The sequence below is a fragment of the Centroberyx gerrardi genome, chromosome 5, assembly GCF_048128805.1.
Source record: "Centroberyx gerrardi isolate f3 chromosome 5, fCenGer3.hap1.cur.20231027, whole genome shotgun sequence".
Taxonomy (NCBI): domain Eukaryota; kingdom Metazoa; phylum Chordata; class Actinopteri; order Beryciformes; family Berycidae; genus Centroberyx; species Centroberyx gerrardi.
Window position 1 is genome coordinate 15,670,898 of NC_136001.1, and position 72,089 is coordinate 15,742,986.

A 72,089-nucleotide genomic window follows, 5' to 3' on the forward strand; every position below is an offset into this window, starting at 1 on the left:
CAACCAATACACAATGGCCATTTCCAAAGAAAGACAAAGTGAGGTATATCAGGGCCTGATCAGCATGTCAGCATTATAAAATAAGGGATCAAAAGCATTATTATATTGGCACACAAAACTAGAAAATGTGCTCAGTAGAGCACAGACCTCCATCATGTCTGACGACACCCCGCAAGGAAGTTATGCAGTTTTTGGTGATATGCCACGCCCACCACCACGCCCCTCTTTGGCCAATCAACATGAAAAGTTAATCAGTTCTTCCTTGGCCCATAACCAACCTTCATACCAAGTTTTGTGCAAATCTGTGCCCAACTTTTTGAGATATCCTGCTAACGGACAGATGGACAAACACAGACGGAGGCGAAAACATAACCTCCTTGGCGGAGCTAATAATCTCTGTTAAGTAACAAGATAGAAAAAATTGAGTTGTACAAACCTTGGCAAGCAGGTTCATGCACTGACATTTAGAGGGGTAGGGGCTCAAGTTGACGAAAAGGGTGTTTTTTCCCATCTGTTTCCCCCTTACACACACGCACACACACTAAAACCACATCCTGAACTGAAGAAAGAAGTTCTTTACGGTGTCATGCAGGGAGGGAATCACTGTTGCCTCACAATGGCACATCTATAGAACACTCACACACAATCGTACTATTGGTACTATAGTAGCCTATTACCATTTTTATAATGCTTTGTTGATCCCTGTAGAGAAGATTTGTTTGCTTGCCATCCTGTCTGAGGAGGTCAAAGTGCAGGACCAGATACAGAGCAGAAGCCCTGGAGCTGGTAGCAGTTCAGTGTCTTCCTCAAGGACACTTCAGCAGGGCGGATGCTTGTTGTCACTGGGAATTGAACTCAGGTCATCTGGTTGAAGGACAGTCTCGTTAATCACTCTGCCACCCTTTTGCCCAAGGGTATACTACATTATATGTAGTTAATCCTCCAGACGTTAATATCAGCTGTGCCGCACATCTCTGTAATCACAGTGACCACCTTCATAATAGACTGGTTTTAAAAATGTATTAGTGTGATCTGCACATAAACACACATCTGCTACATGTACAGTAGTTGTGGGAGATGAGTAGGTTAGCATGTCTACTATTCATGGATGTGACAAGGGACATTGGAAATGATGCTGATAGGTGGGTAAAAAACAGCCATCTTGCTCTCCCACAAGGTAAACTTAACACTCTCCCAGAAGAAAATCTTCCCTTGTCAAGACATATCTACAATAACCTGGTGGTGATACGCACCATTTGTGTTCTTCTCACTATATATAATCAATCCTGCCATTGTTCCTTTATTGATCAAAATCACAACCACTTTTAAAATCATGGAGGGGACTGGAGGGATAAAATTGTGCTGTTTTCCATGAAATTTGAAGCTTCAGTCAATAGGACAGATATCTGCATTAAATTAATTCACATATTTTTTTCTGACCTTGCTCACCGCTGTTCCTTCACCAGTGTGACTCCCTGTACAGACTTCCACCAACTTTCCACCTAGCTAGTTCACAGCCAGGTTTGAGAAGGTGAAGGCATGAAGATGGATCTACTGTAACAAGTGTCAATAAACAATGTCCATTAATCTAATGAAAGCTGTCTTGAATTAGCCATGATAATTCCTGGATTTAGCACACTGATTTTTATGAATAGTGTTGGGTAATGACCAATGACCAATATTCATTTTTGGCGTACAACTCTCATAAAGGTTTTGCCCAAAGGGTTTAACACTTGCAATTGGTCAAAAACTGTACTGTTAGACAAAGAATATAATTAAATTGATCCTGCATAAATATACATTAATTCACATGCATGGGGGCAATGATGCATCAGTGAAACTGATCATGTTGATAAACATGATTGTCCATCAATTACTTATCTGCCAACTGTTCAGACTGTGCTAACTTGGATCAAGATGAAGGAACAATGGATTCACATTGATCATGGCACAAACTTACTATGTTTAACGCACAGTGCCATGAAGAAAATGTAATAAATGTTGTACAGAAAAAGGAAAGAATATGACAAGAATAATAAATATATGTGTATATATTTGTATCTGTATGTTTTTAATGCATGTACTTTCTTTCTTTCTCTCTCTCTTTCTCTCTCTCTCTCTCTCTCACACACACACACACACACACACACACACACACAAAGAGCTATTTAAGCTCACTTGTGCAAAAAAATTAAAATCAAAGAGCAGAATAAAATTACTTAATGTTGCAAAAACACCAACAAAAGCACTTGATGCCTGAAGTCGGCATTTAATTCACAATATATGCTATGTAAAATAAATATATAGTTGGAATAACATAGATTGTTCTAATAAAAAGAAACAAAAATAGGAAACGCCAATAAAAACGCTGTGTTATCTGACGCAACCGAACGCAACCAAGGAGGTTCAACGCAACTGAACCCAACTTGTGTTTCCAGATCGTCACTTCCGCTCACGCTTTCTCGCCGTTGCATCATTTCCTGTCTCATCCCCTCTGTTGGCAGCCGGGGACAGAAAACATGTGAGTATCACCATTCAAAGAGAAATATTACATCATTATGGTTTAATTACAGTGATATTCCGCATTGAAAGTATTGTATGTGTCCGTGTATGAATCCTGCCTTTCACAAACTTACCAAGCAAGTATGTTACAAGTAACCGAAGCATTTAGCCTCACCGTTGGCCGGTTAGCATAGTCTGCTAGCTAACAACAAGGAGGCGTCATTCCTATGAACAACTGTGGAAAAGTGACTTATTGGACATGCTTTGGACGAAGTTTCTGCAAATGCCTGTTTGCAATGAATAGTTAATGTTGGAAAGTCGGGACTGTTCTGCATACAATGTTTAATGTGAACGTTTACTGTGTGGACAAACTTGATCCAACATTACCTCAGAGATGAAGCCATGCACTAACAGATTTTGACAGTTATTCGGTTCCCAGAGGATCTGTGGAGGGTTGGAGAAATGGACGAAGCAGACAAAATTGTTTGCAATTTTGCTACGCATTGACCATTCCACACAATTCCAATTTAGGTTTAATTTTGCCAAATTGATCAAGTCTTTATTCAACCTATAATAATCCATTGGTTGTGGTTTAATACATGCGTCATATAATGGAGATTATATCAATCTAACTGATGAAGTTGTGGTAGGGATAGTAATAGATAAAACACTACTCTATTTAGCCCAGAAAATGGAAATAAAAAGATTTGAAATGTCATCTTTGAGATATGTGCACTGTCATTTTTCATTTCCTCCTGCGCCATAAGCCTATTGAGTTTAATTTTTATCTAATTTCTGGATCTCTTCTGGATAGACGCCATGGTGGAGCCAGTTTCTGAGTCCATCAGCTTTCCCTCTGAGGAGGAGAAGATCCTTCAATTGTGGAAGGAAAAGGACTGCTTCCAGGAATGCCTCAAACAGTCCAAGAACAGGCCCAAGTAAGTCCAACTGATTTTGTCTTATAATAATGCAGCTGGTAAAAAAGGCTAAAATAGACTATAGGAGCATCAGATGAGATTCAAACGACTCGATTGAGACAGCTGCAACTTCTTTGCCATTATGTTATGTTTTGGGATTAAATATTGGTATGAAATGGAAAAAGTATATCAGCAGTTTAGTATGGCAGTGCAGGCTCACGCACTCACCATTGCATTTTATATGAATTCTTAGGATGGTCCTCTCTATACCAGAGGAGAAAAATACACATGTTGCTATTTACTGTCAAGACATTGCTAGGAAAACTACCTACTTATATCTCCAGCCTTTTATCCTATCATATCAGCAACTATAACACTAGATCTACTAATCGGATTCTTTTAAATGTCCCCAGGGTGCACTCAGAGCTTGGTAAAACCGCTTTCTCCTTTTATGCACCTTGGGTATGGAATGAGTTGCAAAATACCATTACCTTAGAAGCACTCCCTTCTTTGAATACCTTTTAAAGGTCTTTTACAAACTGCCCTGAAGGAAAAATGTTGCCGTTTTATATAACCTTGACTTGAGATGGACTGTGTTACGGATATCGATGGTATGGCCTGTATGCTTCTCTTCCCTTATTTTTTCCCTTGTGTAGCTTTTATATATTATATGTGTTCTACCATGTGAGATTGTTTTTTTTTTATGTGAAACTGTTTTTTTACATGAAACTGTTTTTTTTATGTGAAACTGTTTAAATTGCCATCTTGACCAGGACTCCCTGGAAGAAGAGATCCTGTATCTCAATGGGATCTTCCTGGCTAAATAAAGGATAAATAAAATAAAAATAAAATGACAGGTCCAATATTGTGGTTCTTAGTTGCCCCAACCCTAACCCCCCTGACAAAATACACATTAAAGGAATAGCCAGCACAACTCCATAGCAGCCTTCTCCAAAATAGCTGAAGTCAGTGGGGACCAGTTCTTCAGAGTTCCAAAAACCTATATTTACACCATAATTTAGTGCAAATCTTAACTACAGCTGATTGATTTGCAACAAATAATGGTGTATAGGTCTTTCTATTCACAGTGTGATTGTTTGGCTGTTTTTGTTTTGGAACTCTAAAGAAGTGGTCCCCATTGACTTCAGTTGTTTTGGAGAAGGCTGCTACGAAGTTGTGCTGGCAACCTCCCTGTGTGTTGTACGGACTAACAAATTTCACCTGTGTTTCATTTGGCATGAGGGTGAGTAGATGATGACAGAATTTTCATTTTTGGGTGAACTATTCCTTTAACTACATTGTGAGGAAATTAGTCTGTCTGTCTTGGTGAGAAATTGTTGTGGATGGATTATAAAAGCTGTACAACAGTAGCCTGCTCATCATGAGTCTTTCCTGCTGGTTAAAGATTATCATTGCTGAATGTCATTCCAACTGCTGTGCTGCCAAGTAAAGAAGTTGAATTTCCTGGCTAACTAGTTGTTTTGGCCCAGTTTTATACTTACATACTTGGATCTTAGGCAGTGCAATGTTCTTTCCAGCACAGTCAAATATGACAGTATGTGGTAGTCAACAATGGATGATTAAATTAGATTTTCCCCATGAGTTACCAGCAAAGTAAATCACTGCAGATCTTTTATAGCTGCTGTATAGTAGAATAGTTACACATTTATAAAAGTGGCCATGTCAAGCACTGTCTTTCTTATGCTGCCTTGATAAAATAGTACTTCATTCATTCATTTCATTTAAATAACAATTACACAATAACAATTTGGCCTCCCATCTTCCATCCAGGTATACCTTCTATGACGGCCCTCCCTTTGCCACTGGTCTACCCCACTATGGGCACATCCTAGCTGGCACCATCAAGGACATTGTTACCCGCTTTGCCCACCAGAGTGGCTTCCATGTGGACCGACGCTTTGGCTGGGACTGTCACGGACTGCCTGTGGTAAGTCTGTCTGAATTTTCTCTTTCTAGGAATATTGCTAAATTTTAATTGAGTTTTGTGTTATTGCAAGATTTCCTGCGTAAATTCACTGTACACTCACTGGAACTTACATGCCTTTGATCTTTACAGCAAAAGTGTGTTTGGCGCCCTTGTGTGTGCCTTTGTGTGACTCATCTCCTATGTGTTTTCGTAGGAGTATGAGATTGATAAGACTCTGGGGATCAAGGGGCCTGACGACGTGGCCAAGATGGGCATTGCTGAATACAACAAACAGTGCAGAAATATTGTCATGAGATACGCCAACGAGTGGGAGGTGAGCAAAAAGGAGAGAATACTGATCCCCATGGAACTAAAACATCAAAACGCGTCTGACTTAGAACAGCGCATTGAAACCGCACTAAATAACCTCTAAAGAACAAAGCAAGGCTACTATTTTTACCTGGGGTCGGGGTATCTAAGATCTATTTTGGCATTTCTGAGTCATGATGTAGCAGCATAATCATTGTTTTTAATAACATGCTCTACAGAATTTTGGCATGTTATCATTATTTTCTCTTCATTGTGTTTTGATTTTTGTTCTCCCCAGAATTCAGTGAGGCGGATGGGCAGGTGGATTGACTTCAGGAATGACTACAAGACTCTCTACCCATGGTTCATGGAGACTGTCTGGTATGGATCCCAGAACCTTTGCTGTGTTTTTATGGTCAAGTTGGATAGTCATAATTAGCTTTCTTACCAAAAACATTTGGGCTTTAAAAAATAACATAATTTCTATTTCTACTTAATTAGAAGGAATTACATTTTCCAGTTTCTCAGGGACTGTTTCATTGGCTTGGATTAAACCTAATCCTACACCAAGTCAATTTCATCACAGATTTCTACTGACAGAAAGTGAGGTATTTAGCCAGGACCAAGCATATTCCATGTCTGGGAAACCGACCCCTGGTGTGGAAGGTGTCTCTCCCTACCTCCTGTTAATTTTAAGTTACATTTTTTGCTAATTTTGTCTTTTCATTCAATCAGGTGGGTGTTCAAGCAGCTGTATGACAAGGGTCTGGTGTACAGGGGTGTCAAAGTCATGCCTTTCTCCACTGCCTGCAACACCCCCCTCTCCAACTTTGAGTCCCACCAGAACTACAAGGTTGGCACGCAACATGACCCGTAGCACCTCAGTCAGACTAACTCAGCATTTTGATATTCATTATTCTTGAGAGATAACAGATCTGAAATATGTCAAAAGTATCAGAGAAACTATCAGATCTTAAGTCATCCAAGTCCGCAAGTCGGCATCATTGTCAGGCTCTCATTATGCTGTTTTGTCATTTCGTAAACAACTCAATCACCTCTGTTTTTCCTCTAAAGAAAGTGACAAGGACGTCAACAGAAAGCAGACAGCCTGCCTTTAATAACAAAACCATTACAAAATTGTAACAAAAAACAAATCAATTTACTGTCAAGTAGGAGTAATTACTGAATTAACCTAATATCTCTCATCCCTTTTTGTCTCTAGGATGTTCAGGATCCATCGGTCATCGTCAACTTCCCATTGGTGGACGATGAGGGTGTGGCTCTCATCGCCTGGACAACCACACCCTGGACACTTCCTAGCAACCTGGCCCTCTGTGTCAACCCCGAGTTCCAGTATGTGAAGGTCAAAGGTGAGAGACATAGCTTGGCATTGTAGGAAAAGAGGGAAATATCCACCGACTGTTTGTCTGCCCACAAAAATGTCTTATGTTCACAATCTTTTGGCAATTTACAACATGACCAACAGGGTGTGTCTTGGCTTTTAGAGAAGCATGGATGGTTTTCATTTGGGAATAGGGGTTTGATGAGCATTCAGCGTTTTCAATAAATATAATAATAATAATCGCAGTACTCTGCATATCTTACTGCGATTATGGTTACTCCAACTATGAGCATAATCACATTAACATAATCATAATATGGTATTTACATGGGCTCCACACTACTTGCATTACTGTCTTAATTGCATTATAATTGGATTATTGCTGTGCATGTAAACGTAGCCAATGTTTCTTAAAAGTTAAAACCTGTGGCCAAAGTTTTCTTTGTGAAAAACTTGTGTCTCTTGTGGGCTGAGTGTACCAGACCTCAATATCAGCTGATGGTTGTTTTATTCGAAAATGGCAAACAAGAACAAATTAGCAGAGGAGGAATGCTGCCTTGGCAAACTGCGCCCAGAAGAAGGGATTTCTGTGCCATAAGGTGTTGGTAGATTTTCTAATCTGAGGCTATATATTAGCCGATAAAATAAGACTTTAAAATGTTTGTTCTATGACAAGAGTCATAGAACGGCTTTCTTTTTATCTACAACAAACCAGACTCTCTACATTCCTGAGCATTAGCTGGACGCTAAGGCATTATTATTGTTCAGAAAGGCTGATTAAAAAAATTATGTGTGTAAACTCACGCATGTGAAATGGCCCTTTCAGTTTGATTTTTGTAAAAAAAAAAAAGAAAAAGGTATTTCCAAGGCATTTATCAATTACCCCTAAGCTCATTCATACACAGGTTACAGCTTAGCAGTTCTTAAGTAAGATCTTAATCATTGAAATAATGTACAGTAACCCTACAGTGCTTTCCAAATACAATGTCGAGGTCAGACACACCTTGACACTCGTACGTTTCTCCCAGAGAAACATGGCTATAATCGTGTTAGTGGGACTTGCTGGAGAAAATGCGTCCAAATAACATCACAACAGATGTGGCACTTTTCTTAAAAATGTAAAAACTGTGTCTTTATTTGTGCTTCAGGACCAAAGTGTAACCAAAGACATGATATGCATCTCTTGTTTTGTGTTTGTCAAATACACGTAAAATTTACAGTAGGAAACTGCCTAATTTTTGCAAATATTTTTTCCATTACCATGTTTTGTAATTTTGAGCTGATACTGTAGCTTGTACTGATACACTCTGTGCATATGTGTGTCTATGACAACATTAGTGTGTGTACACTTGTGAACTGTGTGTGTGCATGTGCGTGTGTATGTGCGTGTGTGTGGTTTAGACTTTGTGAGAATCGCAGATGAACCTCAAATCGGGTCACTTAAAAAAGCGTTGTCCTTGTTCAAATATAAAAAATACTCCAGAGAGGTAGCTAGTGTTTTTTCTTTTTTTTTTTGTTATCCTCCTCCTGTAGTTTTTGGTTCCCTATGAGAGAAACTGGTGGGTTTTAAAAAGGATGACCTAGATTCTTTCCAGCTTGTCATAGCCTATCTGATCCTGCAGGGGGCACTGTTGAAGCATAGTCCGAGCAACTATCCCTCACTGCACTGCCTGTGCCATGCTGCATGGGAGACCGCCTTGGCATACCAATGAGTGTTTTTTGTATCAGCTCAGTCTCTCTCGTTATCTCTCTCTCTCCCACCCTCTCTCACTCTCCATATCCCATTTTTTCCCCATTTTCTTATTGCTCTTTTTGCCTCCCCATCCACCTGTTATTGTCCTTATAGTTCTCTCTCTCTCTCTCTCTCTCTCTCTCTCTCTCTCTCTCTCTCTCTCTCTCTCTCTCTCTCTCTCTCTCTCTCTCCCTCTCCATCCCTACCTTTGAGTTGAGGCTGCAATCATTTATCGCACCACTGAGGAGAAGAAACATCTTTTATTGATGCTGCCCCCTTCTCTCTCTCTTTTTGCATCTCTCTCTCTCAGGGCATTTGGTTTTTGCCCTGCTATTCACAACTGTTGTTCCTGCCGTTCTTAACCTCCCGTCTGTTCTTTCTCTTAAACTCTCCCCATTTGGCCGGTTTTCCAGTGGGGTTCAGTTCTCCAGTCTGTCAGGCAGTTATCCTATATGCAGGGTCGACTTTTAGACAGTGTTGGGACTTATTTAGCTCAGCTGCTAGTCGAGTGCATTTAGCTACATGATGAGGTCCTTCCCCGACCTTGACATTATGGCTGTGCTATTGAGAACTGGAAGTTGGCATGTCTGTTTAGCAGACTTAAGTGTAGCACAGGTATAGGCTGTGTGGATTGGAACCATGTCTGATGAGTTGCTATTCATCATACATGAAAATTCAGTTAAAAAAACACAAATCATCCCCCAGTGGCATTTGATATGGCAGACATTGAAAAATGAACCACAAAGAAAAACGGAATCCTCTCCCATCAGATCAATCAGTATCCTCATCTCCGGTTCATTATAATGTTGAAAGCTGTGTGGGGGGAAAAAAAAAACGCCTGGTGAGCATTTTGTGTATTGCCTTGGACTTCTCCCAAATAATTTTTTTTTTTTTAGTTATGCTAATTCTGAGCTACACCAGTTTCCAGCTATGCCACAGAAGCCACAGGAGTGTGATGAACATTTATTTTGTATTTGCTTTTATGCAATGTTATAAATGTTGCAGGCGTATTATGCTCTTTATCATCTTGCCTCCCTGGCTTTGTCAGAGAGAGTGCCACAGAACAGCCCCCCCCCCCCCCCCCCCCCCGTGTATGTCTGTATCTCTCTCTGTCATGCCACAGACCTACCCTATGAAAAGCTCTTTAACTTTGGCTTCATGTCATTGTTTCTTAAAGTACTGTTTGGCAGGAATACGAGTGTGATTGTAGGGAGCCTTGGTCTAAGGGTAAGACTAGATTTGCTCCATACAGAGGCCCAACATGAAATGCTTTGAGTTTCAGTTGTTTTACTCTACCTCCATCTCTCTCTGACTTTCAGAAAACGCCACAGAGAAGACCTACATCATGATGGAGGCCAGGCTGGGATCTCTGTTTAAGTCGGAGAGCGAGTACACTCTCCTGGACAAGTGAGTACACAGGGGCCTAATAGCCGCCACAAAGCCACGAAGAGTGAAAAGGATTAACACCCTAGACGTAGATACGTCAGGTTGTAGATGCCCAGTGTACAACAGTTGTTTTTATGAGGTGCTGGTTAGACCAGGAATAATTTCCACACATTGATGAAAGTATGTTACGACACAGCGATGAGTTCAGTCCTGTTTCATTACTGTTATATCTTCACAGCAGCAATACATACATTGAAGCAATGTTGGAATAAATGTTTAGGTTGGAATAAATAGACAGAGCTCATAGGAGCGTCGTGCAAAAAGGGAGTATTGAACTAAAATTTGATGTATTTAATATAAGTGGAAGGTTTGTTAGGGAGCTGTGTCCGTGAAGCTGGGCTGTACTTCAGTCTACTAAACAATGAACTTTTCAAATCAAATAAGACGTTCGGGTGATGAGGTGGTTAGGGTGAGTGACAGAGTGTGACCTTAATACCCTGTGCTTGAAACGTTGAAACTTGAGGTTCAAACTTTGTAGTAAGTTAAAAAAGAAGTTTCAAACCCAGGCGCTATGCTTCAGAACACTCAGCTTCAGTGATTGACTGCCAAACTTGTATTTCACATTTACTGTGGAAGGTTTTCTCTTGAGTTACAACTAGTGTTCCAGAGTTAAGAGACTAGGATAAAGCTAGTGACAGGAGAATTAGGAGAGGTATATTTTTTCCAGCTGGGTGTTGCTCTATGCAGTGAAAAGTAAATCAAATTCCCTATTTCCCACTTCAGTGGATGGTAGTGGAGCGAATGGAAAGTGTAGAACAGAGCAGGGAAAGAATGAGGTGAGATATATTTAACTCCCATGAGTAAAGGAAGCACCTCAGTGAATGAGGGATGCAGAATGTACTGAAGCCTGGTGGAGCGCATTTCCAGGCATGATTTACACCCACTCATCCCATTTATTGGGCAAATTAAATGGCAATAAATACAAAGCTATCCTATGTTGAAGCATGTCTGTCCTGACAGGAGCTGCTTCTTCTACAAGGACAAAGTCCCCATCCACAGCGGCCTGAATGGCTTCATTAGAATGGAAATTATGTAAACAGTATACCATGTCTCTCTCAGTCGCCATATCTTAAAAACAGCTGAACACTTACATGGAGATCTCAGGAGATAGAGAGGCAGTGTTTGTCATCACCAGTATAAAACACAAACAGATGGAAATGCTTGCGGAAGAATCCCTCCAGTAAAGTTTCATATTCTTGTATAATCTATGCCATGTTGCATTGAAGTTGTTCTGGTTGGTTTTCACCCTATTAACACTATTTTTGGTTGGCATGTGCTTTATTCAGTGTTTTACCTGTATGTTGGCACACACTTGTAGTTGTACTAGCTTTCTACAAGGTTGTCAATGCAGGGAAAGTTGGAATAATGATGGACGTTGTAACAAATATTTTAAGCTTAAGTGTGTCTTTATGCGTTTCAGATTCCCTGGCAAGATGCTGAAAGGAAAGAAATACAAGCCTCTTTTCCAGTACTTCGCTAAGGTTTGTAGACTTGATGTTCTTGCTGCAGGCTGCTGCACATTTTTATGTATTGTTTGCCACAAACTAAAGTCAGACCTATATCTCACTTTAATTACCTGTCTGACGACAAACTGGTGTTTCTCTGTTTACATTCTCAATCTCTCCCTTAATTCCTCTCTTATTATCTCTGCCTCTATTTCCTGTGCTTCTCACCACCCGCCCCCACATCTAATTCTCTCCTCTTCTCTTCACTCCAGTGTGGGGAGACAGGTGCATTCCAGGTGGTGATGGATAACTACGTCAAGGAGGAGGAGGGCACAGGAGTGGTCCACCAGGCCCCTTACTTTGGAGCTGTAAGTGTGGTCTTTTTTCTTTGTTTGTTTCTTTCTACTCACCGCAGACAGAGAGGACCTTGCTACGTAGTCTGATGTAGTATCCAATGGTAATTTGAATCTATTTCACTGCGATCACTATGATATTTTACCAGACTAAGTATCATTATTCTGGAAGAATATGGTATTATAATATGAAAACTGTCCTAACAGAAGCAGTGTAATGGCACCTACTAACAAGCTAACAAGCTCTTTTACACATTTGTTTTTTGTTTTCTTCTTAAATCTTAAATTTCCACATTATTAATTTGATACTAATGATATTAATGATATGATCCAACAGTTCTTCAGAATCTTTGGCATATCTTGTTTTGTAAGAGTTTGGCTTGGTACTTTATCATTGCATTTCTAATAAATGCCGAATATAATACTTAGTGTCTTGCAAATCTGCCTCTTCAGAATGTTGCAAACCCACCAACGGCAACTTGCTTCTTTGTGTATTGACTGCAAGTTCATGTGTATGCTTATGGTAGTGTAGCTTATAAAATGTATCTATTGAATGGTACAGTATCAATCTAATCCCATAGTCTGGAGGCCACGGCTGCAGTGCTATCAGAGCTATTGGGTCATTGCTAATAGCCTAGATGCCCTTGTCAAGGGCAGATAGATGCCCCTGTGGCTGCAGCCAGCTGTGGACACAGATTCTCGCTCTTTCTCTCTCCCCTCTTTTGCGCTCTCTCCCTGCTTGACTGCAGCTCTGTCCCAGTGGGGCTGTTAGCTTAACATTGTCATGACGACATCACATTTGAGTATACATGTTTAGGAGTTTTTCTTTCTTTTTTTATCAACAGTTGTGTGATTTAGTGATCATTTTCACATTAATGGGTTATTCACTTAGAAAATGTTGAAAATACATACATAGGATATGCAGTAGATGGTGATAATGATATTTCTCAGATTGTATGTTTTATGACTAGATGTGAAATGACCTTGTGCCATCTATCTTGGATCTTGACAGGGTATTAGAATACAAAATACATTTACAGCTGAACAGTACTTTGAACTTTCATGCTTAGGTGCCACATACCATTAGTCCTTGGTTCAACACTGTAAAAAATATCCATCTTAACAAGTCATCATAATGAGTCTTCAAATATTGAACAACAAAACAAAAGTGAACAAAGTCTGCCAAAGGGGTGAGATCATTTAATTAGTTTCCAATGCAGTTTCATCTGTTTTGAGAATATTATTGAAACAAGTGACATAATCTTCAAATGAGGCAGATCACTCAAAAAAACATAATATGTTGATTGAAACAAGTTAATTTTCTTTAGAAACAGGTGAAATGATCTCACCCAATTGGCATTTTTTTTAGTTGCTTTAAGAGAAACAAAACAAGACTCAATACTCCACTAAATGTTTTTGCAGAGAAGAGGTCAGTCAATGAAAGAGTCAAAAATGTCTTCAATAAAAAATAATTAAAATAATCTTTAAAATATGTATTTCCTCTGTAGGATGATTACAGGGTGTGCATGGAATACAACATCATCCAGAGGGACCAGGCTCCTATCTGCCCTGTGGACGCCTCAGGCTGCTTCACTCCAGAGGTCACTGACTTTGCGGGACAGTATGTCAAGGTGAGTGACACATCAGACATTTACACGTAGATTAGGGTTAGCAGACATTTCAGACATTCTACCCCTGGAAAGAGTCACTGGTACGATACACGGGGCAAATTCCTTAATGTCTAGTTGTTTCTAATTCGGCATTTGATTTTCCACTCGTTGGGCTCCACTGCAAGATGACATTCCTCTCCACCCACTCTCATATTCGTCTCCATTACCCCAGTTTGTTTCTGGAAAATGCCTTCCATCTCAATGTTTTTTTCTCCTTGTTCCCTTTGAACACTGAGTCCGTTTACTGCTTTTGTTTTTTTTTTGTGTATAGTATGCTATGTGCTAACTGTTTTAATTGTGACAGTGTAAAATATTTCTCATGTTTCTCAGAATGTTATTTCGCATGATTCCCCTGGTGCATGACATGTTCATTAATGTGTGATGGAGGGAGATGAGGGAGTCCACGTCAGAGCAGTATGAGGAAGTTGTATAGGAAAACCTGCTGCCAAAGCACATCGTCAGTGTTTACCAGTGCATTGGATACCGTCAACCTCTCTTACACACCCAACTCACAGCCACCCTAAGTGATTGGTGAGTGAAAAATAGCCATTATACATGATCTGATCACTATTTCACCTCCTAGTGCGAAGGCTAGGGAGTGGACTCGACCTGCCTGGCCACTAACAATACAGCGTTAGCTAATAAAGAGCTCTTCGCTGGATGTCCGTCATAATCCGCTTTTAAAATATGTCAAAACCAAGCGTGAGTTTCAAGGCTGTCCGAGACATTCTTTATGACCCTATAAAAACCCCAGGAGTGATCAGAGAGAGCGTCAGTCGCAAGGCGGGCTGCGCAAAGAGAAAACGAGAGAGAGCAAAGAGGCGTAGAAAGAACTATTCTTCTCGAAACAAGAAACTCAGTATTGACCACAAACTCTTTCACATCGAGCACACTACAAACACAACATGAGAGGAGCGTCTTATTCCCAGAAGAGCCTCCAGGTTAGCGGCTCCAGCAGCAGGGTGAGGGTTCAGAGCCCGTCCCCGTCCCGGTGCCGTGGATCCTCGTACGACAGCCGTGGACGCTCCGGTTTCCAGGGCACTGCGATTGAGCTGGGCACAGAGATACACCAGCAACATGCCAACGAGAAAGAGGAGATGCAGGAACTCAATGTTAGGTTTGCAGGATACATTGAGAAGGTCCAGGCACTAGAGCAGAGAAATGCTGCTCTACAAGCTGAGCTGGCTGCCCTGCAGAGCCGCTACAAGGGAGGCCCCACAGGCATCGGAGAAGAGTATGAGCTCAAGTTTAAAGAGGTGCGGGAGCTGATTGAGGCCCTCACTAATGAGAAGGGAGCAGCTGATATTGAGCGGGGCTACATTGATGAGGAAGTTGAAGTGTGGAGACTCAAGCTGGAGGAAGAGCTGGCGCTCAAAGAAGAGGCGGAGATGATCCTGAGGGAGTTCCGCCAGGATGTCGACAACGCCACACTGCAGAAGGCTGAGCTGGAGAGGCGTGTAGAGCAGCTGGTGGCCGAGATAGAGTTCCTCAAGAAGCTGCATGATGAAGAGGTGGCTGACATCATGAAGCAGATTGAGGACTCGAAGGTTAGCGCTGAGCTGGATGGTGACCGGCCTGACCTGGCTGCCTACCTGCGCAACATGCGTGCAGAGATAGAGTCGGTCGCTGCTCGCAACGTCCAGGAAGCTGAGAAGTGGTACAAGAGCAAGTTTGACACCCTCAAGGAGCATGCCAGCAAACACGAAGACCAGATGAAGACCATGAAGGACGAGATCACGACCTTCCACAACCAGGTGACAGACCTGCAGAACCAGATTGATGGGCTGAGGGCTCGCAATGCAGCCCTGGAGCAACAGCTGGAGGACATGGAGATGGCCCACATGGACAAGGTGGGTAGCCTAGAGAGTGTCATCGCTCAGTTGGAGGCCCAGCTCTGTGAAACCAAACTGGAGATGACCAAGTATCTGCAGGACTACCAGGAACTGCTGCACATTAAGCTGAAGCTGGATGCAGAGATTGCCACCTACAGGAAGCTGCTGGAGGGTGAGGAGCACAGGCTTGGAATCAGCGGAGAACCACCAGCAAATGTCTGAATCTTCCACGCTGAGAGGAGCCTCAGATCCAGAGCAGTCGAAAAGAAGACCACCAAAGCATCAGAGAGTGGAGAGATGAGCTTGTCTGATTTTCCCATCCTATCTACACCTATCTATCCTATCTATTTCTTCTTTCCCTATTTTACCGTCTCTGACCAACTCCTACCACTGAGCTAGCCACACCCAGACAGTCATCCCTACCCATATCCCAAGAATGTCTGCCCACTGTCCCATCCATCCCTGTCCTTTCCATTTCAACCTTTGCTTTGCTTCCTCTAACACAACCTTCCTCCCACTTCCCTTGTCTTGCCCTTGCCAGATCCACCCTGTCTCCTCCACTACCGCTCTCATTCCCTCTTTTTGGCAGTACTAATGGCAGTACTGCCCTCCCTTCTCCTTAGTTCGACCCTTCTCCTTTTCCTGCAGTACCCTTACTAAATTTACCATCCCTCTTTCCCTGCCAACCCCACCCTTCTGCCTCTCTTCACCTCACCATTTCCATCCCTTCACATCTTTCATTCCTTCATTCACATTCCTGGCCTACCCATCCCTACTTGTGCTGATCCAACTCTGGGATGCCACCTCCTTCACAATAAAACACCCCTGTGCTGCTGTGATTGGTAGCAACTCCTCAAACAAAACAAAACAAACCAACTCCATGTTCGTGACTGGCCTTCGCAACACCCCCTGACCGACCCAAATGGTTCATGGGACAGAAGTGTTGACCATTTACATGAATGTTTACCAATTACTACTTAATAATAAAGCTTGAAGTGACTGCATACAAAATAATGCATTAATGATTTTTTTCTCCTATGAATTGCTCTCTGTCTGTCCCTACTGATCTGCTCTCTCTCCATCTATAATAATTGTATTTCCATATGTTCCCTCTATCCTTATTCTACCTTTCTTCTTTTAAGCTGCAAAGCTGAAAACCTGCTGAAAACCAGTTATAACTGAGTAAATTGCAATTATTTTATCTTGTATCATTTTTGCACTAATTGCTTCTCACTATTTCCTGTATAAATGGAATAAAAGCTAGATATGTGCCACAAAGAAAAAAATATAATTCTGATCTTTTTTGCCTGTGTGAATCCAGCCTTAGACTGCTATACCTTGATTCATTTTCCACAGGCAAGCAGGGTTTGACAGGGCCAGCTGGGGCAGCTCAAAATATATTACACTACTATTACACTACTACAACACTAGAATGAAACCGCTGTGTTTTTTTTGGGAACTGGAAACTCAGCAGATAAGTTATGCCTTATGGCAACAAGATGCCAAAGGAATCACAGATATGTGTAAATAATTGAGTGACATAAATATTGAGTAAGCCTTTGTTATGCTTGCTCGGCCGGGCGGTAGAATGGGATGATTCCCACAATGGGTTGCAGGCCTGGTTCCAATGAGTTTCCATATCACAAGAGTTACTAGTATGTTTTAAGGAGCCAGGGTCGGGGCAAAACAAAATTTACTCTTGGCTGAGAAAGTTTAAAACCCCTTCTCTACAAAGAGGTCAGGACCAACAAACTGCCAAGCACCATGCTGGAAAGTGATATTTATGAGCTTCTGGTGAATTGCACTGTGAGCTTGGTTAGAGCGAGATGAAATAGTGCAGTTTATGCCACAGGGCTGATTGCATATTATATTGGCTGCCATAAACAAGGAGCAGGATGACAAAACAGACTATTTCTCACCACCTATTTGTTGATATTTAATCGTAGCTGTGTGAGCTCACTCTGACCTTGGTTGTGGGTTTCTGTTGTTGATGAGTACTAGGTTTATGTCTATAGCAGTGTTTCCCCTTGTATTTTTTTTTTCTAACTGTGGTGGTGGGAAGATATTTTAAAGATATTTTACTTAATAACTAGTGTTATTAAGTCAAAAAATAAAAGAAATACAAATCTGTTTCCACTTCATCATCATCTTAACTTTAGTTATCGTTGAATCATAAGAGCGGAAGTTCATTTAGAGTCATAGTATATGGCCCTAATGTATTGTTTGTGTGAAATGCATTTCAAATATCACATACTTTTATATAATCTTAATGCATTTTCTGAGATTTTCAGATATGATGAAAATTCCATTTGCTTCTAGGATGGATAATAGGTGTCTTTAATTTAAAGAATGGCTTTATTACCTTAACACAGTACATGGTTTTGACATGATTTTATAGTAGAATGTGTTAATAAAATGGTGTAAATGTGAATTTGAGAAATATTATGAGCAGTGGACATAAAGAACTGAGAAATGATACAGAGAAAACATATATTTGAAGAAGAGCTCAAACGTTATAAGTTTTGTGTTCCAAATATATTCTGGAAAAATAATGCATTTTGGTAATGAAATGGCCATTGAGATAATTACATCATTTTTTTGGTAGTACACAAAATTGTTTTAGCTCTAATTACAAGATTAGCTTTGTACACTTAACCATGAAATTTAATTATTTTTACTTTATTGTTTGTTTATTAATTCACACACTAAGATTGCTTCCATTGGCTTCACAACAGTTCCCTCTGCTACTAGCGCATACTGTATGCTTACTTGTGTAATACATACTTCACACTTGATGTAATGCCTGTAAAAAAAATATTTGTATATTATATTAGGACATACTAATATACGTTGTGAGTCACTTTTATTCAAAGCTGCATTTTTTGTTTGTTTGCTTGTGTTGTATGTGTAGGATGCTGACAAGAATATCATGAAGTTTCTAAAGGAGAAGGGCCGTCTCGTCAACGCCAGCTCTTTCAAACATAGCTACCCCTTCTGCTGGAGGTGAGACAGACTACACATTGTATTGTTAATGTTACTTCTATGCCATGTTACAGTGGCTACTTCAAACTCAATGTAACAACTACCTGCTTTGAGACAAGGGCAAGTCTTCCACTGTGTGCCCTTACAACAACAGTTATTGAATAACCCCACCTGCTGCATAGATATTAGGCCTGCACTAATGAAATATTGCACCATGTTATGTTTACTCCTACAATAAGAGCTTCTTGTTCTTTTAGTGGTCAGAGACATAATGTGCCAACCTGACTGCTACCTCAAATGTAATGGTTTGAGGTTCGTCTTTGCTTGTGCCTCCTTCAGCGGTATTAGCATAGGAAGTCAATAGAGGTTTTGCGGTCTCAGCACAGTCCATTCACACAGCCTTATAGCCAAGGTCAGTGTGGTGACACACCCACACCCTCACAAGGTCCCACATTAACACATTTTAACTACCACACACACACACACACACACACACACACACACACACACACACACACACATATATGCAGACATACACACAAAGTTAATTTTGCATAGACTTAATCCGGTGCACGCACACTCACCCTCTCACTTGGAGCATCTGCAGCCTGACCTGAGCAGGATTAATTAACCTCAGTAAATATGTGGAACTACTGTAGTATTAACCACTCAGCACCTTTAAGGTAGAACTGCCTTAGTAGAAGAGGGATCTGTGCTTTAGACAACTTGAGCAACTTTGTTCCGATGTAACATCAAACGGTGCTCTCTCACCTCGATTTTGAGTGATGCTCACTCATATTTATATATATAATTTATATAAATATATATATATATATTATAGATATTTTTTTTACCAACAAATATTTTACTTAGAATTTTGCATAAGAGGTGTGGAATTTATTCATTTTGGTCAATGCTAATGAAATGTTGGGCTACTATCTACTGAAAGCATAGCAGCATACTACAGTGGATATGTTCTTGATTATACATTGGTGAAAGATGTGGTTATCCTGATTATTCCAGGACCGCGGTAACTTAAACTACCGCAACAGTTGATGTCAAGAGGGAAAAAAAATGTTAGAACTTAGAAAGAGGATCCTGGCAGAATTTCTTTTCACATGTTGTTGATATATTTAGAAAAACACAGGGGAAAAAATAGAATTTGGATCTGCCGAGAGAGTCACAATATTTTTCTCTCGTGCTTCTCAGGGCTTCTGTAGCCAGTTTGATTCTGTCTGCAAGCTACTGCTTTTCATAAGAACTTAACTCAACTTTTCAATGCCACAATTTTAAATTCAACTCTTAAAAAGCTTTCAGATTGTGGCAACATTTGGGTTAAGTAGAGTTTGCAAATTTGTACTATATATAACAGTTATTTTTAAACTATTTTCAATTAAATTAAAAAGTGAACAATTTCACATAAAAATTCAGAACGCATATTTCAAATTCAGTTGTCTGGTGGTACCAATCTCAGCTCCATATTTTTCAGAGAAACTTGGGCTCTGCTTATTCTGGGGTTGAACAAGAAAAGCTTCATCGTGCTCATCATTTGTAGATTGTGGGATGGAGTTCAAAAATACTTCCATCCATTATTGAGTATTTGTACTAGACCGCTCTCCCAGTAGCATTCAGTGGTCAATAGGCCAGGTCGATAGCAGTAGAAAATGTAAACAATTCGCTTGTGAACTGGATTCTAGAAATCTAAAGATCAGTTGAGATCCAACAATCCTTTGAAAGTCTGGGTTGAAATCAAGGGCATGTGTAAATTTATCTCACTCAGTATGCTCATACAGAGTAGTGAAGGTTGTAAATATGCTATTATGGGCTGAAAGATGAGCTATTTTGGTTGAAAATAAGGATGCACATTGGAATATTTAATAAATTATGCATGTTCAGAATTTTTTTTAAATCAATTTTAAATTGTATTGTAATCTCAGTCTGTCAAGGTTTCTGTCTTTGTATTTCCACTTGTGTATTTTATTTTTAAATGTTGTACGATTTCTAAAATAAAAACATTTGATCACAAAAAAATAAAATAAATCAATTTTAAATCAAACTGTAAGACATGTATTTCCTGCTTATTCAGAACAGTCTACAGTCTTGTATAGTGCAAGAAAAGATTATGACTACACCCCAGAAAGCCCCCTAAAGAGCCATTTTAAGAAGGATTTGCATAAAAAAAAAAACAGTTTTTTGCTGAACAAAAGTTGAGTCTGCATGATGCACATGTCCCTTCTGTTTTGCTTTGGATTCTATCAAGTAGTCTATTTATTCAGTTAGGCATACATGATATTTAGAAAAAAATCAATGATCACAGTATTAAGTGCAAAAGTTAGCAAAGTGCAAGAGGCAACAATTTTATATATTCAAATTTAATCAGAGGGAGTGATGTTCAAAATTCAGAAAGAAAGTTGCACATCTGAGAAAATATCTTATATTCTAACAAAAGAAATCATTAGCATCCCATTTCTAACCCCCCAAAATGAAAAATGTGTATTATGTATCACAATTTGTATTGCAATTGCAATATTCAGCAAGAAATGTTTCTTTGTTATTTATTTTAATTTTTTTTGTCAGTGTGGTGCAGCCTTACTGTATGTTTCATGTGATTCTATGTGTTCATATCCTCCCCAGGTCTGACACTCCCCTGATCTACAAAGCCGTCCCCAGCTGGTTTGTTAGAGTGGAGCACATGGTGGAGAAACTAATGGAGAACAATGGAAAATGCTACTGGTAAGCTTCATTCTGAAACAAGTGAAAACTATCTTATCTCTAGTTGCATGTCTGCCAGCTGTGATCGTCTTGGCAAACAAGCAGTCTAAAATACTACAAGCCAAGACAGCCGATAATCCCAACAGGCTACAGCTGATGGTAACAAAGCTGAACACTCACAAACAAACAGTCGCCCCATTTTCAAGTTTTGAAAAGTGACCTGAAAATATACCAATGAAAAGTACAATCACTAGTAATAGCTCACAAGTTGACAACTAACCCACAGTTAACACACAGTTAGCAAGGCCCACTACAGTAACATTACATCTTCAACAAAGTCCACTTACAACAAAGGGTCTAACAAAAAACATGCCGAACCTAAATCAGATAATCTAATGTTGTAAAATGACGCGACTTACCTTATCAGTAATTTTTACTAATATTCATTCGATATTTTATGGCTCTAAATTGTGTGCAAATGCATTATCCTTGACTACGTTTACATGCGCACAAGAATGCAACTATTGTCAGTAGTGTGAAGGCAATAGTCTGATTTAAGCAGTTTACATGATTGCATAAACTGACAACTCCACATAATAATAATAATGTTTACATGACTGAAGTATTTTTTTCGATTATCGAGAGAGAATTGTGGAAATCATAGCTGTTGTGGGTATTTTTTTTTTTCTAAAAAATAACTTTTTTTCCTGTCCCGCCGTTTTACCAAAATAATTACAGCCATGATTCTGCATTACAACATGTTGTTCATCACAGCCATAGGCCTTTCTCTGTTGCAGTTACAGAATGCCATGCTTCAGACCAGCCACCACTGGGTGTAGTAATAGGAAGTGTGAGGATTTTACACAGAGCCTTATGCTGTTGACCTATATAGATTATCTTTATTTTTAAATGCTAATTGTTACATGGCTATTGCTCATGGACAAAGGGTTAATAGAAGTCTATTTTTTGCATTGATGGCATTACAGTACAATACTGACCCATCTCAGTATTTCTCATTCAGTTAGCTACTAGTAACTTTAACATTAGCACTCTAGCATGGGCGGGGGTGGAATCGTTATGAAACCTTTTTATCATGATGCTAATTGAACCAATATTTTATAGAAAACATTTTCTAATTGTAATGGCAAAATGTATAGAAAAAGTAAGTGTCAGCAGGATGCCTTTGCTAAGTGGTATTACCCCTGGTGCTCCCAGCGCTCTTCTCTGAGCCACAGTAGCTGCCTCTGGTAATGGGACTGTCAAACTGAGATGAATGACTAGCCGCTAGCTAGGTGAAGACGCACAGACACACATGTACACAGAGACACACACACACACACACACACACACACACACACTCTCACTACCTTTTAAGGCTTAATTCCTAAGCTGAGGTGTGCTAGTGTCATAGTAATTATGTATGACCATGTCCATATGTATGTGAAAGTAATATTAAACACTATTTGAATTCATTTGAGTAACTACAGTGCAAAGAATGTAGATATTTGTAGACATGGTGAAACAATTATGGTGACAGTGTGTAACTGATGTGATGATTATGGTAGGGACAGAGGGAAGGATCACTCTGCTTCATTATTCAAATATTCATAGTGACAAATTTAGCTGCCACACTTGGTTACATTCACACACATGCAGAAACATTGTGTACACACACACACACACACACACACACACACACGTTCCTTCCCTGTGTGTGTGTGTGTGTGTGTGTGTGTGTGTGTGTGTGTGTGTGTGTGTGTGTGTGTGTGTGTGTGTGTGTGTGTGGCTGCACACTGAGGTTGATTCTCTGAACCAGCTTTCCAATTAAGCTTATTCTCAAAGCTTAATTATTTGTTAAAAGAAGAACTCTCTTTTTGATTAGAATCACCACTTTCATAGTTGAGTGTTCTGGTCCCAGGAAGATTGGCTGTCTGTGAGGTTGCCAGCTCATCAGTATCCTAATAATAAAAGTAAAATCCTCGCAGAGTTCAGCACCTCTATATGAAGTTCATGTTAGACTTGATGAGAGACTGAAACAATATTTGAAAAAAGTCCAGAAAGCATAGTGTTAGTTACCATGTTCTCATAGTGATTTTATCTCGCGTTAATCAGATGGTGCAGTGGGTGGGCTTGGGCTAAACATGTATTGAAAAACAGTGTCGACTGATTTCTCCAGATGTCTGTCTGGGTCTGAATAAATTGAGTGAGAGAAAAAATCAGCGAGTAAATGAATGCTCGCAAGGGTTACTGGTCTCCTCTTTCCTCTGAGCGAGTGCTGTTATCTTCTATCCTGAAATGACCTAGGAATCAGGCAGGGATCAGAGTCGTCGTTTCTACCCCAGTTGCCCCAAATCCCCCCCCCCCCCCCCACCCCCCCTTCCACCTTGTTTTTCTTTTTCGTCCCTCTCTCTTTTCTCATCCAACCTTTCCTTCTCACCCTTAATCCTTCCCTTATTTCTCTTCCTCTCACTTTCTTTCCATTCTCCTCCTCCTCTTTTTCAAACATGCGCACTCTTATCTCTATCGCTCAATCACTCCCCTCCCTGACCACAATCTCTGTGTCTCTCTCCCTCTCGTATCCATCCCCAGTGTCTTCGACTTATAATAGAAGCCTGTACATGTTAAATAGCTCTGCTGCGCGTCTCCAGCACAAGACAGCACACTTTAAATTCTACATTTAGCACGAACGGAGAGAGGGAGCAGAGGAGAGGGGAGGTGCAGAGGACAGGAGGGGGCTGAGCAGGGAAAAAAAAATCATTAAATTGATATATTAGGGGCCTAAATAGAAATGCCTCTTACAAATGGGAATTGATGAACTCGTTGCTTGGCGCGTGGATCCTGACGGCGATTTATACCCCTTGCACTATTCTCCTGAGCAGTGCCGCCTGGCACAGCAAGAGAGGGGGACAGAAAAATGGAGAGAAGGAGGGAGGGAGAGATTGTGCGATAGCGGTTGAAAGCTAGAGATTGGGAGAAGCAAAATGGGAGAAGGAGAGAGCAGAGAAGGGGTACAAGGGAGGAAGATGCCTTGGAGGCAATGTTAACCTTTGCAGTTGAGCTTCATAAAGAGGACATCACACGGTTTATTTTTAGAAGAGGAGGAATTGGAATAGAGGCCAGCTCAATAAAGGGATGATAATGCATAATAATGGGACCTATGCTTGCTCTTGTTGTGATGAAGCATACAGCACATTAAATGGTTTCTAGGAGTAGTGGCAGCTACAAATTAGCTGTGCTTAATGAGATTTTAGCATGAGGATATGGCAGCGGTATAAATTTTAAGTGAAATTACCCCCACCCCCCCTACATACTGACTTTATTGTTCTATTGTTATAATCATGTTATATGTTAATGTCACTGAAACCAGAACACACATCACATCTCTCTGTCTTCCACTCTTCTCTCTCCTGCTTCTCCAGGGTTCCAGATTTTGTGCGTGAGAAGCGTTTCGGGAACTGGCTGAGGGATGCGCGTGATTGGGCAATTTCCAGGAACCGCTACTGGGGCACACCGATCCCTCTTTGGGTCAGCGATGACTTTGAGGAGGTCAGCAACACGTATATACCCATGTTCATTCTGCTACAGTAGAGTACTTAATGTTTCTAATGTATCATTTCACTTTGCAGAGATCACACAATTTGTCCGTGTCATGACCAAATTCTCTACTGGCGGTTCTTAGGGAACAGTCACAAATAAATCTGGGCTAAAGAAGAGAGCAGGGCCTAATTGATATGTGCAAATCCACATAACTCCCATTATTATTTATTCACACCATAGAAATGGATTTTCTTTGTGTTTCTCCAAAGCAACATGGCGTACTGTGAGGATGCATAAAGGACAAATACAGCTCTTCATTTTCTCTCTTAAATTGGCAGACAGAGAATTTTACTTGACCTGTTTTTGACACTCGTATAAGTTAACATTGCTAGCCTTTTGTGTGTGTGTGTGTATATGTGTTAAGAGAGACTTCTAGCATTGCAGAGTGAGATGACCGTGGTGTCAAACCAGAGTCTAGCGTGACTCCCTACTGCAGTCCGAGTCAGCTCCCTCAGGCGCCATTAGTGAGCGCCTCCGTAAATTCAACACATGAATGATTCATAAATGTAAACAACCAATAAACACAAACCAAAATGTGTTTGGGTTCTCTTCATGCTGGTTAAGACGACTTCAAAGGTCCTCAAGACAAACAAAAATGGGGGCAAGGAAGGAAGAGATGGAGAAAGGGGGAAGGAGGAGGGGACAGAATAAATTATCCGGTAAAGAAAATGAGGGAGTCAAAGACAGAAAAGGGAAGAAAGTAAGAGAGAGGGAGGGAAATCGGCAGAAAAGGAAAGAGACAGACAGTGGAGGGGAGAGCCAAACTGTAAATGTTCGTCTTGTCATGAATGTTCGTTGCCAAGCCCAGTCGATGATGTGAAGTAGACTGAACTGAATAGGGGTGTCAGAATTGGGTTGTTTGAGCGTTTGAAAAATGAAGTGTTGGTCCCTTGGCTGAAAGAGGGACAGCCAGCGACCTGCTTGCTGGAAATAGCATTGTGACTGTTTCCAGAACACTCTCTCTCCCTGGTGCCTCCCTCACACACCCCCTAGCCGCAACTCATACACCCAAAGCTAGAACTGTCTGGATGTGTGTGTGTGTGTGTGTCTGTGTGTGTGTGTGTGTGTGTGTGCCAGTATGATCTCTATCTCTCAGTATATATTCTTTGTGCTCTCTATCTCTCTGTCCCTGTCTTTCTGGCTGTATTTCTTTATTCTCTCTTCTCCATATCTGAGGGTGGTGTATCAGGCTGTATCTGGGCCATGTTACCTGGCGCTGTGGTAAAACTAGAGCAGAGCCTACAGGTTAACTCTCTGAGGAGACCAGATAACACACTTTAACATACTTTCTAAGGTAAAGTTACTCAGGAAGTGTGTTGAAGTAGGCCTACTTTAGAGTAGTGTGGTGTTGTGACAATGTAATACAACAAACAAGTAGGAAAACACAACTTCTGATGAGGTTTCGCACCAGTTAACCCCTGCAGGGCTTAAATCCTTAATAATTCCAAACTAGGGCAAAGACTGTTGGTTTCAATTGATCTGAACACCTAAATAAAAAACCCCCAGGAAAAACAGGGTTTCCTATCCCCTACTGTACATGAACGAAACCAAAATTGTATTTAGCTGCCATAACGTAAAGGACTTAACCGTCTGCTAATGCTGCACTGCAGGGGCCAGTCCATCTTAAATGCCCATTATGGGCATTGGAAAAATGGAAAAATAGAGTTTTCTGATGTGGCTTATTCTGTATAAAGAAGATGTACTCTGCGTGTGTGTGTGTGTGTGTGTTTCAGGTGGTGTGTGTAGGGTCCGTGGAGGAACTGGAGGAGCTGACCGGAGTCAAAGTAACTGATCTACATCGGGAGAGGTGAGTCACTGATCAACCACTGAGATTATCAGGCAGCCACTTGAATGTGTAATCAATGATGTGCGTCTGTGTATGTGCATGCGTGTGCGTGTGTCCAAGGCGTGTGACAGTGTGATAGCGCAAGATTCATAGGCTGTATATGTGTGCAGTGGTCTACATTAGATGGGGTGGATGTGTGGTGGCGTGTGTGAGATATACGTTTGTGATATGGTGTGTGTGTTGGTGCTTTTTTGCGTGCCGGTGTATGAGTCCGTGCATGTTCTCTGTGCCCTCTGTCCTTCTAAAGTGACCTGTCTGCCTTAACCAGACGGGTGTAGGGGAACACAGATCACTTTCCCCTTCCGCTGTATCCTCTAATTACCTTTAATCACATCCATGGAGCTGGCTATCTTTAATTGATGGGGGGAGGAAGAGGTCGCAGTCCTCATCCTCCTCTGTCATTTGGTTGTAGAGTCAGGGTTTCTACGCATATCTGGAAAGCGTGGAAAAGTAATCCAAATTATTTCGACAATTTCCAATTTTAAAAGTATGGGAGATACAAAACATGTGAAGGGAAATCTTTGAAAAATCTATAGTGCCTGTGTGACTAGCTATGTAGCAACTTGTCAAATGTGTAAAACAGTGGTTGAAAAATCTGCAGTGATTAAAGGTTGAAAAATGTGTAGGAAAGCTGTGTTTTTATAGTCCTTCTGTAGGGCATTCTGTAGAAGTCAGTAACTGTGCAGTGCAATGTCGCGGGGCTGTTTGACTCTTGTTTATATACACATATAACTAAACATTTTTATGAACAGAAAACGAAGCATACTATTGCATTTTCAAATAAATTATTGTTCTATAAGCAGTGCCTCTATGTGTGTATCTATATTTGGTAATGTTAACTAGCAAGCCAAGTCGGCATAAAAGTGATTAAGGCAGCTGATCAAATGGGGAGCCAGAGAGCTGAGATCACATTCAAGTAAAGTGATGTTTAATTTGGTTGAGGCTATATGTCATTGTCACAAATGCGGCTTGGGGCTATACAGATTGTGTACTTGTCAAGTTAGCTATGATTGCAATTCTGTTTGCTGTTCTGCAAAAGCGGTGGTAGTAGTAGTGTTGAGGTTAGAAAAAGGTATCTTTGAATTCTTGTATTCTTCTCTTCACTAACAGCTGAATGGACAGGTTCAAATCAATATGCATGATAAGATGTGAAGTGACCAACACCTGAAAACAATGGCTGTTGTGTTCACCGAAGGAAGATGAATGTTGAATCTTGTGCATAGCTCACTACCAAAAATGACATATTGAACTACCCCAAAAAAACACAACAAACCACTTCTTTTTGGAGTATGATTCCCGATTAACACTGTCCCCTCCCTCAACGGGCCTGTTGGCAAGGCTGTGTTGAGCTTATTGGCATGTGTGTGTGTATAGTTCTATAAAAGTGTGCCAGGTTGTTGCTGGGGAAAAAAGGCAAATGTGCTTAGTCAATTTTCCCTGGAAATACAATGTTGAAGAAAGATTATATTTTACCCAGGATACAACAAAGGTGACTTTCCATGTGAGCAATAGAGATAAGAGCAATATATTGGCTGCGTTTGATCTAGATTTAATGGCTGCCGCACACAGGGGGACATTTTGAAACTACTATAGAAGCCAGGTTCATGTGTTTTCTCCTCTGGTTAAATAGCTTTACTGAACAAACCATGATTTAGTTTGTAGGCTGAATCTGAATGAGTCAGTTTATAGACTTAATCTATAGCCTATCAAGTAAATTAATCTATAGCCTGGTGTCTGAAACTTATGACCCAAAGCAATAAGGGGCCTAATTCTAGTCTGCCTCAGCGCAACATGAGCACCGCTGTGTTTTCTTGAGTCTAGATCCCAAGGGTGAAAGATTAAAATTCTTGTTTTGGACTGCAGCTGAAAAGCCCATAGAACCTCAGATCTACAGTGTACAAGTGTTTAAAAAATTTAATTCCCCACGGCTGGGAACTGATAAAAACTAACAATAACACAGAGCTGAATGCTTAGTATTGCTGCTGTCCATCTTCAGCAAATGCGTTCTAACCGCTGAGTCAACCTCTTGTCTCCACTCACCGTTCAGTTTTTCTCCTTTCTTCTTCTCTCTCCCTGTTTCTTTCCCTCCTTCTATCCCCTTGTTTCTCTCTCCCCAGTATTGACGGTCTGACCATACCATCACGGTGCGGTAAGGGCATCCTGCGCAGGGTCACGGAGGTGTTTGACTGCTGGTTTGAGAGCGGCAGCATGCCTTACGCCCAGGCCCACTACCCCTTCGAGAACCGGAAGGAGTTCGAGGACACTTTCCCAGCAGACTTCATCGCCGAAGGCATTGACCAGACCAGGGGATGGTAAGCAATGGATAGACAGATGGATGGAGGGAGGGGAGGGATGGATGGATAGAGGTTGACAGGTGAGAGAGAGACGCCTTCCCAGCAGACTTCATTGAGGGAATTGACTAGAGCAGAGAATAAATGGATGGATGGATGGATAGATGGATGGAGAGAGGCAGGCAGACTGACAGGCATGTTTCTTGCAGTGGAAGGTAGGATCAAAAGACGAATAGATAGAATGGTGCACGGTCAACTGCCCTCCAAGAAGGTATGAATCCTTACGTTTCAGTCCTAGGTGTTACCCTGACCTCCTGTATTGTCTCTCTCTGTACTCTAGGTTCTACACCCTGTTGGTGCTGTCCACGGCCCTGTTTGGCAAGCCGCCCTTCAAGAACGTCATCGTTAACGGATTGGTACTCGCCAGGTCAGTCTATTCCCTTAGTGACAGCCCCTCCCCTTCTTCGTTCTTTCATTTGCAAATCAAATTAATTTTCATGAAGTCCAATTGGAACAAATTGCTAAGACATCTTCTTAAGCCATCATTCTGCTTTTCCACTCTTTATCTTCACCCTTGTTTTCTTGGCTACCTCTGCTAATCCTGCTTTCCCCCCTCCTCTTCTCTTTTACAACACCATTATATCTCGTCTCCTTTTCCTTTCCTCGTTCTCTTGTTCAGCCTCTTCTGACTTGAATGTTTTGTGTAGTGATCGGTTCATGATCAGCATTGTGTGTGTGTGTACACCAGCATGTGTGCTGTAACATTTAGTCCTTAGAATTGCTCTCAAATAGGGGCTGTTTCTCCTCTGCCCTGGGGTCCAAACCCAGCACTGTTCTAGCTAGTGTGCTCACAGGCTTGCTGACCTGGAAGGACTTGACTAATTTGAATACCAAGTGCATGGTTTCTTGCATGCACTTGTGTGCGTGCATGCGTGTGTATGTGCATTCATGCCTTTGTTTCATCCCTGTAGCGATGGACAGAAGATGAGCAAGCGCAAGAAGAACTACCCGGATCCAGGACTGATAGTGCAGAACTATGGAGCCGATGCCCTCAGGTCAGCCCTGTGCTTGTGTGTGTGTGTGTGTCTTTGTGTCTTTGTGTGTGTCCGTGTACATGCTTATGAATCATTTGTGTGTAGGTGGCAGGGTTGTGTGTTAACCTACCTTAGTGGGGGAGGATCTAACAGATGTAAATCACAATCTGTACTTCAGTAGGAACTATCCTAGTCCTACACACATACACACACACACACACACACACACACACACACACACACACACACACACACACACACACGTACGTAGATACACACTAACACATATTCACACATACATAGGCACACATTTTCTCTCCTCATACGTTTTCTCCAGTGCCCTGAGCAGTAGGGGTGGCATGGCCATATGGCTTAATGAATAAAGCACCATCCAGTTGCACCATATGCTCATATACGCTGATGTAGAGCAAGCTGGAGACATGAGTAGAGAAGGGCTGTAGTCTATTTCCCTCCAAGGCCTCCATGTACAATAGAATGTGTGTGTTTTGTGCCTTAGAACTGTACTTACAGTATAGCTATTACTGTACAGTGAGCTCCAGAAGTATTTGAATGGCAACCCACTTCATTTTCTTTGGTCTTCTAACTCTTAGATCAAATGGAAAATGAACCAGTGACTGTGAGGTTGAAGTGCAGACTGTTTTGTTTCAAGGTATTTTTAGTAAAATTGCATGAAGAGACAACCTTTTTCTTCATGGTCTCTCATTTCAGGGTGCCCAAAACTATTTGACTAGTTGATGGTTGTGTCTATTCTGCATCTTTTTTTCAAATACATCTTCAAGTTGCAAACGTTTGAATCACTCCAGGCATATTGCATGCTGTTGCATCATATCAGCTTACTTCCAGAAACACCATTAAAAACTTTTCTTACCAGTCCAACAACATGCTGATACCTGCCACAATCTACTGTATTATATTGATAGCTTTTCTGCCACTAAAATCATCTTCATTTCAACTCAGTCTCCATTTGGTTTCAATGGATCAGAGAATAACACAAAATGTGGAATCATCACTTATAAGATGAGACAAATCAAGATCAATCAAATTGTCCTTATTTTCTTCAACTATTCACAAGATATTTAACTACCTGAAATGCAGTTGTATATAGCTCACTGCTTCCCACACACCTCAGCCTTAGCTTTACCTAATAGTAAATTTATGACCCGTGTAGAATAGTACCAGGTCAGGCTGTTATCTCTGCTAAAAAAAATGAGTTCCCTACTGTTTTGGCTTAATAAAGCCACTTGCAACAACCTATCTTGGGTGCACATGCACAGACTGGTGAGTTGTAATGCCAAATAATTATTTTAATTTATTCGCTTGGAGGACACCAAGATTACATAATTATTTCACACAAAAAAACCAAACATGGAAATATGGAAATATGTTTTAACACCCCCAGGTTGAGAATCTTTGCTCTAAAACTTTGGTGGTGGTAGTTTGAGAGCTGCTTCTCATGGTTGACTTGGAGACTGAAATTTTGTCAATAAGCGATATTTTTATTGATTTAAGTATTTCTACTTCTATGGTCTCTTTTCACCTCTAGCACTTAATCAGTGCTGGAACTTTCAGAGCTGGAGGCCATTATGGATTTTCAGTACTATGGCATGTGACGCATTACTCTTTTTTTTTTTTATTTCACCCTTAGGTTGCATTTTAGTATCTTCATGATCTGATCTAGTTTTTGTTTGAGTCTAGGTGCAAACCTCTCTGCTCCTAGCACATTCCTGTACCTCAAAATACATTTTAAGTAACTCCAGTCAAGTGGATGTGTAACTAGGGCAACGCAGCTCAGTTTGGCAAAGTTTATACTGACTATTGCTCTGCTTTTCCATGTTTCATCCTCTCAACATGCACACATTTACTCGTGTAAGTGCACACAGACTTGTTTGCGCAGTCAATTGCTCGCTAGTTAACTCACTCTCACTCACTCACTCACTCACTCACTCACTCACTCACTCACTCACTCACTCACTCACTCACACATGCATACATGAATACATACATTGAAGCTTCCATTCCCCAGACTTGTTTGCTGGTATAAACACGTGTACACTTGCTCCCACTCACTCAAACTCTTTCCTGCCACACACACACACTCACACACACTCACTAACCCCTTCACTGTCTCTCCCTGCAGACTGTATCTCATCAACTCTCCAGTAGTGAGAGCAGAGAACCTGCGATTCAAAGAGGACGGTGTCCGAGACGTGTTGAAGGACGTCTTCCTGCCCTGGTACAATGCCTACCGCTTCCTGGTGCAGAATGTGCAGAGGTTACAGAAGGTATACACACACACACACACACGTTTGCACAACCCAGGATATTCGTTAGGCTATTCCTGGTGTAGAAAGTGCAGAGGCAAAACAAGGTAGTATGAGTTCTTGTCAGATATACAAGAATTGTTTTTGTATCATGTATTTTTCTATTTTGTTTTTTGTGTTTGTGTGCGTTAATGCGTTAGGAGGAGGACATTAAGTTCCTGTACAACGAGAACACAGCGAAGCAGAGCGACAACATCATGGACAAATGGATTCAGTCCTTCACGCAGTCCCTCATCCAGTTCTTCAAGGCTGAGATGGATGGTGAGACACACACTCTCACAAAAACACTTAAACACACACACACACACACACACCCCTAAATCCGTTGCTCGCAAATCTTTTCTACCACGACCCCCTTTGGCATGGACAGTTCCCTAAACTCCTACGTTCCATCCTATCAGGCAGCCCATCCATCTTTGTTTCTACTCTCCTTATGTGTAAACTGACAGTAGAGTCTTGTTGCAGCATACCGCCTGTACACTGTGGTGCCTCGCCTCGTCAAGTTTGTGGACATGCTCACCAACTGGTACGTCAGGACCAACCGACGCCGTCTAAAGGTGAGGTCACAGCTATGAGTTTGCATTTGTCTAGTGTTTATTCAAGAAAGATGCTAGCCGTAGGTTTTTATACATATATATATATATATATATATATATATATATATATATATATATATATATATATGTATGTGTATATGAAAGCCAACTACAGACTACTGGTGAGGGGCCTATAGGTGATGGGACCACAGAGGATGAGGGGGAAACAGTTTTGCTGCTGTATCCTTAACAAAAGATTGTGTAAATATGTGTCTGCTTCTTTACTGTTTATGTCCTGTGTCTTTTTAGTGGTGATGTGCACATAAATAAATCATTAAGATGGTAGAAACAGTGGTTTAAACAACCAGTGAGTCTATTGCCTTTAGTCAGTATCGTAGCCTCCATCTATGGCCTTTTTATAGCAGTCAGTTTATGGCCCTCCCAGTAAGCATTTGGTTGAACTGGATTGGGGGCACATGCATGCATGTATGTATATGTGGGCACTTCTATCTTTGTGCAATGCCAAGGGGACTGTATGTGTTGATGTGTGTGTGTGTGAACTTTGTAGGGAGAGAGTGGCACTGAGGACTGCCTGTGGGCGCTGGAAACCCTCTTCAGCGTTCTGTTCTCCATGTGCAGGCTGATGGTGAGTCATGCTGTTTCTCTGTGTAAGTGCGTGTGAGAGTGTGTGTGAGCGAGAGAGAAAGAGATTGTGTATGGCAGAGATTTGCTGTGGTGAGGTTTTGCTTGTGTGTGTGTGTGTGTGCAAGAGACAAAGAGAATGCTGGTATGTAAGAGATAGTGAGTGTGTGTGTGTGTGTGTGTGTGTGTGTGTGCATGTTCATGAATAATACATGAGCAGTAGGAGTTCTTATTTATAACACACTGACTTGAAGATGTTTGCATGCGAGGCGAGAGGCACGCTAACGAGCCAGTTAGCCTAACCCAGATCAATACAGATCAGTTGTGAGCTATACAAATTAATTAGTGTGAGTATCACATGCAAAGTAACCTCACTCTGGCAAAATTATATTAGAACTATTGTACGAACTGAGGAAAAACTGCACCAAAAGTGTGTTTGTGTGCTGATCTTCTCCTGAATTCAGACCCTTCATTACAGAGAATTTAAAGTATCATCCTAATAATCTCTCTCTGGCTCTCACTCTCTGTCTCTGTCTCCCTTTCCCTCCATCTTTCATTCCTTCTTTCTCTCTTGCCTTTTTACCCCCAGGCTCCCTTCACTCCCTTCATCACAGAGATGATGTACCAAAACCTGCGTCACCTCATCGACCCCGCCTCCGTTGAGGAGAAGGACGCCAGTAGCATCCACTATCTTATGCTGCCCCAAGTCAGGTTGGGAAAATCCTCCTTTTAAATAATGCCTTAATTCCAGGGGCATCTGCAGCTTCATGCCACTGTAATTAAAGTAACAATAATGTGATGCTTTATTGGTCTCTGTAGGGAAATTCCCTTCTTTGCTTGCCCCTCCTCCACAGGAGGTCAGCTATAGAGCAGCACCCCTGGAGCTGGTAGGGATTCAATGTCTTGTTCAAGGACACTTCAGCGGGGCGGATGCTTGTCGACATGGGGTGCTTGAACCAGGGTCATCTGGTTGAATAACAGTCTCTGTAACCACTGGGCCACCCTGCAGCTCAAACAGCAAAAACCCCTTGCATTAGCCCCATTTCCCTTAGGATATCCACTGCTGATCCAGAGTCTAATCGGGTTCAACCAGACTGCGTGACCTAACTTCACCTCAAACCCCCCACTCTCTTAACTCCTCGGTATAGACTTCTCAGAAGTTTCTGAAATAACTGTTGGGATTCACAGCAGCTGTTCTCTTTGTGTCTTACCGCTCCTTTTTGTGTCTCCATCAGCCCACAGTAGACAGCTCGCTCTAATTTTGTACCAACATTCCTCTTTCCTCCTCTCCTGTAAAGCGTTGTCTTGTCAGACACACTTGTGTTCACATTGATTAGCCTACTTTATATTCCACCACTTTCAACTAAGACCAGGTTTTCTACTCGGAGTACCCATCTTCATTGTAATTGAGGAGATTATCAAAACTCTCAAATTGGATAATGATTAATTGTGTTGTTTTAATGATTACCTTTTTTTTGTTTGTTTGTTTCTAGAACTTAAGATATGCTTTTGAGTGTTTTCTAAGCAGATTTACTCTGTGTGCGCGTGTGTCAAATGGAATTCATGGCTCTTTGTTTTGGCGTGATAAAAGTGAATCACAGATGATGCGTTTTCCACAGAGTCAGTCCTAACCAACAACCAAGTCATCTGATATGTGGAAAGCAAGTAATTTTAAATCCTTGTGCACAAACCCCCTCCAGTGTTCTTGTTATTTTGCAAATGTACTGCTATCTTCTCTAAAAATCAACTCATGGTTCCATCAATTAGCCTAGTTTGTATTTTCCTCTGGGGATGATAGAGTGTTGACATCTTCTTTTAGAGAGTGATGAGGGTGTATGTACTTTCAGAAGAGTGAGAGAGAAAGCACAACACACACACACGCACACACACACACACACACACACAGAAGAGCACAGGGCCTGTCTTGATTATCAGCCGTAAAACAGTATAGTGTCCATTTTTTTAGCGCAACCATTAAGGCTAAGTCCCAATCGCAGTGCGTGTCATCCCCTCACTCTGCCCTGTCTTCCCTGTCTCTCTCTACTATTAGTCTAATAAAGCAAAAAATGCCCCAAAAAAATAATCTTTAGAAATGGACGTTGGGACAGGGCAAAAACCATAAAAGTTAGATATTCATTACTGAACGAATTCAATTTCCTTTCACTTGAATAGCTTAAACTAAATGTGTACTTTAGAGGCTGGTCAGTCTGGCAATGCCAGGGAGGAATTCATAATTGTCTCAGCTTAATCATATCATCCTCTGTAAGTATAAAAACGTATAACAAGATCAAATATTCCTTTGATTCAAAATAAGGAAAATAAAATGGTTCACATAATCTCCCTTGTCACTTAGGCAGCACTCAGCCTGGCTTGCTTTATTAACTGCTTGTCCTTCCCATAGTCGAATGGGACTACTTCACCCTCTCCCAAAGGTCAGCCACCAATCAGGCGGCGGGAACAGCTGCTCCTCAATCAACTCATTAAATGATTGGCTGTCCCTGGTGTCCTTTCTACTCTAGTTTTACTCTAGTGTGGTATGCACGCACGGAGAAGCACACAGCATGAATAAATGGGCGCACACACACACACACACACACACACATACAGTCTATGTTCCTGCAGACAGCGAGTGCTAATAGCATTATTATGTGTCATTATCAGCGGTTGCACAGCTCTAATCAGAATTCTGGGGTGGAAGTCACAGTGTACCTCGTTAGTAGATGTTCCTGAGAGGAGCTCTGGTGCTGATGTTTCTTTACCCTGTCTTTCATTAAGATGTGCAGTACTAACCTTGTTACATTTTATTATTCGTCCTTTCCAATGGAGGAGCATTTTGAATTTCTGAATCGGCAATTGCCAGAAGATGAGGATTGTTATCACTGAGATACTATAATGATGCCCCGACCTCTTCTTAATTGTGCCCTGAAATCGTGCAGAACCCAAACCCACGTACAGAATGAAATGTTCCCAAGATAAAAGATTGCCTGAGTATTATCTGCTATGTGCATTCTCACCCCGTTCCCTTCTTATTATAAGAAGGGGAACGGCTCGATGACACCTTCCTTGTTAACAGAAATTATAAAAGGCCTCATTAATTATAATATTTTGGTTAAAGTCAAGGACAGCAGCATCTTACCGCTCCATCTTTCAGTATGACCAAATCAGCGATTATTCAAACATAACGATACAGTGAAACTTTCTTTTTTTTGCTTATGTTTTCTGTGTTATAGGGAGAGTGTGATTGATAAGCGCATTGAGAGCGCCGTCTCTCAGATGCAGTCGGTGATTGAGCTGGGCAGAGTGATCCGAGACAGGAAGACGCTGCCTGTCAAGGTAAGTCATCACCTTTACCCCACCCCAGTCATAAACACAGGCCTATGAGGTACAGTAAATTAAGTGCATTTGGTGTTGTGATATGGCTCCGTATCACTGCACTTGGTCTGGTATGGTGTCGGTATTGTTAGTGTGTTGTGACAACCCTATTCTGTGTGTGTGTTGTACTGTAGCTCTTTACCAGCTGTAATGTGTGTGTCTGTGTGTGTTTCAGTACCCACTAAAGGAGGTGGTAGTCATCCACCAGGACCCAGAGGCTCTGAAAGACATCCAGTCCCTACAGAAATACATCCTGGAAGTAAGGATTTTTTTTTTTTTATAATCCATACAGAAACTCTATAAACTATCAATCCACATTCTTTTATTTATTTTATGCATGTATGTATTTATTTATTTTACCAACAGTAACTTTGGTGTAGTTAGATTTTGTGATAATAACTGTAGTACAGATTTGATGTAGTCTATTGACTTTGGATATATAGACATAGATGTATTTCTCAAGTGCTCTAATTTAAAATGTATAATGTCAGTTTACTGATCTCTGTTTTGAGGCAAAAGGAGCAGATGTTTTCTTTACATCTTTCCTATCAACTGTTTTCCAGATATAATCAGATTTTGCGTGTTTATTGTGCTTGGATTCTCTCCTTTTCTTTCCCGTCATTGATAACCATTATATGATTGGAAACTGTTGCGCTTGCATGTTGACTAGAGAGAGAATGAAGAGCCCAAATCCCCTTTGACACTTCAAAGCCGCTAGGTTGAGTTGATGAAACTGCAGTATTGGAGGGGATGTAGAGCAAAGCCAATGCACCTTTACACACCAGTGGTTTCATTAGCTCTACTCACTAATTCTAGTAAGTCTGATTCATCTAAGAAGCAGCCCCACTTCAGAGCAGATGCCTTGGAAAATGATTTCAGATATTTGAACTGCCTTGATCGCTACACATTCTAAAACACCCCATCAAAAGTAGAAGCTGCACTTGCAAGGCATGTAAACAAAAGCCGGCAAACATTATATTACTGTAATTCTGCCATGGTGTGCTTCAGAGTGACAGTAATCCACATCATTATAGTTCACCCACCTCTCTGTTAGAACCTGAGGATTCTGTCAGCTTTATCTCAGTCCGAGCAACTTCTTATCTCTCAAACTGTTTCATTTCTGGTGGGGGAAAAACATTTAACCTTGCTGACTTACAGCTTCCCTCCAGTAAACAAGATTTATTTGATCAGAATTGAGAGCAGTGGAGGTCCTTCAGCTCGGGGAACAACCTTGAGACTCTGTACCGACTATAGACAATTTCAATTGGGTTTAGCATTTGGCAGTTAGGTAGATTTAGTCAGGATGTTGTAAAGAATTACAGTGTGTGCATTCTTCGACCTAGAATAGTGTACTGTAAATAAGATGTTATCCGTTGAACATGGCAATTAGAGATGGACTAAACTTTGCCAGATTTGGCCTTAAAGATACCTTTTTTTTTTTAAAAAGGGAAGGGGGATGGTTGACAGGAGATATGTAATTGGGGTTCAAATCAGTGCGTCCCATCACAGATATTTTGTTAATTCTGGCATCTCAAGACCATACCTCTCTGCAACTATACTTGGCACCAGTAAAAATAATGGCAACACATTAATATACGAGAATAAGTTGCCACCTTCTACATACAGCCAGAAATAAAGATTTGAATAAATTAAATTGAGGGACAGAGGGATAGAGATCACAAAGAAAATATACCGAGACATAGAGATCAGACACACACACACACACACACACACACGAATGTGCACCAACCCATACTTGCCCTTGCCAATATCAAGTTGAAAGATATTTTTCTCATGGACAATTTGCCAGATTAAACCCTACTCAAACTTACCAGACTCCTCTCAAAACAGAAACCAAAAATGAGGGAGAAACCTGTGGAAAAGGAAGTGTTTTCAGCTATTCTCACCGCCAGTATGTCTTGACCTTTAGTTTATTACCCAGCCCATGACAATAGCGTATCTACGCTGTCTGTCAGTGAGTTAACTATGGGAGAACCCAGTCCCTGTCGTAACCCGGCTCTTTTCAGAGTGATTGATCGAAAGAAGCCGTGCACGGCTGGCCAGGGCGGGTGTCAGTACGCTAAAATTAGTACCTCTACTGCTACAGACATCAGATATGACTGATTCACACATTTCTCTTTCTATTTAGAAAGAATAGACCACATTGGATAGGATGGCAGAAGTATTGACTAACAGAATAAATGGCAGGAGGAATGGCTTACTGTCTGAAAGACTTAGATAGACTGACTGGCTGATTACCCGGCTGACTTGCTATCTGACTGAATGACTGATCGTTCGATTGGTCCAACCCAGTACATATTGAACACTAGGTTTTAATTCTGTATCTTTCCATCTGTACGTCAGGCATTGACACTGTTCACAGGTAACTACAAGCCAATTACAGTACTTTTTCTAAGACATTGTGTGTGTGTTGCGTCTTCCAGGAGCTGAACGTGCGCCAGCTGACCCTGTCAACTGACAAGGACAAGTACGGTATCCGTCTGAGGGCCGAGCCGGACCACATGGTCCTGGGAAAGAGGCTGAAGGGGGCCTTCAAAGCCGTCACCACCTCTATCAAGGAGCTGACCAGCGAACAGCTAGAGGCCTTCCAGACGACAGGTACAACGCTGTGTGTGTGAAAAAGGCCACAAAAAAGTTGTCCGCTCAACTCTAAACCATTAGAGAAGCTCAATGCAAACTTGTAATCATAATCGGGGACAATGCAAAGTCTTATATTATATATGTTATGTTATGTTATATGTTTAAGTGCTTTTAATGCATGTCAGCAGCCTAAGATATTTCACTACTTTCTCAGCGTATTCCCTTTTCAACTGCATTTAACAACTTAACAAGCGAACAGCTACAAGACATGTACACATGGCACGGTTTATATTTATATGATTTGTCAGCAAATGTAATCTCAAAATCAAATATTTATACAGACATTTTGTCAGAAATTACCTGTGTTTAAAGGCAGTGACCACATCTACCAAGGAATTAATCAATGACCAGCAGTAGGTTGGTAGAGAGATTTATGCACACATTGCACACTATGTTTATCTTGTGTCACTTCAGACATCTTTATTTTTATTTATTTAATCAGAAAGGTCAGTTAAGAATAAATCCTTGCAATGAAGGCCTGCTAAAGTCAGATTCTTATACAGCCAGTTTGGCCTCAAAATCCTAACCCCTCTGAAACCATAATCAGAGCCAGTATAGAGATCGAAGTATCCTGTCTCTCCAATTAGACAGAACCGTGTGGGGAGCCGATGAGCCTCTGGGGAAGGCAGCTCTGGAGGTCAGCTGGGCTGTGGGAACTTCCCATTTCCAATCATTCTGACGTTTGAAGTCCAGCCGATTGGAAAGGAGGAGGGGGAAGGAGGGAGGGGAAGAGGTAGATATGATAGGGGTTGGTGGGGTAAGGGGGGATAGCTTTGGAGGGAGGATACACTAAGAAGAAAAGGTGTTCAGGCAGTACCAAATAACACTTCTTTGGCTCATAATCATAGGTGAGATGCCAAAATGTCATGGTCAAATGATCTGTTGATACCTTTGACCTCTTGAGCAATTTGTAGCTGCACAGTCCAGGACTCAGATTCTAATTTAATCGATAATTATGATTTTGAAGTAAGCACAATAGAAGGGTGGCTGTTTGGATTGTAACTGATCAATGGTTCATCTCTTGTAGTTGGCGGTAGCTTGTAATGCTCATTAATTCTTACCTGTATCTTTGATCCCATTATCTTGATAGAGAGAAAGAGAAGAGGTTAAGAGAAGAGGTGGGTGAGAGCAAAGGAGGAGGGAGGGAGGGATACAGGAAATCAAAGCGTGGAAATCTAGGATTAGAGAGAAACGGTGTGACTGTTTCACCCTCCCTCTGGGTGTGGAAAAGTGAAGAGGAGAGGAGAACATGGTCATGGTTTTTACTCAGAACACAGACATGGGTAATTGTTGCTACTGGCAAAATGGAGATATAAAGTGGACTAGATTGGGTTTGCTGTATTGTTTAAAAGCTCAGATCTAGCCTGTTGTGGAATGGATGTGGGTAGAAGACTTCAATGTAAGGAACCTCAAAATACAAGCAAACGCTGCTCCAGACCCAAACTAATTCAAAACATATAGCTTTAGCCTGCATGCAAGTTAAGAGAGCATTTTGTTCTGTATTATTTGCAAGGTGTAATTGAAAATAAGATTTTTTTCTCAAGAGACTAACCTTGCCATATGAAGACTAAATACCTACAGTCAGTAGGCAATTTGTTCAAATGTAATTAGGGGGATGGTGGGGAACTAAATTGATTATCGACACATTTTCACTGAAATCTGTAGCCAGCATGGAGTTGCATTAATAATAAGAAGGATACATATCTTTTCATCCTCCCTTAAATTGTCTGTTTTCTGTTGTCATTAGGCTTATGGTTTGTCAGACTTTGTGTTCTTTATCAATATGAAAATGTCATAGATATATTTACAATAGTTCTAAGGTTCTTTATCTATATTTATATGTAGCAATAATTTAGGACCCTTAACTTTACTCCTTTGTGTTTGACACCATACATTAACTAAATTGTCCTTCCGTACTAAACCCCACCCATTTGGTCCTCTAAACAAGTTAAAACAAACTAGGAATGATTCACAAACACTATTTGACCCATGTGTGTTGACAATGTAATTCCATAATGCTTCATTGAGCATTTTGTCTCAGACTATATTGTGATGTAGAAATTATAGTAATTATGATCTAGAGATAAAAAATCAGAAGAAAATGTGACCACTTGTTAGTTCAAACTCTTTATTAGTCATACATCATTTGATGTCTAGTCATAAGAAATAAGTGATTTCTTATGTGTGTAGAGGAGCCTTTCCTCTGTACCACATAATTTTCTCCTACATGACAGTCACTTCAAAAGAAAAGTCCTAGTTTTTGTTTGGAAATAAATTGTTTTAATGAATATCTAGACTAGGCTGTGCATAATTTCCATGCCCACTGGTGAGTTTTGTATAGACTCTACTGTTCACTGTAGTTCAAAAAGGTAGGCTGATGATGCTGAGTCATTCTCAGGTTCCATGGTGCTGAATTGTGTCTATACTGCATAGTTCAATATTGAAAACGTAGACTGTGATGAATGGTATGTTGTTGTAGGCAGGCTATATGGTGCTGTGTGTTTTTGGGCTCCATATTCAAGAGTTGTGTGTTTTTTCAGGCACCATCATGGTGGATGGCCATGAGCTTCATGAGGAGGACTTGAGGCTGATGTACACCTTCAACCAGAGCGCTGGCTCAGCTGCACAGTACGAGGCACACTCTGACGCACAGGTACACATGCACACACCCACGCACACACACTTACACTCTATCTCTCTCTCTCTCTCCCTCCTTCCTCTCTCTTTCTCTCTCTCACTCTCACACACACATACACGTGTATTGGCATTACTATACTTGTGAGGAGTTTTATTGACTACACCCATTCCCTAACCGCTAGCCCTAACCCTCTCCACTGCCTGCCTAACCGTAAAGCTTTAAAGATTTTTATGAAAAAACACATCAGTCTTATGAGCCTAAATCAGAAAATGGGGCTATAAAAGAAAAAAGCGTCCCAACTCCCCAACCCCGGAGATTCTCCCTATTTGCCCTGATGAAACTCTATATGAGGCACCAACTACCTCTGTTACCCTGTGAATTTCATGCAACTTCCACAGACTAGATACTCCATCACAGTAAACACAAAGCCTTAATTTGGCTTTGTCAAGTTTCTATTTTAATGTTATTTCATTGTGCCCAAGTTTAGTGTTTTCATATTAATGCACACATTACTTTACGCTCTGCTTATTGTCAATCACCTGACACCCACAGGGAGAAATGGAACTCTCTGCCAGGAAATAATCCCTCAAAAACATGTGGACCTTGTAAACTTTATTTTCACATCCTTGTTTTCCTATTTGGGGCGTCCTACTTAGCTGGGACAACAGTTAATTTCAAGCAAGGCTTGACACAGACAAATAACAAATCTTAAATCTAATTACATATGGCATACATTGCAAAATGACTGGGGGAATGTAAACTAGACGTAGACAGTAGTAAATGGGTGATAACTCTAAATGACACCGGTATTCTCCTTGTTTTCTTTGGTATAAAGTGATCTCAGGCTAGCTGGGTTGGTAATGTGCAATGTGTGCAGTTTACTGACGTCACGTAACGTGATTTCTGGGTATTGAATTTCAAATTTTTAAAATCGTTACCTCTCACTGCCATTTGAAGCCGCCAATGTGTGACAATGCCTAGTTCATCTTTTACCCTTACTCTAATTTAAACTTAATCCTAATTCTAACCTTAACCCTAAACCTAAGACCTAACCCTAAATTAACCCTTTAAAGAACTGAGTACGGTCAAAATTATTTTCTTCATCTGTCTATCCTTGTGAGGTCATTTGGTCCACAAAAGTGTAGAAATACAAGAACAGACACACACACACAGGCACATACTCGCTCCCTTTTTTCTCACACTTTCCTTTCTCTTTCTCTTTCTTTATCTTTCTTTCTCTCTCTTTCATCCTCTCTCTCTCTCTCTTCTCGTCTTCAAATATGCTTTAATCCAGTCAAGTCAAATAGGCTATAAATTGATGTCTCTCTGGTCTCCTCTCTCTCTCTCTCGCTCTCTCTCTCTCTCTCTCTCTCTCTCTCTCTCTCTCTCTCTCTCTCTCTCTCTCTCTCTCCCCCCTTTACATTCTCTCACACGAGCACACCATGTAATAATAAACCATGAGTCCCAACTCAGTTTTAGTGCTAGAGAAAATGATATCCTGTTACTTTAGTTATCAATTATATAGACTTGACCTGCAGTGTGTAATGTAGCTGGAACTAAAAAAAATAATGCTATTCTCTCCCTGTTCTTGCGTCACGGCGCCATAACCTGTAAAAGCATTAATGTCTCTTTACTGTGAGTGTGATGTATGAAATCATTTCACGGCTAAGTGGGAACCAGCACGTATGCGTTCCCCACAGGCCCTTTCTAATCAGCGCTCCCCCAACCGTACGCACACCACACGGCTGCACCTTAATACCAGTTTACTGAGCTTGCTCTTTCTTTCTCTCTCTGTTCTCTCTCGTTCTCTCTCTCTCACTGACTCTCTGCCTCTCTGTTCCCATCTGTCTGTCTCTCCGTTCTTCTCGGTCTCTTTCTCTGTCTCTCTATTGCTTGTGCTGTTTCTCCATCACCCTGTCGTTCTCTCTTTCCCTCCCTCTTTCCCATGGTATAATATTCAGGATTGGCAGCAGCTCAGCTGCTTACAGGACATGCCAGTCATTTTAGTTCTACTTTAGGAACGTGCTCAGTTGTGAGCAGCGAGCCAAGTAAGTCTACTGTTCACACTTACACTACAATATTGGCATTACTGCTACTTGCTTAGTCCAATTAGAAAGTAGAAGTTGATAGGTTACTAGTTTTACACATCCAATACACGCAAATGGTTCACATTACATAATTTGTAAGACATCCTATTCCTAAAAGGTAACTCTAATTTACATGTTACCCTATTCTTCTCTAGCTGTCTCTGGAGGTGAACTTACTTTCTCAAATGCGTAATTGTACTGCTAACCCAGTAGGAGAGTCCAAATGGCTCAGCCGCTAAAGCGAACTCATGATATCGGAGGATGAATACCAGTTCAAGACCTACGTGTCATCCTGTCTCTCTGCTACTGTTCAGAGACTGTCAGTCTCCACTGCATATTTTTTAACAAGAGTGCTAGCACAGGTGCTCGGATGGAAGGGTGGGATGGGGAGTATTCATCATTGGAGTGACTTTAAAAAGTCCATCTGTTAACACCAAAGTGCCGTGGTAGCACAGTTTTGTCTTAATTAAGAGAATCACTGAACAAAATTTTTAATTAATGTGTTGTCTTAGCCACAGTTAGAAAATCACAAAGCTACTTCCTGGTATGTGGATGCTCAGCACACCAGCCTAGAGGTTACTCATGCTTGTTTGACTTCTACTGTACTCCCTGGTGTAGGAGCGCACACTGGATTTCCCTTCTGCAGGGCTCTTAGGGCTTTTAGTATGGAAATATTCACACTAAAATGTATAGTTTTTTATTATTTTTTATTTATTTATTTTTCAAATGAAAAAATATATAAGGAAGGAAAACCGATGACGATGATAGGCAGGTACAGGATAGGATACAAGCAAAGATAGAAAGCAAACATACATCGGAATGCCCCGTCTTATTTTTTTGGTAAAATTTTATGGCTTTCACATCTATAGAATGCACTTTCAAACATGAAGCCTAGTAGGCTCAGACACAAAAGTGGAAATCTCAACTGAAGGAAAAGAAAGAGTATTCTAGGCCGAGATATTGTATATGGAAGCAGCCTAGTGTGCCAACATACATTATCAGTCTTTGGAAGTGTAACAGTTCCTCTCTCCAACATGTTTGTGATCGGTTTGATATGTAACTCTCCTCTTGTCCTCTCGGTCTGTTCTCCTCTAGGTCCTGGTGCTGTTGGATGTCACCCCAGACCAGTCCATGGTGGATGAGGGTGTTGCCAGAGAGGTCATCAACCGCATCCAGAAACTACGCAAGAAGGTGGGACACTATTTCAGGAACACTACTAGGAAGCTGATTGGCACCTAACACAGTGCTACCAAATTTGCAGTCTAGTGTATAATGAATCGAATCTGACATAGTGTAAACTGTTTGCCAACAGTTTGGAGCTGTGCTTGGGCGAGCACAGCATGCCACTGAGGCAGTTTATTGAGTTGAAGACAAATTGTCGTCCTGGGCGGTGGGCTTGTATCCTTTTTGACCAATTACTGTACAATAATGTCTGACAGGAAAGGCAGGAAAAAAGACTGATAAACCAATGCCTGCTCCTATTGGTGTGATGTGTGGGATTAAAAGAACCACCCATTTAGTTCAACCTGAAAGTCCCTTCCTGGAAGACTAGTGAGACCCTGCATGAACCAGAATTACACTGTACACATTATACAGTATCTCTAGCAGAAACCAGTTACATTTTTTGAGGGGGTTTGCTTGCTTTGGCATGCGGAAACAATTCTATTTTTGTTGCCAGTCATTTGAGCCTTAAACACCCATATCCTGCCAGCATACCTACACCACAGTCTGCCTACATATCAACTTTGGATCAATATAGACCCAACATAGAACTTTGGCTATAATTTGTTTTGTTTTTCTCCCTCTGTTTTCGTCCCCCTCTTCTCTCCCTCCTCCCTTCCTCTTTATGTCCCATGCTAATTTTGTCAGGGCAGTTTTGAAATCTTTCCATTGCAGCATCACAGTTAGAAGTTTCTCCATCATAAGGCAGGCTTAATGGAAGCTTAATTACAGTCTGGCCCCTTTCAGATTCTAATGTTAGAGCTTTGAAGTGGTCTGGGGAGTAAAGACGGATTAGCCATCAGCCTCTTGTTTTCACAAGAAACAAACAGTTTTTCCATCCTCCTATGGCAGTGGTGTGCACTGGCTCCCAGCCAGGCTAAATTCCTGCAGTTATTTCAAACTAAGATCTGTGAGGAATTTTCCACCCTGGGGATGGGAATTAATTTTTAACAATTCCTTGACATGTTTGGTAGTAGTTTGTGGGTGTGGGTGTGTTGGGGGTGGTGTGTATGTTTTTCTTTGTCTGTGTCTGCGTGGGTGTTTGTGTTTTGTGTGTGAACATATGCGGGGTTGAGAAAGAGAGGTCAGCATTTCTTTTTTTCTTTTTTTTTTATTGGACTGCTCACAAACTTCAGTTCTCTGTAGCTCTCTCTCTCTCTCTCTCTCTTTCTCACACTCACACACACACACACACACACACACACACACACACTCTCTCTAACTGCTAGCCTCCTGAGGGTGGGGTCAGTACCTTGACTTGGCAGGAAAAGCCTATAAACCTTCCTCCATTGATTGACTGCTCCTCTGTATCTAGCTAACGATATTCCTCTGCCCTTGAGCCACATTGCAATTGAAGTGTGTGTTTGAGCGTGTGCATGTACGCAGTCATTGTATGCATTTGTATGGCTGTGTGTGTACATGGCTGCACACTACATTAGGATGAGATCAATGTGTTTGAATGTGTCAAGGTTAGAGGAGGCTGGCGGCACACAGTGCCAAAATAGACAGGCTTTCATCCAATAAAAAATCTCCCATTGTTCCTTTCTGCCTTTATTTGTTCCTTTACAATCTGTTATTTGTTTCCCTTACTCCCTTAATTCCTACCCTCTCTCCTTTTGTTTCCTCCTTTCTTCCATTTTGTTAGTCCCACCCTTCCCTCCTTCCTTCTTTCAGGTAATTGTCCCTTCCCACATTGTTTCTCTCCTATGTAAATGAGAGACAAGCAAGGAAGGGAGGGGGGCTTTGAAGAGAATTACTTTCCTTAAAACTGTTTGCTCGTGTCACCGGTCATAATTTGCTTGTATTATGTTAAGCACACAGAGTAATTTCTGTCATGCATCTGAACCCTCATCGTCTTTTTGTGGCCATATACTGCATATGCATTGAAAGACATATTCACAGTATTTGATTCCATCACCACACAACCATCTTAGTCAGAAAACCACTAATGTTTCTTACCAGATAACAGTTTTAGAAATCAAATGGCAGGTGTTTGTAGTTAAAACGACATGCCATACCACCCATAATAGAACAGTGCATTGTTTCTTAGTTAAAGTAGTTCTGTTGATGCAGTATCCTTGGCCTACACAGTATGACAAGCTAGTAACTCATGATGATTTGTAGTCTTGATATTCTAGATGTTTGCTTTCTTCTTTTAAAATGAACATCCTCCCTCAGTTTCTGAAAATAATGCCCCACTGGCTACTTTCTTTGCATAATAACTATTATCTATCCATTAATCTCTCCTCTCCCAGGGCCACTTGGTGCCATCAGATGAGATAACGGTATACTACCGCTGCCAGCCAGCAGGAGAGTACCTGGACTCTGTGATCCAAGCCCACACTGATTTTATCCTGGCAACCACCAAGGCCCCTCTTTTGCCCCACCCTGTCCCCAAGACTGCCAGCGTCATTGTGGAAGAGAAGACTCAGGTATGAAAGGTTACCTCGGGGCAAGCAGGCGCATTGTTGCTATACTACAAAAGAAACTGTCAAAACACGGGTTCAACTTGACAGGCTCCCAACACTCATGAAGCATGCTTTTAACATTCTGAACCCATAGAAAACAGTGGGAAAGTGCGTGCTACCCTAAATGTGAATGGTACTTTGGCGAGGAGATGAAAGTAGACTTGACCCCGGCACACGACCAGGAGATAAAGTAATGCGAAAAGGCAAGGGTTGGCGCCAAATAGTGTGAAGCAAGATAGTATGTTCTTTCTATCAGTGAATATGGTGTGTGTGCTTTTAACAGGGCATAATGTTCGCCACTTAGTGAACACTTTACACCAAAGTGCCTTACAGTACCGTGAGTGCATACATTTTTCCTTTGAGTGGCTTTTGTGGGGATCGTACCCTAAACCTGGCAGTGCTAGTACCATGTTATACACAGTAAGTCAAATTATGAAGCTCCATTAAAGAATATCAAAAGTCAAAGTGTCTCTCTCTCACTCCCTCTTTCATGCTCTCTTCTTTGTTGCAGCTGAAGGCCTCAGACCTGGAGTTAACCATAGTGAAGGGATCTTCTGCACCCAGGGTTTCTCTAAATGGACCAGCTTGCACCTACGTCAACCTCAGGGTCAAAGTCAACGACAAAGAACAAGGTAGCAAATGGGAAAATCAAGGAATTCTGTTTTGAAGATGTTCTGACATCTCCCAGCCAGAATGGAGGCAACAGGAATAGGTGCAACTGTTGTACAGTCATTGTGGGTTCCTTTTGCTTAGTTCACTTTGCCTCTTCAATTGAGTTGAACCTAATGCTAACTAGGAGGGAGGCAGCATGTTTGCAGAGGGAAACTAGAACATCAGGTGAAAGCAAAATAAAGGTTTCCTGTTGGTATGCTTTTGGTGAGATTCAAGAATATGTCAACGCCATTTTTTTGCAATTTTGAAAGGTCTCCAAACTTGGATCTAAGGCGAAATATTGTCTCATTGCTGGGAATTTGTTAGTGACATTGCGCTACCAACTTGCAAAACCTTATTCTCCACTTATATTGAAAGCTTACATGGCCTTCCATGTGCAGGATAAGTTTCCTCACCTTAGGGTACCTGAAATTGACTCAGAAATCCATTTAAAAACTCAAAATTTAAATGTTTTAATAGTTGGTTTAATTCCTGTGGGCTGATTGGCTAAACTGTTCGTTTGGTAATCCAGTCTGATTGGTTTCTTGTTCAGACGGGGTGGTGCTGTTGGAGAACCCTAAAGGAGACAACAGACTGGATGTGGACAAGCTGAAGAAAGTGTGCAGCAGCGTCTTTGGAACCAACAACACCCAGCTCCGTTTCTTCAACGGAAAGACTGGTGAGACCTGGTCTGTCATGCAGACAGATATAAGTGGACGCAGAACACACACACACACACACACACACACACACACACACGTCTGCACTTCATGGTGTCATAGTCAATTATTGTGGTAATGCTGATGAATAAAACTGATATTCCTCTGTGTGCCTCTGTGTGTTTGTTACAGAGCTGACCAACAAAACGGACCTTCAGGCTCTGAGCGGTCAAACTTTGTCAGTGACTTCAGCAGGCTCCTCCCCCGGCCCCGCCCCCACCACCGACACCCTCCTATGTCCTTATGTCAACCTGCAGCTCTGCAATGCACAGCCAGCTGGTGAGAAACACACCACTGAACAATCAATCCATCTCTCCATATTCATCCTCCCTCCCTCGACCTCCCTGGTATAATCATGTCTTATTTTGGAGAGGTTAACAGAATCTGTTTCAATTCTCTAACACTCTCTCTCTCTCCCTCCTCTTCCAGAGGGCCAGACAGGAGAGGTGGGCACCCTCCTGCTGGTGAACCCAGTGGGCCAGAATGGGCTGGACCACTCAGGCCTGCTCTCTGAGGCCGCCAAGGTTTTCGGCCTCCGCAGCAGACGGCTCAAGCTCTACCTGGACCAGGACCTTACCCAGGGTGAGAGGAATATATTGTAGTTGTCAAATCAATGTTAGTATCCACTGAACGTCATTACTTCTGCACAGGTGTACAACAGTAAGAGGGAGGAGAATAGACAGTGAGATAGCCCTCACCTTGATCATCTAAGGTGTCAGTGTTTAAAACAGGTGATAAATAGGTACATTTCCAGTGCATGTGTGGAAATCAAGGAATTCTGTTTTAATCCTTGGCTAACAAGGCAAGTTTACAAAAAAACACCCTAATGGCCCAGAGAGCTGATGCAAGTTGAGGGAGGATGACACACACACACACACACACACACACACACACATAAACACTCCTTGGAAATGCCCCCGGCAGCGACCATCTTGTACTGTTGGCTCCTGGGCATCTTCTCAAACGCCGGTTGGAATTCAGCGCGCAGGCAGCTGCTAGACTGAAGGGTCAAGGGCATCATTATCTCTCTTACTGAAGGCTGGAGGGGTCAGAGTTAGCTGGCACCAACAGAGGCTGCAGTTACACGGGAAGTGGTAGGTCATGTGGAGCGGTATAGTGGCTGTCGAGGCTAGCAGCTTTCTCCCTAGGATAGTTGAACTCGGACCAGAGGTGAGGAGTTGAAGCTGCAGCAGCGCCAGGCCTGTTGGATGAGGAACCCTAACTGTTCAGTTACATAAAGAAGCCAGTCCAACTCTGGCAGATGGACTGACAGAGCTGGACAGACCATGCAAGCATTGAAAATACTCCCCATTTCCTACCATTTTCCCTTGTACTCTCCACTGCATACTGATAAAACAAAAGTAGTATCTGGGGGGAAAAAAGCTCATATTGTGCAGTTATTTTATTTTGGTGCCCAGAATGTTCAAACATCTGCAGTTCAGTGCCAAGTCCAGTTTACATGCAGTCAAATAACTGATATAATGAAATAATCAATATACTTGTATTCCAATTGGATTGACTTCACATGAACACCCCACAGAGGAGAGTTTGTTAGAATTAGCCGACCAACCCCAACAAAATAATGTAACAGTTGAAAGACCCTGGTCAACTCTTGATTGCATGCGCACCACTTTAATGCATGGTATTCATCCACTCTCCAGGTGGCTGTGTCCCCTCCGCCATAATTAGGTACAAGAATGTGTTTGTAGTGTTTGGTTATGAGTTTGCAGCAAAGAAAACTCGACTCCAGAAGAGGCAAAGTGTGCAGGCGGTCCATGATTTAAACATCATTAGTTTTTTGAGGGATGCATGGCTAGTGACAGAGCCCTTTTCACAGTTTCACAGTTCAGTGCATAGGTGGAGATCATGGATGTTTTTATAGAAGTTTCCAGTCGACAATCAAAGAAAATTGAAAGATTGAGAGAGTACTGCACAAAACAGCTGCCCACACACTTGCTTGAACATGCAAACAATTGACACTTGATTACTTCTTAGTTGTGTTGGGCAGATAATCCTAGTAGTTTCTGCATATAAATAAACTGTAATTTTTGTATATTAAGTTTGCAAATATCTGGCTCATTACTCATTAATGTCGGTTGCTTGAGCTTCCATTATAGGAAGTATGTTGTTTTAATAAACTATGCAATCCTCTGAGATTTTAATAAGTAAAAAGACTTTCACTTAAGTTCGATTCAAAAGATACTTGAAAGAGTTCTTTGGATTTCATTACTTTGAATTGGTTTTGGTCCAAGTTAATTTCTTTTAATCAGATACCATGAAGATTACTATTTCTTTGTTTGTTTAGCCGTGCATTAGGTAGCTCTGTTTAGGGTTCAGCTCTCTGTGATCTGGGACATGGGACGTATCTAAAATTAATGAAATACTAGAGGAGGGTGAAGTTTCCCTTGTCCTCTTATCAATAAGTGAGCAGATAAGGGAATAAGTTGATAGTAAATTAAGAGAACAGGGGTGTATGATGGCACGGTATGGATGTAGTCAAATTAACCAGTGTGCACTATTCATGAAAAATGCATAGCAAATTCCTTAATCCTACTCAGTGATTGCCTGGGTTAATCAAAACCATGAAATAAAGGTTAATATGGGTATGAACTGTAACACAATGATTGTGTAACAGCTAAAGGTTGGCCTTTCTATGTGCATTACTTCTAGTTTTAGTTTCTAATTTTCTGAAATGTTTTTTTTGTTTTTATGTAATTTACGTTTTTTTTTTTTGACTCAACTGGGTGTTACATCTTGAAGACTCAGTCTGATTTTTTTATTAAATTTTTACATTAGCATTGAAAATACAGGTGTTTTTAAATTATTGTATTTTTGTGAGCTTTAGGTTAGGATAGGAATATAGTTGTGATTCTTTTTTACACTTGCGTTTTTATTAGGATTTATTTAATGAATGTTTTTCCAAAAATGCCTAGTTTTAGTAGTAGATGCAATTAACCCTATGTCTTGTTATGTTTTTCAGAGCTACCAGCTGACTCAGTGAAATCTCTAGACACCAAAACTCTGTTTGTGGAAGTTCTTCCCACTACCGCCGAGGCATAAATCCACACAATCCAAAGCCTTTCCTAAAGGCATCTTAACATTAACATTGTCTCCGATCCATTGGAAGGTCCCTGAATGCGATTTCTTGTGACTAAAATCACAATACTCCAATTGATGTACAATGGATCTATGACAAACGTAATGTGTTACTTGTGTTAAGATGCCTTTGGGAATACTGACCCAAAACAGGCTTATCTGACAAGTTCACAACTGTTAATCAACTGATAAATGTGTGTCTTGAAATGTCTTAAGACATCTTAAGACACAACATTTGTATGTCTTAAGATGTCTTGAGATTTAGCTGTTTTTAAAGATATCTCAAGACATGACAATGGCTCTGTTTGAGGCTACATTAAGTATTTAGCCAAGGCTTACTGTTCTCATCCCTGATGCATTTTCTTTCCCTGTTACTTGCTCCCCCAATCTGCCGCCAATTATAAGTGACAGTTATTAGTGGAAGCACATTGTGTTATCAGTTAGGCTATATTTATACTGGACCGAGAAGAGATTTGTCAGAGGAAAAAGAACAAGGTTTATAACTCTACACCAGAAAATGAGTGCAGTTCAAGAACAGAATGACTGTTCCACTACAACAGCTGAATAGACAGGCTTTGATAGATGTGAACAGTAAGGTGTGAAGTGGCCGATCACTGAAAACAATGGGAATTGATTGTTGGAAGAAAGCAAACAAGTTAAAAAAAATTGTCTGCAGCACGCAATGAAAACGATGCATGAAACTGCCCATACAGAAATGCCAAAGGTTCTTTTACCTCAGATGAACGACATTTTTCTTAGTATAAATCCAGCCCTACTAAGAAGCAATGGGATTGTGTTTGTGGAGCCTCTAAGAATATGAGCACTGATCTAGGATCACTGGTCAAATCAAATGGCCTCATAAAATGCACTATGAATTAATAAAAAAAAACTTGTCTCAGATCAACACTTTTATTCTTGGATTGTCACAATATTTCATGGTCTATGTTAAATGACACGATGACCTAGAATTTGTCCAGCTGTCAATATTACCACTAGAGGGTTTTTCTTTATCATGCTAATGATGAAAATTATGCAGGCTATTTCGCATCAAGGCTTTCAATTGAAGTTAGCTTAGTCCAGAGTAATTATTGCTGTGGCCCATAATTGGGAAACCAATTGGACCCATTGTCCTTACACACCCTTTTGAATTTAACTGACAAAACCTACTCTGTTCATTGCATTAAAAACCCTGTGGGCCGTAGTATAGACATTTAAAAGGTGAAATGAATTTTGGGTTACTGTACCTTATGGACAAAAAGGTCTTTTAATAAAATACTGTCTGAGCAACAAAGGGATAATGTGCTATTTTCAGTGATAAATGGAACAAATAAAAGAAAGTGACTTTGAGAATCAACAAATTCTGTTTTTTTTTTCTCTTTTGCTCTCTCTCATACTTCTGTCTGACATGGAAACACTGTTACCGTGTGCACTGTACAGTAAGTAATATCTGTATTTTTGCTGCAAATTTGGGGGGAGAAATTGTATCTGCCTTTATTCCTGTGGTTGATTGTCTCGAAGTTTTACTTTTTACTTCAGTGTGACTTTCCTTGACCTTGGTCTTTAAATGTCAGGGAACAGATACAACAAAAGGAAAAACTATTGTATTTTATAGTTAATCCAAACATAGCTTACGCCTTCAGCAACAACAATCCATGAATTTATGAAAAGCAACTGAGAGCACAGCAAGGAAAGTTTTTTTTCCCATTACAGGGGAGTACAAACTCACTTTGTCACAATTTTCTTTTTAAAAAAGGGGCTATGAGTTGTGGTTAAGATGAGGCCGCTTGGCAATAACAAGATGCTCCCTTTTCTTTGTTGTCCTGGTTTCTAATAAAACCTTTATAAAGCAGCCAATCTGTTATTCTCATTCAATCCCGTGTCGCGTCTCGACAAAGATCCTAGATGAAATGCTAAACTCCTTTGAATAGCAATGTTCACCTAAGATTACATATTATAACACTAAATCGCTGTCTTAATGTTTGCTTGTCTTATTAGGCTCTTGAAAAATATTCAAAATTTTCATAATTTTGTATTTCAGCAGGTGTTAAGAATTATTCTTCCTGGCTCTACATTTTTGAAAAACCTTTTTCAGGATCACTGACTAGTTCCCATTGACCATCTGATTCCTTGTGACCTGAAGAGTGTTAAAATCAGCATTGCTCCACTGAGTAACAATGTGATACATTCTGGAAACTGTAAGTAAAGCTCCTCCTAGTTCCAGATCTGAGTGATGAAAAGCTGCTGTTCCAGCCCATCGTTCATATGTTCTGACTACAGTTGACCCAGTACCTAGCTGCCCATGGCAAGAGGTATAAATCTTCCACTAGGTCACTCTGCAGGCTACAGTTGTTGTGAGGCTGCTTCAGTCCTAGTTTTAACACTAGCAAACACTTGAAATGAGGGATGCACTGTAGCTTGCTATAGGAACTATCTTGCAATACATTTTAGCGGGATACTAAAACTAAAACAACAAAACTATCTGGTATATAATAGTGCTTATAGTGCTCTAGTACTTATAGGAATATGGCATGTTTTAATCGTTGGGGATGCACTTGGTGTGTACAAATAAACATGTTTATGGCTGATTTTACAAGGAGTATGCCTAGTACTGGACTGACATGGGTTTTCAATGGAAGTTTTTGCTGAAATCCTAGGAAAGTGCTAATCTCTGTCTGCAAAACCTGTTTCCAGTGGGACTGCAGCCTGCTGCCTCTTCGCAGCCAAGGCAGTGAGGAGCCATGTGTGTGTTGATTAGACTAGTTATGAGTTCAGGCAACTCTCGGCTGGGGGCGCTGTTGCAGAGGAACTTTCACATCTGGATGAATAGGGACATGACAGATAACTCCTGAAGTTGCTTTGCCCTCATCAGCATTAGAAGTCACACTGAGCAGGATGAATAGTTTCAAGTTTTCATTAGTTTGTTTTCACATTAAAAAAAAAAAAAGATATAAAGAAGAACGTGATAACATTTTGAATTCTAGTCAACAATAGCCCATTTTCAAGAAAATATATTTGTAGGAAGGAGTGCATAAAATGAGATAGTTGTCCACTAAAGGTTGATGAATGTTATGGGTTTAACTTATTTTTAATAAAATCCTTTGTAGTGGTGTTGGTGTCTTTTCTCCTTTTGATCTTTACAACATGATGGCATATCCACCGATTTGCATCCAAATTAAACATCAAATTGCCATACATGTGTGCATAAAATGTATTACGTTTACACATTATAGGCTACATTAATACACCACCAGCACCTCCCCAATATATTTAACTGCATCTCTCCTCAAACATGGGAAGGAACAATGAATCATCAAGTGTGTCAGATAAGTTCCAGCCCCTCTCTTTATCAAAGCTTTCAGGGTGATATTGTACACAATTGTACCACTAGCCCAAAGTGTATTACTCTCGACTTCTCTATGAATTCCAGCCTCTCTGTAATCAGTGTCACATCAGTGTGTGATGATTTTCTCCCCATCCCTCCTGGGCGGAGCAGCAGCCTCACTGCCTGAATATTAAGCACACCTCGCCCTCTCTCCTCCTCCTCTCCTCCCTGCTCTCCTTCCTCCTCTCCTCCCGCTCGCTCCCATCTGGTCCTGCTGCTCTCTCTCTGCCTCTGAACACCTCGGTCCGGGTAAGAGAGCAGGTCACCCGGCCATCTGCTGATAGACACCCATCATAGAAATATACAGTACCCTATGGATGAACTGAACACATTCCTCTCCCGCTCCTCCCCTCTCTCTCGTGATGGCCAACAAAAACACATTACAGGTTCCCACGTGTTGGATGTTGCAGTGCACGACAGTGGGTGAAGAAAAAAGTGTGTGAAAGTGCGTGTTGTAAATAACAACTGAATAAGCTTATAGGACTGTCGTTTCCCCATGCATTCCTACTGTCAATGAACAAAAGCCCAGTATTGCGCTCTCCTGCAAGTTACTCCGACCCCCTTCGGGCGCTATACATGTGTAATACGTAATGGAAAAATCTCTGCCACTAAATCAACTTTCAACCCCCCGCATCCTGCTGACGGGACCTACGCGCCCCCGAACAGAGTGGCAACAGCAACTACTGTACAACCCCAAACAAAGGAAGCAACATAGGTAAGATGATGATACGTAGGTATGTTTGTTGTTGTGGATGTAGTAGGCGTCTGAGCTGGGTAGGCACTCCATCCCCTGCGAGTAGCCTATAGCCTACTGTGTCCCTCCAATAGCGCATTAGTTTGTTGCGTGTTGTTTGGGAACATGCACTTCTGCTGGGGTAGCAAAGCCTCCCAAACTCTGTTTCCCCATCGTAGTATTTATGGAATAGTGTACCCACCTTATAAAGCTGAAATAAATCTTTAAGATCTAGCCTAAAGTCATAGTAGCCTATACACATCAGTCAGTAGTAAATCTGATGTAGGTTATGAGGATATAAACTTTTAATGGGGGGAAGCATAAATGAATGCTTTTCTGGAATTCTGCTTCTATTTTGTTCATGTTGTTGGTTGTTTGCCATATGATAATCAGCGCCTGGAGGTCATAGTTTACCCGCCTTTTTTTTTTTTAATTTAGCCTGCCATTTCGTCGCTGATTAGAAGCCACTTTAATACAAGACAAACAGGCTCGGTTTGTGCAAGTCTACCCTAGTCTGAAACCCCTCAAATCCGATTCAGATAGTAACGCGCAACAATTGGGCTCCTTAATGCTCATGCATGTTTGAGCTGTGAGCAAAAATTAACTGAGACGCGCACCGTGGCAGAACGCGTTGGGGACGCGCGTCGTGGGCGCACGAGGGGGGACGACGTCTCAGTTACAGTACAGTTTTCATCACGTTGTCTCCTGATCTCCTAAATGCGGCATCTATCTTCGCCCTAATGCGCCTGCTCTGCGCCTCTCCCTCCTGGAACAGCGGATACAGGTAGGACACGCAACCAATTTAGAAATATATCGCCCAGATATCCAGTTGGTGAGAGGGGTAGTCCTTTCCATTACAGTTTTTGCGCACCCCTTTTTTGTTTTTCCACGTTGTGGTTGTCAACTGTTAGGGAAGCGCTGTCACATGAGGAGCCGGTGATGATGGGAGATGCCCTGGCATCCCTAATAAGATGCGTCGACAGGAATGACACCTTGTTGCTACCCATCCATTCTGTCTGCTAGCGCTGCCACACAGAGGCATGCAATCTGCCGCAGGTATGCAGTGGAATAGAGGAGATGGATGCCACCATTTTTTATCCTAATTTATTTTTTTTGTAATTTTTCTATTAGGGATGTATTCGGTCCCCTTTGGTCACATGCGGCACCCTATTTTACATATAATATTTCAAGATGATGGCGAAAATGAGTGTAGGCTGACCTATCTTCTGTAATGCTTTCCTTTGGTTTCAGTGCAGTGCAACTCAAAGTTCAAGGCTTAATCAGGGATATGGTGGAGGTTAAAGCCACTTAAATTCAGATTACCCACTTTTTCGGCTGACAAATCTTTATGATATAAATTCATTATGTAGCCTACTTAATACTGAGTCGTATCAAACTGATATAAATTATATGAAGATCATGTAATTTAAGTAAAACACATGCTTTATAATATATACATATACTGTATATATATATATATATATTATTTATTTATTATTATTTATTTATTTATTTATTTATTTTTTTCCATATATGGATGGTTGTATGCCTCATGATGATCACCAACTGGAGGTCACAAGTTTACCCATCTGTTGATTTACCACAGCATCATTGGGTGTAATTATACCTCCACCAAGATTATTATGGTGCAGTTGTTACCACCAGTTGCACCTCAGTATTTGGGGTTAATATTTCCTGCGAGGATAATAGTCTTTCCAGGAATGCTTTGTTTTCATAGAATGGGTTTTGGTTAGCGGCCTAATTTTGCCATTCATATTCAGTAAGCATGAAGTGTCCAAGGTGACTCAATGCAAATCAAGATGACCTGTTCCACATGGATGACACCTAAATCCAGCCAACACAGATAGAAATATGATAATCTCACAGTGTCACCTAATACAGGGTTTTGTTTGAGGCTGTCCTCCAAGAAACAGTTTTATCAGTTTCATAGTATGAGTGAACGGTATACTCTGTTTTATTTTTTAATTTAATGTATTGGATAGGATGTTGTACTGTGGCTGTTAGGTGTTTGGCTGTTGTTGCAGTTGGGGATTGCATCTTGTCAGAGTTGCCATGAAGAACATTTCAATCACACCTGAAAAGGCCAATGAGGCCCCTAGCAGGTGGGGAATCCCCGCCCTCCCTCTATCCTACATATACACCTAGTGGGGGCTCATTTCCTCAATCTTTTGCTCTTCACCTCGCTGAGCAATGAACCTTTATGCCACCCAGCGATTCAAATCTGACAGAATTTTTCGAGCAACCGTGGTGTCTTGCAGTAAGTGATCATGCTCCCTCCTTAAATGTTGTGACCGAAATTGTATTGTCATCTTTGGATTTGCAGTATTTGTTAGCTTTCTTCTTGTTTGTTTGGCGTAGTTAACTAGCACCACAAAATGGCTTCAGAAACTACCAAGAAAAAGAAACAGTGAATCTAGCAAGTCTAGCAAAGCCGAACCACACCCATGCTCTCATGCATGTGGATTTACCCTCTTGGACACAGCTGCCCTTGCCAACCCTGATGCTTGTGTGCAGTGTCGCCAGCTTCACAGGTCCTCCAACTGTTATAGACACCATTCGGTATGTCCATGCTCTCACCACGCAAGGGTATGCATTCAAATGGCGAGCATTCAAACAGCGTCACACCTGACATCTTAATTTTCCTTCAAGAGCTACTAGAACACCAGGGTCGCACCCCTTAGTTGTGTGTTTCATGAAAGGTGTACGGTGTAAGAGGCCATCATGTAAACCTGCGTCCCCTCCTGGGACCTGGCTCTGGTGTTGGACGCAGGGTGTGAGGCCCCATTCGAGCCCTTGGAGTCAGTCACATTGGACATTCTCTCCTACAAAACCACCCTGCTATTAGCTTTAGCCTCGGTTAAGCGTGCGGATGATCCGCATGCATTGTCTGTCCATCCGAACTGTACCCAATTTACACCAGATAGTGCAGCTAATGCAGCTTATGTGCCAAGGTACCAAGTATGTCCTACAGAACATTAGCTTTCGAGCTAGCCTCATTATTACCCCCTCAGTTTTCTTCTGAGGAGCACCGGCACCTACATGTCCTACGTTCTGTGAAAGCCTTACATATTTACATGGCACGGACCCAGGCTTTTCGCACCTACATCAACTATTTGTTTGCTTTGCTTGCTAATCCAGTTAAGGGTAGAACACTGCTCAAACAGCGGCTCTCCCATTATATTTTGGAGGCTATCTCCTGGGCATATAGCAAGAAGTGTGCTGAGTTGCCTGGAAAGAGCAAACTCACTCCACATGGGGTATGGCTACTTCATGAGCATTATTCAAAGGAGTCTTGTTTAGCCCCAACTGGGCATCTCCCCACTCCTTTGTGAGGTTTTACTATCCGGATGTCACTGCAAAGGAGTCAGGTGCTGCCTTTGACAACTCATTTGAAATCTGGCTAACAGGCCGTTTTAGGGCATGAATATACTGTAGGTCCCCATGGCTGTTTATTGTACCAAAATGTACTGACTGAAAGGGAATGTGGGTCATGGGTATAATGACTGTTCCCTGAAGGAGGGAAACGACTAGTTTAACTAGAACAACACTAGTCTGCCTCTCTGCCATTTCCTGGGCTTGGTGAAGAGCAGTGTTAAATAGAGGAAATGAGCCCCCAGCAGGTGTATTAGTAGGATAGAGTAAGGGTGGGGCCTCCCCACCTGCTAGGGGTCTGATCAGCCTTTTCAGGTGTGATCTGTGTGATGTAATCCCCACAGCTGTGAGTTGTACCTCGTTTCCCAGCTTCAGGAAACAGTGGTTATATCTATAACCTTATGTTTTACGTTACGTTTATGTTTTTGTCTTGTTTGGTTTGTTACGCTGATTTTGATATTGAATTAAGCCTTGTGAAATCATAGCTGAAGTGAATAAAGTTGTAGTGGTCATAAAATGGATTGTTGGTTCGCTCTGTCTTCAGTCATAGTACAGTATAGCCAATCTGTTCAAATTTAGTGGATGTCAGGGAGGTAAAGCATTGCTTTCTCTCCAATTCTCCCTTAAGTAAGGGGGACGCATATAAAAATCTGTGTTTGCAAGGTCGATGCCATCACCATTCATCTTCCTCACATAACCCCCTGAGTACTGCCCCTCATTGTCAATGAATAATGCACACATATTTTCAGTGTTTGTGTGTGCGTGTATTGTAGTTGAATTCAGGGCCACTATCTTGTGTGTGTGTGTGTGTGTGTGTGTGTGGGTAGAGGGGTGGGGGGGGGTGTTGTTACATGCTGGACAGCTGTCCCATGCTCTTAACACAGAAGGACGGGGCAAAGAAACCCATAGAGAATGGTAAATAATGGGGCAGTTGCATAACTACTAACTAGGGCCCACAACGTCAAATTTTGTTCGAAGCAGACCTAGTTGAACTTGAATGGCTGAAATACAAACACCACACCACATGTATAAATCTTTTGCCTTGACCACAATTATGTCTTATAGATCCAGCTTGTTAGAAGTAGTTGAGGTAATTCTTAATTGACTGGGTGGTAGGTTGACTGAGCGATTGGTTAGTTGATTGATCCAGTTGGCTAAGTAATTGGGTCAAAAAAAAAGTAAAAACTGAACAATAGTGGACACTCAGTCCAATCAATTTACCATTTATTTTAAGTATATCTAAAACAATGATTCCAACATCCTCAAATAAAAGACTCAATTAGTTAATGAAAACATGAATTCTAATGAGCCAGTTAGGACTGTTAATTACCGCTGCAGATTCAATGTTCCCTCTGTCCGTCATTTGCATATCATGGCACAGTGTCATAATTAATTTAACAGTGACAAATCCTCAGTGCAACAATCAAAAACACTATAGCAGGCACATTATGGTCTTCACAGAATCACTGAACAGATGGATGAGAAATCTCTCTTTCTGATTCTCTCTCTTGCCATCTCTCTCTCTCTCTCTCTCTCTCTCTCTCTCTCTCTCTCTCCCTCCATCTCCCCCAGTAGCTTTATTATGTGCTTATTGTCCAGGGGGCTGACCTCACAGTGATAAATGGGATAGTTGTTCTGGCTGTCCAGATGTGCCAATTAAAAACTTTATATCAGAGCTGTTTCATGTCTATTACCCTTTCCAAAGTTTCCCAACTTTTTTGGTGTTTGATCTTATGCTAGTAAAGTATGCACTTATTAATTTCCTCTTTAAAAATCATCTTGATAGCACTGGATGGATAATTTAAATGGCTTATACTAAAGGAGATTTCTTCTTTGATGTGTATCTCCTTCAATTTGAAATGAAGCTTTTATGAAATTTAAAAGTATGCAATTGGGTTTGTGTTGCCAGTGTTACCGCGATTTTCACACATGCAGTGAGGCAGAGTGTCGATGGGATGAAAGCAGCCACGCCCCCAAAAAAGACATATTTTTAGATTATAAGCACACTTAAGCTAAACAACTATTTGTTGTTTTTTCTCCTTTTTGATGTTACCGTCTCAAAAATATTTCTTATTTCTGTTCAACTTGTGAACTGTAAGAATATTGACTTTGTTAGGCTAATAGTCATCCAGAAAGACTGATAGCATTGCTTACCAGTTACCAGTACCCTACAAGTACCTGCTGTGGTGTGTTTCATTATACCAATAGTAACTATCAGAATATATACCCTCAAATGAAAAACCACAACCTCTTGTCCGTTCACCTTGTATTACCCCATTCAACTTTGTGCAACTGTTTACCTTATTATGTAAGGAAAGTCTAATTATGTTGCTATTGTAAGCCATGCTGTGTCAACCAGCCTGATTTCTGAGTCGTGGCAAAAGTGTAGGTTCAGCATTTCCAGTTAAATAATTTAGACTGCATTCTCAGTCAAATCCAGGGTAAACCACACATTTAGAAGGCTTACAGTGGGCTGTTTATATTGGGAGCATTCAGGTCAAACCTTTTGCTCAAGAAAGACTTTACTGTGGATACAAGAACTTGCAGCCTTTAATGCTAATTTGTTTTGTGAGTGACTGACCAGAAGAGAACTGCAGCATTGTGACCTGTCTTCTGTTAAATGTGTATGGGTTAAAATGTGTCATTTTTGTTTTGTTTTGTTCTCAGTGGCCTTTGTTTTTATTTCTTTATGCATGCATTGTTTTTAGGATTGTTTTCTTTCATACTCCTAGTTCCTAGGCTTAAAATTCCTGCCACGTATGAGGCACAGCAGCCACCTCCTGAGTGGTCACCTAAGTTCCTCACTGCTGACTTGCTTTTCTGTGTTACACTCCCTATGAAACAGAATTCACAGTTCATGACTATGTGGCTGTGATATAAACAGTGGGAGTTTTGTAAGGTGCATGGTGGGAGTGCACATCATGCTGGTGACAGGGATTGCTAAATGCTAAATGCTCAATGGCAGGGACTGATTTAATAGTGGTGGCAATAAAATATCAAGAGGTAGAGATGAAAAATGATGTAGTCAGGCAGGTTTTAACACATTTTACACTAACTGCTCTAACTTAGTGGCAGCAATGGTAGTTGATTGAAAGCATGCTAATTTGTGGTAAAGACAAACTGGGTAAACTTTGAGTAAAATGGAAATGGATGGAAATTAAGAATTTTGACCACTAGCTCAACAGGTCTAATAGAATAGCTTTTCAAATTCTGGCCGGTGTGGACCACTTTTTACTAGCCCACATTAATATTTACATTCACATTTTGAGTATTTAGCTGGCATCCTTACCTGGGCAACTCACCATAAAGTGCAACAGTGGAATAAGCTTACAAGATGCCAATCGTAAGGAGTGTAAGGGTCAAATCAACAGTGCCTAAAAAATAGAAGTAACAAATAGTGAATAAATAAATAGAGTAAAATACTCACCATGGGCTAGTGGGCTCATAATGTTTCCAAACCTGTGTATTGGCACAATAGGGTATTTTTAATCTTGAAGATGTGTTGACTTCAAGGTTAGTGGATTTACTGCATGTTCTCCAGTATGTTATACATGGATGTCACTCATCTCCACTGTGTTGTGTAGGCAGCCTTCATTTTGTTGTTGGTAGCCAGTCACAGATGTGACTTATATGGATATAATAGTGATACACCTCCAGTATGAATGGCTATGGACAGTTTTATATGTTTTGTATGTTATATGTTGTATGTTATGTATGTTGTTATATATAGGTAATGTTGTTATATAGGATTTTATATTGCATTGACAGATACATACTATATCAAGATGGTAATAAAGAAATATATGGCATGGTTTTAGTTCAGTGTTATACTGCAGGTCATGGGGTTGCCATATTAAAGGTCATTCAATATTTGGCTTCCACCATGAGCTTGATTGGATTGGATTGAAGAACCTTGATCTCGAGCAATAAGATCAGCAGTAATAGTGCGGACTGAAACGACTGAAATAACACTGTACTCTATGGGTGAATGTATATTGATGTTCACAATAATATACTACAGGAATGGCAGTCAGGAGACACAATCATTTGTCACCGTGTGGAATTGATGTGGCATTGAAGATGTCCTTGTGTTGCACTGTATGTCACTGTCGCAGCAGAACAGGCTGTTCTTGTAACCCCTGAGCTATACACATGTAGCCATCATACAAGTCCTGCTTTTTACATGTTTGCTGCACTGCTGCTGCTGTTGCTCCGTTTGAAACTCCTGTAGTATTAATGCACAGTACATGCAGGTTGCAGGGACTTCTACACTGCAGATTGAGGTATTGCTGTTGATATGCAGATTGTATATTTTGTTGAATTTACTAGCTATATGCACTATATTCTCTACAGCAGCAATACTGAATACATGGATCAAATCAGCTACATGAAATCCTGCAGCTTAACATCACCTGCTTACTGAGTGACACAGACAAATCTAAATACCCCAAAAGCTGTGCAACAGGATTCCCGCAGGGTGAAAGGGATTCGGAAACTCCATCTGTGTTCAGGACGCTCGTCTGTGATCATGTTCTGCTAGATCTCTTGTCTCTTGGTTTCTCTCTCTCTCTCTCTCTCTTTCTCTTGCTGTTTCCACCACTCTTCATCAATTAGCCATCAATGCTGGTTCAGATTAATAATGTAGCCACAAACCTATGCAGGAACCAAGCACTCTTGTTGTATTTGGGAGGGACAGAATGGGTGCAAATGTAGCACAGGTCAAATTGAGGTTGAGGCTACTTTTAATAAGTTGTCAAGACTTATTTGGTTATCCTTACTGATTGTTATTAAAATTGATCAATGTCACTAAAAAACATGATGAATGCATGCACACATGGCATGACTGTACATACTCTTGTAGCTAGATTACCATTCTATAAAAAACTGCACGCATCAGTTGTTTTATATTTTTAGAAATAACATTTGCAAATAATTAATTAAAGCATTTTCCTTTCTGCTTTTTGAAAGGAAGAAACTCCCGCACACTGTCCACTTCACTTGCAATTAAATTAGTTTTTATTGGGAACAACGTTTCGGTACAAAGGATTCATCAGGTTTGACGCTGAGCAAGTTAAAGATAACCTGATGGAGATCTTTGTACCAAAATGTTGTTCCTAATAAAACCTATTTTAATTGCAAGTGAAGGACTGTGTGTGAGAGAGCTTCTTCCTTTCAACTGTCGACTTTCGTTCCTCTCCTACACACCTGTCTTTGGAACATTTAGGTGTGCAAAAGTTATATTTCTGCCTTTTAAAAGCTTCATTTGAATCAGCTTTGTAGCTTAACTTTGTTCATTTTCATTTTCATTTTCACAGTTACAGTATGAAAACTAAACCGCCCCCTGCTCATCCCATATATCATTTTTCAGGATTTCAGGACATCTGAAAAGAATATTTCATATGCTTACACGAGTAATGCACGATTTCTCCTTGTTTCGTCAAAACAATCATGTCTCCTACATGTTACCATAGCATGTGACACTCAACTTGGGCTCTCTGAACATCACTGTTCTCACAAACCACACACACACACACACACACACATACATACTCATACAAATTCATACGCACACACTAATCATTGTCATTCTCACACATGCAAACACTTAACTGTGAGCATGGGAGAAGAGCACAGCAGATGTATACACAAACACACTGGATCAATGTGCTGTCTAAAAATAGTGTCTGATCATTTTCAGCACGGTTCACTAAGCATGGTTTTCATTAATAGGGGTCAGCGTGGTTCACCATTGGTTTATAACTGTAGCCAATTGATGCAGAGCTAATGGTGCAGCACTGGCATTTCATCAACTTGTGTCTTTTAAGACCGTTGTTTACTGTATGTCCGGATCCTCCTTTTGAATCACATGTCTATTAACATTCATGCTGCTAGAGATCCATTTGTTTTTCCTACAGAGCCTCAAAAAGGTGACATGAATTAAGTTGGGTTGTTGAAACTACATTCAACATTATAATTGTCAAGTAACACTTTTATTGTGTTGCTATGGTATATTTTATATCTTTTTGTCATTAATATGAAACAAATTAGTCATATGTGACAAGAATGTACAGTTACCGCTATACGGGAATTAATAGGCTATATTTGTCCTAAACAGTTGGCCTATTAGCCTCATCAGATTAAGCATCAAAGGTCAATCGGAAATGTAACTATAATCACAACTAATCTCATATATTTTTGTAACCATTTCACTCCATTGAAAATCAATGAATCACAGCCAAACCAATAGCCACCACTGGAACTGCAGCGCGGCCGCTGACTGGCTCATAACAAAATACAGCCTAGTGAGTTTTAAATACAGCTTCAAAACCCATCAGAATCCACCTCAACAAATGCATAATAGAGGAAGCCTTGAGAGTGAAAAGAGTCAATATTAGCATTGGATGTCGTTAAAGGTAATTATTTTACATCCCTATTCATTTTACCATTAGACTGAAAGAGGCTTGGATTTGGAATACCTTATTTTGGGCAGAAAATTAGCGTCATGCTTGAGAGGTCTTGAGAAGTCTTATTGGCGTGTAAATGACACAGCAGCTCTACCTCAGTCAGCAGGCCTAATTTATGTGAGCTGAAAACATACATTGCCCCCTAGTGAAGAGGAACAGGCTGCAGTGGCCAAACAACTGAATAGGCTATGCAAAGGAGCTCTACATTACAATACAGTAATAATGAGCAGGCACCTTCCCTCTGCTTTGATTTCAGGGATATCTAGACTTATTCAAACTCTGGACATAGCTATCACAGAGGTCCCACTTTTTACTGCAAGCTTGCTGCACTACAGCATAATGCTTGCTGCACTGCAGTGTTCTTGTTTGAGATTAAATGTTTTGAAAACTTTATGGTCTTTTCATATACCAGATGGCATATGGGATTGTCTAGCAACTAGTCATTTGACTGTGGGTTTTGTGAACAGATCTGATGTCAAAACAACTCGATGTCTGTGTGTGTGTGTGTGTGTGCGTGTGTGTGTGCGTGTGCGTGTGCGTGTGCGTGTCTTTTCAGCACACTACCTAGTCTACAGCCACGGGCAACAATTACACCCCCCTGAAGAGCAATATGTGAGACTACATTAATTTACTGTATTTACTGTAGGCTGGCCATCTCAATGTCTTAACACAGTAATTCACTGTGCAATCTTCGAAGTGGCTTGCTCCTGACAAATAGTTCAATAAAACCTTGTTTCTGCCCTGTGGTGTGGCTATTAGGCCCCTCCTGACATATCATAAACTGTTACTCTGATCTGTTGGGACATTAACGGTTACAGATGTTCTGTGAGTTTGCCAGAGAGGCTAGAATGTGCGCTGTATGCGGTGAAGTCCTCAGCGCTACTGTACTTTATCAAACCTAAGTACTTGTAGCAGGCCGGTGTCTGCAGAACTGGATTGTTTTACAGATATTTCATTAGCGACATCTTTAAAGCATAATTTCACTTTTGTAGACCATTCTCAAATATTATCTGCCAGCAGTGAGAAAGAACATGCTGCTCAGACTCTGTTTAATGAGTCCAGCTGATGTGCCCCATCTCACTATGGGGAGAGGCAGTTTGAATACATGGTGGCAGGCCAGGGTAAGCATCTAAGTATAGTTCTGTGTGTGTGTGTGTGTGTGTGTCTGTGTGTGTGTGTGTTTTGGGGGTACTGTCTATTTACGGCTCAGCCTGTGGGAGATGTCCAAGTCCAACAGAAAGGGCAGGGGGGCATGGGAAGACACTCACCACTACACTCTGCTTCACATGTCCTCCCTCCCTAAGACTTTAGGCATTGGCCCTGTGTGTGTGTGTGTGTGTGTGTGTGTGTGTGTGTGTGTGTGTGGTGGGGGGGGGACACATTTGCATGTAAGTGTACATGTTTATGTGCATATACATGTGTGTGCTTTTGCTTGTGTCAAGGTTACTGAAAATAGTCTCAATGCACAAGTAAGAGAATATGACACTATTGCACACATATGTACACACAAATGTCCAGGCAGAGTTGTCTTTAACAAAATGCAAGTGAGAGAGAGAGAGAGAGAGAGAGACAGAGAGAGAGACCAGAGAAACATAAATTTATAGCTTTTGACTTTGTTTTACTTTGGATTAAAGCATATTTGAAGACCTAATTCACTATACAAAAATAAATAGACTGGGGACAGGGACACTACCAAAAGAAAACTATACTATAGTCCTTAAATACATATGACCAGGTGTGTTAGTACTACAGTGGGTGCTGCAGCCTATTCTGTCTCAAATGTTCTAATGTTGAACTGAACTGGCCTAATGCTGGCAGAGGCCGTGTGGGACAGGACAGTTCAGTGAAGTCAGACAGGTCGGACGGACTGATGGCGTGAATGTCTTGGTAAGTGAGAACCAAAATTTTGAAGTCGTTGTGTTCATTGGAGGAGAAGAGTGAGTTTTCTTGTCAAAAAGTCCCCAAGAAAGAATGTAATTGAATTTGCTCCAAAAATATAAACAAAAAAAACCAAAAAACAAAGAATCGGAATGTATCACTCATTTTTTTTTCCTGCTGTATGTAGCCTTCTAGCCTATTTTTATGTAACTGTTTATATTTATCCCAGCACAAGATTGTTTAAGGAAATATCATTTTGAAATAACGTCAATGTCATTGGCTCAGTATGTCCACTGTACTCGGTATTTTGACAGGACAGAAACTCCGATTGTAATTTTCTCCCCCACCGTGACGATTATATCCAGTCTTCCCTGCTGCCTGGCTGTGCTGCCTCTTTCCCCCACATTTGATTGGTTTGTCACGCTGCAAATGTCGCGCTCATTTGCATTTTATTGACTTGAGCTCAACTTTTTCACCGCCTAGCTAGCCCAGTTCGCATCTCGAGCTATCCCAACATGCAATGCACAGCGACCAATTGCTTCTCATAGATAATGAATGGAGGCGAATTGGTCGCTAAGTGAATCGCTTGCAAGTGTGGCTTCACAGTAACACGTTCACTCCTGGGAGCTGCTTAGTACAACCACAGTCTACAAGTGTTGGCCACTATACCTGGAGCAGTTGGGGTTTAAGTGCCTTGCTCACGGACACCTCGGCAGCGTGAGGGAGGGGAGAGTGTTGCTCATTCACTTCATTTTCCAAGGCAGTCTAGGGATTTTAATTCGGCAACTCTCTGGTGACAGACCTGCTTCTCTAACCTCTAGGTTATCACTCCTCAAAGGGAGTTAAAAGTCTGAGCATAAAAGTAATATAAGAAATCATGATGAAAACCCCCAGTGGGAAGACATTTTAATTATGCAGGACATGAGGTTTGCTCCTTAAGGTTTCAGGGTATAGAAATAGTGAAGCCTTTGAAACAGGGAGGTGATTTAGATATAGTGCTTCTGCAGAGAGGAGCCTTTTTATGAAGTTTCTTCATGTTGCATTACTGAACTAAACTCCCTCTGTCTGAATAACAAGCAAAACGCAACCAGCCATGGGTGACCAAGGCAAAACCTTTGATTCACGCCTTAAGACTATGAATGTATTACACTAAACAAGAGAACCTGAGGCAGATCTGTGCGATCGAAAAACACTGCTGTGATCACCGAAAAAAATGGCAGCCTCTACCGGCCTCTGCACCGCATTTTACATTGTGAGCCACCTGGTCAGATTTTGTGGGAAATCTGCTGGATTTCTTTAGATACAAAGGCAGATTGCTTTGTGGCACAAACAGAAAGTGTTCTACTTTGCAAGTAGGCTAATACACAACTTTATTCAAGTTCCATTATTCCAACAAGGTTACCTTGTTGTTACTTGCTGCTATCAATAACTGTTATTGCAGGGCTTAAAGACCTCCGGCCAGGCGCCGGATTTCCGGCATATGGACGTTTTAGATTCACAAACTATTTTCGACAAAAAAAAAAAAAAAACTCACTCCACGTGGGTGTTTGTTTTATCCAATCATATTCAGTGAAGCAAAGCAATATTTTACATTTACCAATGGAATGCGAGCAAGTTTTTTTTTTTTTTTATCCAATGAACAGCAAGCTACTTTCTATCACAATGTAGCACCGATTCTGTAGTGTAGCACAGCTGAAATATGGAAACGTAGTTTATGAAAGCTGGTGAAGATACACGCGTCACTGAGACAGGAGTACCCTGTGTTATTGGCTCTTATCCTTCTTCAAAACAAACACAACTAGCAACATCCTTCCATTGATATGCAGCAATTGGTTTTATGGGAATTGTGGTCTTAATTTTGAGAAACACAAAATGCTAGCGCCTTTAAGATAACCCATAAAGCTGGATTACTTGTGATTTTGAGTGTTTTGTTTTTGCAATTAATCAAGATGATAGCTCAAAGAAGCCACAGGGAATGCTTGTTCAACCCAAAACTCATCTTCTAGCATGCAATCTGCAGCATCTAATCATCATGGCAGTGAGGAATCCAAGAGGAATCCCTTTAAGTGCAAAGTTGATGCTCATCAGCAAAAGTTTTCTCAAGACTGAGTGAAGGTTTTGGCTATTTGTGCATCAGTCTGTTCTTGTTTCTCATGACAAGAGGTCATGCCACCTATATATATGCTATACCAGCTCTCTCCTTCCCTGCTTCCCTCTCTCTCTCCCTCCCTCCTTCTCTCCCTCCCCGTCTCCCTCCCTCCCTTCATTTGTTCTAGAGACAGGGCCCCAGTGTGTAGCTCCTTGTGCTGTACTTTCCTGTGCTGTGCTGTGCTGTGCTGCTTTCCAGCCCCTCAGAATGTGCTCTCTTATGGCAAATACATTGACCGTGCGGCGTGGAAAAGCCCGATTCGGCCCGCTGTCTGCTCCTGCTACAAGCTCTCTAGGCTATATTTAGTCTTGGACAGGCCGGTACTGCTACTACAACCATCATCAGCACCAACTGGGAAATCTGTTGGAACTGTAGCTACCACCGCCACCACATTTCCTCTCTCTGATGTGTCTTTGTAAGTAAATCCTTTTAAAACAAAAGCGTTTCTGCTGAATTTGAAGGACTGATTTTGCCACTCTGGGGAAAGGGAGGGGATGAATTGGAGTGGTGTGGGGTGGGGTGGTTAGAAGCAGTTACACTCTCCTTTACATGTAGTGAAGTACTATCTCAATCCTTTAGTATGGTGTCACAAACTTTATTGTCTATCTCATTGTACAGGACAGAAGATTGTCTTTGATATGGGCTCAGAAATTAGTCCTGCTTTATACTGTGCTGTGGAAAGGCATTTACTGCATTTATTTATTTTAGTTTTTTTCAGAAACAGATGTGGTTGTACAGTATATTAGTTCTTTCTTTGTTGTTCAAAAGCTATGAGGAGAGAGTGGCTGGTTGTAAGTAGTTGTAGTAGAGCAGTAGCATTTGGCTTGGAATGAGCTAGTCAAGGTACAGACTCGGTTTCAGGCACAGAGCTGCAGCAGTTTCAACATTTGCAGCCTCTGTTTAGGGCCAAACTGTATGTTACAAATATACTGTCTTTAGATTATTGTGTAAAAACATCCTCAGATATTGCATTTTCTAAAGTGTCATGTTTTCTTTCTTTTTTTCCCTTTCTTTTTTTCTTTAAGATTGTTTACCAATACACCGTCTTAGCAATGCACTTCAATGGGGGAAGTACTACAGTTAGCCACATATTTTTCTGCAGGGAAACATTTCTCTTGCTCATCAATTACAGAAGGAAGAGTGGGGGTGGGATTTGGGCGACGGCTTTTCTTGTATTTGACGGAGGGAGCAGACAGGAGGACATGGAAAGTTTAAAAGTGAGTTTCTCATCCCTGAAAATGGAAAGTCGGAGAGAAGGCAGACGCAAAAGAGAGAGACAGGATGGTGGGAACATCTGGAGAAACAAGACCACTGCCAAACCCAGCGACAACATGAAGGGACTGGAAAGTCTCCTGAGACAGGCTTGAACACACACATACACACACATGCATACACATGCATATGCAGGCGTGCATGTAAGTGCACACACAACATTACCTGTGAGGATCCCCTTTTATTCAAGATGTAATTAATTGCATCTACAGCTAATTTCTTTTGCGTGGGATTGTATTTTTCTCACAAAATGACAAGAACTATTCAGTCATGAACATTCAGTTTTGATATGGATGATATGCAAAATACTGTTAAATTCTCCACCAGTAGGCATATTCTCACCCTTTCTTACTCAGTGCCATGAAGAGTCATTGGTTAAGGACAGAATTGTGCTGTATAAGGAGTGATGGAGCTCAAAAGTGCAGCACAGAACACACCTGAGGGGTGG

The 72,089-nt window shown here is 41.1% G+C and overlaps 1 protein-coding gene and 1 pseudogene across 1 annotated transcript; both read left to right on the top strand.

The window, feature by feature from the left end:
- The first annotated feature begins 2,480 nt into the window (after nucleotides 1–2,480).
- On the top strand, nucleotides 2,481–54,219 carry iars1 (isoleucyl-tRNA synthetase 1). The gene is made up of 34 exons (XM_078283364.1): nucleotides 2,481–2,521; nucleotides 3,317–3,440; nucleotides 5,211–5,367; nucleotides 5,561–5,680; nucleotides 5,954–6,036; nucleotides 6,391–6,508; nucleotides 6,878–7,025; nucleotides 10,049–10,136; nucleotides 11,596–11,656; nucleotides 11,893–11,988; nucleotides 13,482–13,604; nucleotides 18,387–18,478; nucleotides 21,092–21,190; nucleotides 24,589–24,715; nucleotides 26,500–26,573; nucleotides 28,730–28,924; nucleotides 29,244–29,330; nucleotides 29,875–29,958; nucleotides 32,096–32,240; nucleotides 32,420–32,540; nucleotides 32,745–32,836; nucleotides 33,384–33,461; nucleotides 34,047–34,168; nucleotides 36,688–36,790; nucleotides 37,005–37,088; nucleotides 39,274–39,448; nucleotides 42,031–42,143; nucleotides 45,311–45,406; nucleotides 47,692–47,868; nucleotides 48,416–48,536; nucleotides 49,109–49,234; nucleotides 49,407–49,553; nucleotides 49,704–49,856; nucleotides 52,255–54,219. Exons 2-34 carry the CDS (start codon nucleotides 3,322–3,324, stop codon nucleotides 52,332–52,334), a joined length of 3,804 nt encoding a protein of 1,267 aa, XP_078139490.1. The 5' UTR covers nucleotides 2,481–2,521; nucleotides 3,317–3,321; the 3' UTR covers nucleotides 52,335–54,219.
- LOC139930700 (vimentin pseudogene) lies at nucleotides 14,549–16,615 on the top strand (annotated as a pseudogene).
- Nucleotides 54,220–72,089: the final 17,870 nt, after the last annotated feature.

What these genes read in the sequence shown, in the direction of transcription:
- iars1 (XM_078283364.1), top strand. Translation starts at nt 3,322, where the DNA reads ATGGTGGAGCCAGTTTCTGAGTCCATCAGCTTTCCCTCTGAGGAGGAG. An exon ending in CAGTCCAAGAACAGGCCCAA is followed by an intron (nt 3,441 to 5,210) that starts GTAAGTCCAACT and finishes TCTTCCATCCAG; the next exon opens with GTATACCTTCTATGACGGCC. An exon ending in CTTCAAGGCTGAGATGGATG is followed by an intron (nt 32,541 to 32,744) that starts GTGAGACACACA and finishes GTCTTGTTGCAG; the next exon opens with CATACCGCCTGTACACTGTG.